Source organism: Camelus ferus, chromosome 18, assembly GCF_009834535.1.
Source record: "Camelus ferus isolate YT-003-E chromosome 18, BCGSAC_Cfer_1.0, whole genome shotgun sequence".
In the NCBI taxonomy this organism is placed as follows: Eukaryota; Metazoa; Chordata; class Mammalia; order Artiodactyla; family Camelidae; genus Camelus; species Camelus ferus.
Window position 1 is genome coordinate 16230250 of NC_045713.1, and position 72089 is coordinate 16302338.

At 41.8% G+C, this 72089-nt stretch overlaps 2 protein-coding genes across 4 annotated transcripts; one reads left to right on the plus strand and one right to left on the minus strand.

Annotated features, from left to right (window-relative positions):
* Nucleotides 1-6406: 6406 nt before the first annotated feature.
* Nucleotides 6407-29510, plus strand: CGAS (cyclic GMP-AMP synthase). 3 transcript variants are annotated; one of them, XM_032460323.1, is made up of 5 exons: nucleotides 6407-7276; nucleotides 9066-9285; nucleotides 13176-13421; nucleotides 21209-21311; nucleotides 26957-29510. In XM_032460323.1, the coding sequence occupies exons 1-5, from the start codon at nucleotides 6683-6685 to the stop codon at nucleotides 27039-27041; spliced, it is 1248 nt and encodes a 415-aa protein (XP_032316214.1). In that variant the 5' UTR covers nucleotides 6407-6682; the 3' UTR covers nucleotides 27042-29510. The 3 variants fall into 3 exon arrangements, with proteins under 3 accessions (XP_032316214.1, XP_032316212.1, XP_032316213.1); XM_032460321.1 differs by lacking the exon at nucleotides 26957-29510 and adding an exon at nucleotides 23484-24664 and having other exon boundaries at nucleotides 6411-7276; XM_032460322.1 differs by lacking the exon at nucleotides 26957-29510 and adding an exon at nucleotides 23484-24664 and having other exon boundaries at nucleotides 6413-7276; nucleotides 13179-13421.
* A 139-nt stretch (nucleotides 29511-29649) lies between these two features.
* Nucleotides 29650-43479, minus strand: DDX43 (DEAD-box helicase 43). Its single transcript, XM_032460320.1, is given in 18 exon segments — nucleotides 29650-29816; nucleotides 30552-30707; nucleotides 31174-31261; nucleotides 32023-32161; nucleotides 32985-33094; nucleotides 33296-33423; nucleotides 34147-34234; nucleotides 35175-35200; nucleotides 35202-35276; nucleotides 35832-35973; nucleotides 36370-36471; nucleotides 36859-36977; nucleotides 37398-37554; nucleotides 38687-38768; nucleotides 39933-40058; nucleotides 40854-40980; nucleotides 41260-41315; nucleotides 43161-43479. Coding segments are annotated over 17 exon segments (1932 nt in total). The 5' UTR covers nucleotides 43411-43479; the 3' UTR covers nucleotides 29650-29816; nucleotides 30552-30590.
* Between the last annotated feature and the right edge of the window lie 28610 nt (nucleotides 43480-72089).

A 72089-nucleotide genomic window follows, 5' to 3' on the forward strand; every position in this document is an offset into this window, starting at 1 on the left:
CACCCTGTTTCATATTCTTAATTTTTACCTCAGGCTTGATTTTTATGTTAAGAGATACCTTCCAAAATCACATGACACATTGAGACACGGTGTCAAGGTCCTTGGATTGTAAAAGCCTTTTTTACCACCATGATTATAGAAAAGGGTATTAAGAAGAAGAAGAGAGTCCATGGCACCAGAAAATATTTTAGCCATACAAGTGATATTCTTAAAAAGCAGATAATTTTTATTTCTTTGATAAGTTTGTAAGTTTAAAAAGCTAAAGCTCTAATCTGTTCTTAGAAACAACGATCAGTACATATATGTAAACTAAAAAAATGTGAAGTATACTGTATATATGTATTTACATGCAATATAATGTGTATGTGCAGTTGAACTGTAATAATTGTACCTAATAAAACTGAAAAAGGAGAAAACATCAAGAGCAAGGAGTTAAGATAAATTAAAAAAATTTTGGAAACTTTCCTTCCTTCTCTGTGATCTGGGACAATTCAAACAGGGGTTACTAGTTCTTTGAAGACTTTTTGTAATGTCCCTCCTCTCTTGTCACTGTTAAGAGAGTTCTAATGTTTATTAATGTGGTTTGGTAACTTATTTGACATAGAATATAAATATTATTATATAGTTACATAAAATATATTTTATTTTATATTTGATTGTACTTAATAAATACTTATAATTTTTAAGAAAGCAGATAATTTAATTGTTAAAGAATTTCCTTCTAGTCCATACTTAGTTTCCATTCTATTAATTATTGATATAGTTATTCTGTAGTATAATTTTTCTAATAACTATAGATAGATAGATATAATAAATAGTTATTCTAATCTATTAGTTAGTGAATAATGTGAAAAGTAGAAAATCAAGTCTCTGCTTTTGAGAGGCACATAGTTTCATGAACAAGTTAAGCAGGGTATAAGGAATAGCAGGAAAAGATGGCCAATTATCAGTTGGTCAATTTTACTTCCATTTTGGAGAAAAGTTGGACTTAAAATGAATAATCTCAGTCCTTGTTCTCAAAAAGTTCCCAGACTAGTGGCTGGGACACACAGTTATGAGGAAATGAATTAAGTGCTTGAACAAGGCCACAGTGAGCTGCACTTACAGGGAGCAGGAAGGGAGTGACCCTGGCCATGGCAGATGACAGGGAACACTTTCTTCTTAAAAGAACTGACTTATGAAATGGACTTGAAGTAACTGATCATAAGAGGAAAGAAAAGTGATTGAAGAGTCCTTATTATCTGGCCTCTAAATACCTTCATTAGTCTCTTTCCTTTTGCACTTGCTCTTCCCTCAGCCTGTAATACTTTTTCCTTCTTTCCTTGCCCTGTACTCCCATCTCCCCACGAGCTTTATGGTATTTCATGCTTCAAAAGAGAAGAATGTCATTCAACGCAAAAGGAGCAGTTACACATAGGCAAGAAGATGGATGTACTATACATTAATGCTTTCCCCCTTCACAGCCATTTCTTTTCTTTTTCTTTTTTAGGTAACACTGGCTTATAACATAAGTTTCATGCATATCACATCATACTTTGACTTCTGTATACACTACAGGGTGCTCACATCATCAGAAATTTGGTTCCCATCTGTCACATACAGTTGCCCACCTTTACCTATTTCTCCCTCCCCACGACTCTCCTCTCCCTCTGGTAACCAATATTCTGCTCTCTGTATCTTTGTGTTTTTGTTTGGTTTGGTTTGTTCATTTTTTTTTAATTCCACATATGAGTAAAATCATGTGATATCTGTCTTTCTGCATCTGACCTATTTCATTTAGCATAATATCCTCATGATCCATCCATGTCGTAAATATTTTTATGGCTGAGTAGTATTCCATTGTATATATTGACCACATCTTCTTTATTTATTCATCCGTCATTGGGCACTTAGGTTGTTTCCATTTCTTGGGTATTTCAAATGATGCTGTGATGAACCTAGGGGTGCATGTGTCTTTTTGAATTAATGTTTTCATGTTCATCAGATAAATGTGCAGAAGTGGACTAGCTGGATCAGATGGTAGTTCACAGCCATTTTTAAAAATTGAAGTATAGTTGATTTATAATGTTGTTAGTTTCAGGTGTACAGCAAAGTGATTCAGTTATATGTATATATTTTCAGATTATTTTCCATTATAGGTTATTAAAAGATATTGAATATAACCTTGTTATACTGTGTTAGACTGTAGGACCTTGTTGCTTACATTATTATTCTATACATAGCAGTGTGTATCTTTCAATCCCAAACTTCTAATTTATCCCCCACCCCTTCCTCCTTTGGTAACCACAAGTTTGTTTTCTATGTCTGTGGGTCTGCTTCTGTTTTGTGAATAGATTCATTTGTATTATTTTTAGATTCCACAGATAAGTGATATCATATGATAATTGTCTTTCTCTGTCTGACTGACCTCACTTAGTATGATAATCTCTAGGCCCATCTATGTCACTGCAAATGGCATTATTTCATTCTTTTTATGGCTGAGTGGTATTCCATTGTATAAATATACCACAACTTCCTTATGCAGTCATCTGTGGATGGACATTTAGATTGCTTCCATGTCTTGTTCACAGCCATTTCTTGATGCACTTTCTTCACTTGTCTTCTAAGACATCAGGATTTTCTGTGTTTCCTCCTATTTCTCTGGCTACTCTTTCTCAGTCTGTTTTGCTGGTTTCTCCCCCTTGAGCACTGAGCCCAAGGGCACAACCAAACCAATCCCCAAATCCCATCTTTAGGGGTCTATCTCCTGGGACCACTCCTAATTCCAATTCTGTAGCAGTCTGGTTCTAAACAGGAGATAGAAATCACACAGTCGATTAAACAGGAGACATTTAATATAATAATAATTAACTATAATGAAAGAATAACTATAAAACACAAGGCTAGGGCTGAGAGAGAGTCACCAAGAAAGAATAGTTAGAAGAGGTTCTGCTCTCAAATGCAAGAGGCCTTCAGAGAGCAAGGGCTACTCAATATAGGGGGCTTGTGGAGGGATGAGCTGCCTGGCATGGGACCCTCTGGACCACCAGCAGCTGTGTTGCTGAAACACAGCCTCTGTACTTCACTTATCGAGCTGAGACTTGAGGACAAGAGTTTTGGATGAAGGAGAAAAGGACACTATTACTTTGCCAGGGAAAGGAGGTCACAGTGGGCTAATGTCTCTAAGACTGTGAACCAGTTGGGGAGAGAAGGCAGGGGGTTTTACAATGAAAGTTCAAGAGTTCAAGGGGCAGAGTGGGTTTCCATAGAGATTGCATACAGGGTAACAAATTGTTGCAAAGTTGTTCTTGTTTTTGCAGATGCAGTGGTCCCCTTCCCTCTGCTGGGTGTGAAGTTCACCTCTGGCTTTTGGACTTTTAATGTTCTTGTGCCTAGAACAAAGGATGCACAGGAAGGGGCTCTGTGGAAAAAAGCTCTAGAGAAAAACTTGTGTAGTTAAGAGTCGGGTTGATAATGCTTTTAGCCTTTTAAGCAGGCTGAGGCCGGGGACCTCCTGCTGTATGCTGAGTTCTGCAGCTGCAACAGCAGGATACAAGGAACACAGGGTCAAAAGCAACTGCAGATGTGCAGTTGGGGTGAATTATGAACAACAAGATGCACAAATACAACAGCAGGGCACTGGGGGCAAGAGCAGGGCACTGAGCATAACCCCTGCACACAGCACCACAAGGCGGTTGGGCAGACCACCCAAGCCTCTTCAGAAAGAGCATGAGAAAAACCCTTTAAAACATTGTATAGTTAAGCAGTTACAAAAAACACTGATACCAGATGGTCACCGATGATGACAGTAGGGGTCCTGCTCCGTTACAGCTGCACACAGGCCAGGCAGCAATCTTTTTTTTTTTTTTAAGGATATCTTTTTTATTTATTTTTTGGTGGAGTGGTAATTAGATTTTTTTTTTTTTAAATGGAGATACTGGGGATTGAACCCAGGACCTCATGCATGCTAAGCGCACACTCTACAACTGAGCTACACCCTCCCCCCAGGCAGGAATCTTGGTCTCCTTGCTTCATATGCTGTAGATGGCTTATGGCCAGGCCAAGGCTGTGAGGTCCCAGAGGATCACTTTGCCAGCCTGTGGCTGGGGTAGTCTTTGCTGGATGTTCTCACACCCACAAGTCTGACTTCCCCCGTCAGTCCCCTTCCACTTCCTCTACTATGTTGGAAATCGCAGGAAACCTCTTCCTCCTGCGATATTCCATCAGCAACTTCTACTGAGAAAAGTTAACATAGTGGGCACTTTAAAAGAGAAATGCTTAAAGGAATTCTGTTGTTTACCAGAGAGCATATAGTGAAGGGTGCGTTTGGAGCTGAGAGGCAATAAGTTAGCAACAGGCACAGCACCTCAAAGTTCACAAGCTCCAGCCACACTTGACGTTGTGTGAACAGCTAGGCATAGTCCCACCTTAGGTCCTTTGCATTAACTTTTCTTTTTCTGGAACATTGTCCGCCTGGGTATCCCCTCCTTTGAGTCTTGGGTCAAACGTCACTCTCCCACTATTTTAGTATTGTGCCATTCCTTGTTCCTGGTCCCGTTTGCATGATTTTTTCCCTTTTTCAATGCAGCTTATCACCTTCTACTACATGGGATAATTTAGATATGTATTATGTTTATTGTCTGTTTCTCTCTGCCACAATGTAAGGTCCAGGAGGGCAAGAATAAACAAAGATCAGTATATCCCAAGAGCCTAGAATAGAGCCTGGCACACAGTATTTGTGACAAATATCTAAAAAATAATTTTTTAATGGAGGAACTGGGGATTGAACCCAGGATCTCATGCATGCTAATCATGTGCTCTACCGCTGAGCTCTAACCCTCCCCCATGACAAATATTGAGTGACTAAGTGAATGACTGAGACAAACATGAGATATAAAGGACAAGAAGTAAAATCAACTAGGTAAGATATATACCCACAAACAGATCTCTTGGTTTTTCCTGCTAGATAAAGTCCAAACTCCATATGAAGATTTAACTAAAAAGTCACTCTTTCTATGATTTGGACACTGATGGCGGCTGCAAGATTGGGCAAAGACCACGTTCTCCTCTTGTGACAGGTCAGCAGCTGAGGTATTTGATTCTGGCCCGGTGGATTGTTGCTTGCACATTTTTGGTTAAGCTGACACCAGTGTACTTACAAGACTTTGGAAACAGCTGGAAGACAGCATTAAGCCAGCTGTAGTCATTTACAGGATTCCATGACAAGCACTGGGGCCCTTGGAGGACAAAAATAGAACTATAAAGCAGAGGTCTTCAGACTGGAACAGGCATACTCCTGTGCATCCTGGAAGATGGCCCAAGGGCACCTGCAGTTGTAAGCAGATGGCTTTCCACATTTCAACTTCCAGCTTAAGCTTTCCAACTTCAACTTCCATTTTACTCTTTCCTGAAATTAACCTGCTTGAGAACAAGTCTGACTACACAACAGTCCTCCTTCTATTTTACAAAAGACAAACATACACCTCTTACATCACAATTCAAAGAGAAGTATGTATCAAAATACTGGTTTCAGAGACAACTTTTAAAAAAGTAATCAAGACATTTTTATCCATTGACAGATGAATGGAGAAACAAAATGTGGTACATGCATACAATGGAAATATTCAGCCTTGAAAAGGAAGTCTGACACATGCTACAACATAGATAAAACTTGAAGACGTTATCTTAAGTGAAATAAGCCCATCACAAAAGGGCAAAATGCTGTATGATTTCAGTTACATGAAGTTCTAGAGTAGTCAAGTTCATAGAGACAAAGTAGAAGGTTGGCTACCAGGAGCTAGAGACGTGGGGAATGGGGTTATGGTTAAACGGGTATAGTTTCAGTTCTGCAAGATGAGTTCTGGGATGGTGGTGATGGTTGCACAATAAGGTCACTATATTTACTGGTACTGAACTGTACATTGAAAAATGGTTTAAAACGATAGTGAAAAAAAAAGTAATCAAGGCATTCTAAACCTAGGGGGTTCCTGTCTAATATGTATTTTTAATACATATTACATATGTACTATGCAAAGAGTTTGGTTTTAGATACAGATACTTGAAAACCTCTATTGTGTTGGAATCACAACAGCCGAAGCAGGATGGATTATTTCAAATGTGTGTGTCATTTTTTGATGGGCTTTTGAGAACCAATGGATAAAACTCACCGATGAGAGTTGTACAGTTTCTTTGAGATTGTGTGTGCTTTTAAAAAGTCAAATAAAACGAAATGTTTATTCCAATTACAATCAACCCACACCTCATTCCATCTGGTAAAAACTGAGCATTTGACATTTTCCATTAGTTAAAAAAAATCCTTTAAATTACATTCAGAAAATTTCTCTGTCAGTTTCAATGTACGAGAAGGTCTGTAGTTTTCAAGATTTTTGTAGGCGACGCTCAGCAAACGCATGGGTTGTCATGTGCTTGCCCGGGTTGGTTTTGAGCGGTTCCCACGCCAGCTGCCGGGTTCACCTGGAGGGAGGGGAAATCGGCGGCTCCCGGGGCCCTGGGGCGCCGTCCCTCCACGGAGGGGGCGTGGCCCCAGACGGCCCCGCCCAGGCCCTTCCGGGCGGGTGCCCGGCCGCATTAGCGTGGTTCCCGCCGGATTCTTAGGTTTCATTTCTCAGCACGACTGTGGCTGCATCTTCCCGCGGCCGTTTCCCGAAGCCGGGTCTCCCTCCGGGGGCAGTGAGCGCCATCCATGGCCCCGCCGCGCGAGAAGGCGACAAGGACAGCTTCGGTGGCGGGAGCCGTCGTCCCCATGGTCTCGGCGCGGAGCGCGCAGGGCGTCCCGATTGAGTCCAGCGGGCCCCCCGAGGCCACCCGGGCCCCCGCGCGGAGGAGCGGCCGCCCCGGGGAGAAGCCACGGGGACGCGCGCCACCTTCTCGCGCCGAGGACCAGGCGGAGGGCGCTGCGGCTCCGACCAGAGAGGGAGAACCCCCCGCAGCCCCGGGGCCGCCCCTTCCCAGCTCCGGATCTCACCGCCAGGGGAGTGTGCGCGCCACCCGGGAGCGCAGACCGCAGCCCTCGCCCGTGGAGGTCCCCGGTCCCACCGAGAGCCGCGGCCCGCTGGTCCCGAACCCCGGTCGCGGGCTGAGGGAGGCGGCGCCCGGCGCCTGGAAGCTCCGGGCCGTGCTGGAGCAGCTGAGGCTGAGCCGCCGGGAGATCTCGGCGGCGGTGGAGGTGGTGAACCGGGTGGTGGACCACCTGCTGCGGAAACTGCAGCAGGGATGCGAGTCCGAGTTCAGGGGCGTGGGGCTGCTGCGCACCGGGAGCTACTACGAGCGCGTGAAGGTGAGCCGCCTGGGCCCGCGCCTCCCGCACCCCCCGTACTCCCCTTTCGGAGTAACGCGAGCTCTTGCGCTTCTGGGGCTGGTGATGTAGTTCTAGTTAAAACGCGGTTTAATTAGAACTGTGTAGAATGAAAAAGAACAAACTACCCATAGACAAGACGATGTGGATGAACCTCACAGACACTGTTAGATGAAGTGAGATGTGAAGAGGATATCCTGTATGATTCAGTCTGTGTGATGTTCCCAAACAGGCAGACCTCACGTGTGGTGTTAGAGGTCAGCACAGCGGCTGCCTGGGTGGAGTGGGGACGATGCTGGGATGGGAATGGGGCAATTTCGAATGCCCGCAAAGCTCACTGTTCTCGCCAGGATTCAGCCACTTTTCTTTCCTTCTTCTTAAATTTATTTCTTTATTTTGGGGGGGAAGTAATTAGGTTTTTATATATTTATTTTTAATGAAGGTCCTGGGGATTGAACCCAGGATCTCGTGCATGCTAGGCATGCACTCTACGCCTGAGCTATACCCTCCCCTCTCAGCCACTTTTCTTAAATAAATCTTTGCACTGTTTCAAGCCTTTGGTTAATTTACAGAGATAGAGATCTGAAAAAGTTGAATTTGACTATTTCTACCCGTGTTGTTGTTGCTTTTATGGGAGAGTGGATTTTCAGAGACCTCTGTCTGAGGACTTCCTTCCCACTGACTTCACTCCAAGTGTTTGTTTCACCTTCTCAGCGTATCCCAGTCAGCTTGCGCTGCCACAACGAAATAGCACAGACTGAGCAGCTTAAAGAACATAAATTGATTTTTCTGGCCATAAGGCCAAAAGGCCATGATCAGGGTGCCAGAATGGTTAGGTTGTAGTGAGGACTCTGGTCCTGGTTTGCAGACAAGCACCTTCTCCCCGTGTCCTCACTGTGTTCTCCATACGTGTGTGCAGAGAGAACTTTGGTATCTCTTGTAAGTCCACCAGTCCTATCCGATAGGACCCCACCCTCCTGATCTCATTTAACCTTCATTACCTCCTAAAAGCCCTGTCTCTAACTTCAGTCGCATTGGGAGTTAGGGCTTCAATATGTGAATTTGGGGGGCAGGGCACTGTTAAGTACATAGCACAGTAGGTCTCAATTTGGACTGGCCACAGTCACATGGTCAAGTAGACATGGGGCTACCAGGCACTGTGTTGAACACTACAGTCCAATAGCTGTGCCTGAAAAGTACCCCTAGCTCATGAAAGACGTGCACTTTTAATAAAGAAAAAATAATCATTTATTATAATTGCTTTGATTATTATTGTGATGTTGTAGATTTCTTTGAAGCTTGTAAAATGCTCTGGTTCAGAAACACTAATGTAGTATGTGACTTCGAGCTCACACTCACTTGGCTAACTGGTGACTCTAACAAGAAGGCCCTCACTCAAGTAGCGAGGAGGTGACTACACACATTTTTGAGGCCACTGTGACAGGAGGGTGGCTCAGTGTGCAGCTTGTGATGTAAAAGGTAGCACCTTAAAGATCTTTAATTTTATTAAACTTTAAACTCAGAAAAAAAAAACTGGTACATGATATTATTTTAAATTGCTTTAAATTATAAATACATACTTGTGGCTTAAGAAAATGAGTATAAAACCTATAAAATAAAACCAATAATATTCTCCCAGCTCCACTAATCCCATTCCCAGAGAGTGTAAATATTGGGATACAGGATCTAAGTAGAAATTTCAAGAAAAAAATTGTAGCTGCTTGGAAAATATTCACAAGCAAACATTTCAGTGCTGTTTTCACTTTCTTAGGTTTCTGCTCCTAATGAATTTGATGTTATGTTCAAACTGGAGGTCCCCAGAATTGAGCTACAAGAATATGCCAACAGTGGTACTCATTACTTTGTGAAGTTCAAAAGAAATCCCAAAGGAGATCCTCTGAATCAGTTTTTAGAAGGGGAAATATTATCAGCTTCTAAGATGCTGTCCAAGTTCAGGGCAGTCATTAAGGAAGAAATTAAAAATATTGAAGGTAAGATTTCTGAATTTTGATTCTTCTTTTTAAATGAGTGATGTTTTTCTATTTTTAAATTTTGGGGGGGGTAATTAGCTTTTCCTTCTTCCTTCCTCCCTCCCTCCCTCCCTCCCTCCCTCCCTCCCTCCCTTCCTTCCTTCCTTCCTTCCTTCCTTCCTTCCTTCCTTCCTTCCTTCCTTCCTTCTTTCCTTCCTTCCTTCCTTCCTTCCTTCCTTCTTGATGGAGGTACCGGGGATTGAGCCCAGGACATTGTGTATGCTAGACAGGCAGTCTACCCCTGAGCTGCACTCTGACACTGAGGTACACCCTCCCCCCTGAACTGTGACTCTTAAAAGTTCTGATCATACCTACTGATTGCCAGTGCACACTCCTTCCCTGCTCTTTCTTGATCTCCCTGCAGCAGATTGTTGACTTCCACCCGCTAGAAACAAGTCCTTGTTCTTGGTGTTAGTGAGCCACAGTCCCTTGGTATTCTTCCTAAGTGTTGATTGGCTCTATGTTGGTCTCCACCGAATATTCACTGACTTGCCTGCCCTGCGGGATGTAAGTGGTTGATAAAATCGGTGGCATCCCCTCTGGAAGTCTGAAGCTTGTAAACACGCATCGCAGTGCCTGCTGTGAGGGCATGGACTGGGAGGGGTGGGAGCCAGTGGGGTGGGGTCGGATTGAGGGGCAGACTCAGGTCCCAGGCAGAAAAGAGCTGGACAGGCTCAAGGAGCAAAAAGAGGTCCTGTGGACAAGGAGGGAGAGGGACATGAGATGAAGAGATGGCCAGGGCCAAACTGTGCAAGGACTTGTACGTCCTGGAAGGGAGTTCAGCTTTTGTTTTGAGAAGCCAGGTTTGAATGAGAGAATGATGAGTGGCTTCGTATTTTAAAAAGTTACTCTGACTTCTGTGGATATTGGAAAGGCAAGTATGACAACAGTTCAGGTGAAGGATGGTGGCGGCTTCAGTGGGGGTGCGGTAAGGGCCTGGGGGACATATCCATCTGTGTGCCAGGGGTGAGAGGGTGGAGTCAAAGAAGGCTCCCAGTTTCCTAGATTGAGACCCGTGTGCATTGACTGTGCCCTTTTCTCCGATAGGAAGGGCTGATGACCATATTTTGAGACATGAATTGAGAGGCCGGCTCTGGATATGCTGAGTTAGACATTCTTGTGATGCGTGAATGTATCAAGTACATAGTCGGATGTGGGTTTGGAGTTCAGAGATGCGGGTGGGCTGCCCGTAAACATAACACATGGCATTGACAGTGGATGAGACCACGTAGGTAGAGAGTATAGATTGCTTTTTCATTAATTTCATCAATAGTCATCAGTCATCTGATGTGCCACGTGCGCTCGGTGTTTGGGATCTGTTAATGAACAAATAGATGAAGTCCTTCACCCTTCCGTAGTTGATAATCACGTAAGGGCAGACGTGTGATGAGTAACAAGTGGAAAACATAATTATCTTGTAGAGTAGAAAGTAGAAAGTCCAGGGGTGAAAGAGTATAGCAAAGTCAGGGGGATCAGGGGTACCAGACATGGTACTGGTGGGGGAGATGGCAGTGTTAAGTAGAGTGGACCTCATTAGAGGCTGGGGAGGAGGGAAGGAAACCGCTAGTCTTGCCAGGAGTGGTCAGTGTCTGCAGGGGTGCTGACACCCAGAATGCTTTGGTCCTTGGTTTGTTTTGTGGGGAGTGGGGTGAGTAGCTATGACTTAGCAGTTTCAGTGGGTCATGAGCACGAGAAGGGGAGGAGGGCGCAGGGATGCGGTGGAGACAGAATGTGTGGGCAACTGTTTGGAAAGTGCTGGCTGTGAGGAAGTAGGAAGATGGGTGAGTGTGGGGAGGTTGCAAGTGCAGGGTTGCGGGAGGGGAATCTGAGAATGAGAGATCCTGGAATGACCCAGGGGGGAAGGGAGGCTGCTGACACGGGGAGGGAGCACATGGAGGGGTGGGTGCTTGACAAGGCAGAGGGAAGGGACCTGGAGACCATGGGCAGGGGTGGCCTTCGGAAGGGGGACAGGCACTTCCCGGGTGGTAGCAGGATGAGAGGAGAAGATAGTGGATGAAAGGTGGGTGAGTTTGTAGATTCAGTAATAAGATTTTTTTTCTTCTAGAGGAGGCACTGGGGCTTGAACCCAGGACCTCACGCATGCTAAGCATGCACTCTGCCGCTGAGCTATACCCTCCCAACTCTGCTATAAGACATGAGGGCACGCTTGGATTTTCTCCTTGGCGCTGTGGTCCTGCCACTGTGGCCCCGTCCTGAAGTCTTGTCCAGTAGGGGCTTTGACTCCAGCTTGTATACCCCAAAACCCAAAGCCAGGGTCTCTTCCCTAGAGGCCTTCCCAGAGTTTCTGACCTGCCCAGCAGTTTAAGTCCACCTGGGTGTCCCGCAGTCACCGAGAGATCAGGGCGTCTGAAATGAAGTTCATCTCGGCCGCCTTTCTTTGTCCTGCTCACTCTGAATTGCAGAACAGAATCAGCATCGACCACTTCTCAGGTCAGGACTCCTGCCTTCTTATCTCCCAGATTCAGCCCATCTCCCAGCTGTTACCTTGACCCTCTGATTTCTTTCACTTCTCTACCTGTGCCTCTTTCTTTTGTGTTTTTTTAAATTGAAGTCTAGTCAGTTACAATGCTGTGTCAATTTCTGGTGTACAGCATAATGGTTGCAGTCATACCGACACATGCGTATATTCCTTTTCATATTCTTTTTCATTATAAGTTACTGTTTTGGGGTTTTTTGGGAGGGGGAGATAATTAGATTTATTTATTCATTAATTTTTTTCTTTTAATGGAGGTACTGGGGCTTGAACCTAGGACCTCATGCATGCTAAGCATGCACTCTACCATTGAGCTATACCCTCCCCCACCATATGTGCCTTTTTAAAAGAAATAGAAACTACATATCTGGGGTATACAGCATGATGACTTGATATACATAAACACAGTGAAATGATTACCATGGTCAAGCTGATTGACACACCTCCTCACATAGTTACCTTTTGGTGTGTGTGGTGAGGGCACCTGAAACCCATCCTCTTGGCACATTTCCCGAATTCAGTACAGTAGCATTAACAGCAGTCGTCATACTGTACCTTAGATCTCTAGACCTTCTCGGCCCGCTTAACTGTAACTCTGGTCTCTCTGATGACCCTCTCCCCACTTCCCCCACCTCTCTGCCCCCGTAACCACCCTCTACACTTGCTCCTATGGATTCAACTTTTTTAGATTTGACGTATAAGTGACAGCATTTGCCTTTCTGTGTCTGGCTTATTTCACTTGACATCACATCCTCCAGGTCCATACACATCACAAGTGGCAGGTTTCGTTCCTTGTGAAAGCGAACAGTATCCCTCATCTGTGAATGCCACGGCCTCTTTGCCTGTTCATCCTCCGTGGGCACGAGGTTGTCTCCATGTCTTGGCTGTTGTAACAAGGCTGCAGTGCCCGTGGGCTGTTCACCGTGTCTTGATGCTCATTGCCTCCGGGTTGGGGTCGCTCTGGCCTTCCCTGCTGCTCATCCAAACTGCCGTCCATACATTTAAGTGAAAATTTAATCACAGCCCTCCCATTCCCCAGCGTCTGAGACTCCTCATTTTAGATATAAGACAGAATCTTTCTTTTTTTTAAATTTTATCTTGTTGTTGTTGTTGTGGGGGAGGTAATTTGGTTTTTTAAAAAAATCTATTTATTTTTAATGGAGGCACCAGGGATTGAACCCAGAACCTCGGCACATCAAGTGTGCTCTTTGCCACTGAGCTATAGCCCCCACCACCCGTAGAATTAATTTTCACCTTACACTTAAGCACTATGTGTATCTCCAAGTATACTTATGTTCCCTCTATTTTCAGAGAAAAATGGGTTGATCAGCCCTTTCTTCTCTTTTCTTTGTTGAAGCAGACACAGATGTCATTGTGGAGAGGAAGAAAAAAGGGAGCCCAGCTGTGACACTTCTGATGAGAAAACCTATGGAAATATCTGTGGATATAACCCTGGCTCTGGAGTCCAAAGGCAGCTGGCCCGCCAGCACCCTCAACGGCCTGCCCATCAATAGGTGGCTTGGAGTAAAAGTCAGGAACGATATGAGACGAAGGCCTTTTTACCTGGTCCCCAAGCATGCCAGGGAAGGAAGTGGGTTTCAAGGTATCTGGAATGTGGTGGTTAATGTTAAGACATAGATTCAAGTGATGGGGGTATTGATAAACATAAAGGTTGCTCCTGGAATTATAGAATTGGTAATTTAAAAGCATTAGATACAAGAAACTGTCAGCTATGTCGATTGAGTACTCTGATTTTAATGTTGATACGGAACAAAGACAACTTTTTTTTTAGGCTTTTATCTTGAACACAGTGTCTGGACTTGAAAAAAGATATTGCGTATCCCAACGGTCAGTGCTTTTCCAGGGAGTGATGCTCAGGGGCAAATATGATTTGAACCTAATGCATGTTTAGAGAGTGTCTAAAACTCAGACCAGGCAGCTCCATCTCCTCTGACCCTGAATATAGTCCTAAAGTAAACTGCTGAGGAAACTGGGTCCCAGAGATGACAGGTGAGGAGTTTTTGAAGTGTGTCCATGTTCTGCTGGAGATCACAGAAGCCCGACTGACTGACGTGACAGCTGTTGATTGAGCAGAAGTTCTTTTTGAAAGGGATATCTTGAAGATTATGACTCAGACATTGGAGGAACTAAGGTGACGGGCAGTGGAAGGAATCGGAACGTGTGAAATGCTTCGAAAATTTATTGGCCGAAATAATTTTGCCCGTGCTGCACAATTAAAAAAAAAGCAAACCCCTTACACTTTTTGTAGGAAAAGCCAGCATGTATTTTTGCCTCGAAGTTTCTCCGGCGTTCTCCGTGGAGGGAACGGTAACACCAGGTACAGCTGGGACGTCCTCACACACGCAGCCGTGGGCGCGTGCAGGGCTGCTCACCTGGGGAAATCCTCCTGCCCTCCGTCTGTCTTGGGCGTATGCCTCTTGCTCTGCTTTCTCTTCCTTTTGCTGTTGCACTTCAGCTAACTGACGGTATAATCTGTAAGAAACGTGTGTGGAATTAAAGACAAACACTTAAGAAAGAAGACATCCATATGAAAGAGTTGTTACTGTTACACGTGTGGGCAGGGAGAGGGCCACTGTGCTGTTGGCATTTGAAGGGAGGTAAAATTGGAAAGGGCATGCCTGTACCAGTAGCACCAAATACTCAGCTCTGAAACATCTGCCAGCCCAGCCCGCATTTGAAGGTTGGTTTTGTTTGTAATAGAGAAAAGGCAGTACCAGCCTTGGAGCCAGACTGCCCTGCATCCGAGTCCTGAGGCCTCTCGCCTCACGAGCTGTGTGATCTTGGGCTAGTTTTCAGTTTTGTTTCATAAATGTATAAAGCATTCCCATGGTTCCAAAGTCAAAGCTGCAGAAGAAAGTAGTCTTAGAGAAACATAACGTCCCTTGATCTTCCCTCCACACCCTTCTCTCCTCCCCTGCTCGGAAACCCTTTCATTGTTTTCGCTTCACTTTTCATTTTTTAAAAATACAAGGAAACACACACACATATATATGCAACCCCCCTTTTTAAGATAAAAAGGTGCATACACCTTTCTGTTTTCACTTACTAAGTGATCTCAGATACCACCGCATGGCTCTCTATAGACAGCAACCACTCCTTTCCACAGTCTATTTTTACAGCTGGTCAAGGAGTAGTGAATTCACGTCTAATGTTGCCAGATATTGCTGAAATCCCCTCCGTATGGGACTCAGCAGCTTGCATTCCCACAGCGATGTATGGGGGTAACGATTTTACACTCAGCTTTATCAACAGAACTTGTTAAACTTTGGAAATTTTGCCAGTAATCCAAAAAGTGAGAAGTGATAACTCCATGCAGTTGTTTAAAATAAACTTTTACTTTTAGAATAGCTTTAGATTTACAGAAAAATTATAGAGTGTAGAGAGTCCCTATATAGGAAATAGGTGTGGGGTATTTCTCTGTTCTTAGCATCTTACGTTAATGTGACACACTTGTCCCAATTAGCGAACCAGTATTGATGCAGTCTTATTAACTGAAGTCCACAGTTTATTCAGATTTCCTTAGTTTTTACCTGATGTCTCTTTTCTGTTCCAAGAGCCCACCCAGAACACCACATTGCATTTGGTCATCCGGTCCCCTTAGTCTCCTCTGGACCGTGACAGTTTCTCAGTCTTTCCTTGTTTTTGATGACCTTGACAGTGTAGAGCAGTACCAGTCAGCTGTTTTGTAGAATTTGCCTCACTGGGCATGTATCTGGTGGTTTTTTTGTGATTAGGCTGGAGATTTGGGTGTGGGGAGGAAGGCGCAGAGGTGAAGTGCCCTCTTATCCCATCCCATCCCATCCCATCCCATCACACATTCCCATCTCATCTCATCCCATCCCATCCCATCCTGTCCCACATCCATCCCATCCCATCCCATGACATCCCGTCCCATCCCCTCCCACATCTCATCATATCCCATCCCATCCCATGACATCGCATCCTTTTATGTGCAGTGACCCTGACTTAGCACTGCCGCTGATGCCCTTGACCCCTGGCTGAGGGTGTGTTTGTTGGGGTTCTCTGCTGTTCAGCTACTCTTCTCTCCCTTTTCATCCTGTGCTGTTTGGAAGGAAGTTGCTATCCACAGCTCGCACCTAAGGAGAGCAGAGTGTTTACACAGATTATGTGGAATCCTCCTGTGGGGGAGGTTGATCTTTCCCCCCTTTTGTTAATTTACTTAAACCCTATCAGTGTGGACTCACAGATACTCGTCTCATATTTTGGGCTATAATCCAGTATAGCTTTCATTTTCTTGCTTAAATTATTCTGACTTTGGCCTCTGGGATCTTTCAGGTGGTTTCTGCGTCCTTTGGACATACCTCCCGTAATTGTGGAGTGTTTTTCTTTCTTGTTTTCAACACTAACTCACTTTCTGGCTCTGCAGGATGCTCCTGGCTCATCTGGTCTAGTTCCTGCTTCCGTCCTAGAACCAGCCATGTCTGCCAGGAGCCCTGGATCCTTTTACTGGAGAGTGTACTAGGAACTAAGCTCGGGGCGCTCTGTGTGCTCTGCCACTAGGGGGTCATCTGGGAGGAGCAAGGAAGCCTGTGTATGTATACTAACCCCAGCGTGTGCACGAATCTGTAGATAGTTCTGTACGTCAGGACCTGTATCTGTAGTCAGAGAAACGTGACTTGTACTGACATCTCTCCCACAGCCTGTGATCACACGCGTCGTTCATACCTTCCATCCTCACCATCTGCAACCTCTCATTCCAGCAATGGGAAACTTGCTCCTACCTCTGCCGCCCACCCACCCACGCCCTTGTCCCCCGTTCAGGTCCAGGCCAAGTGCACGGACATCTCGGAATTGTACACACAGGCCCCATGTGTGCGGGGTGCATGCTCCATTCCTTTTGCCTTCAGCTTACAGACCCCATTTCTAAAGGAACTCGTGTCGGCACCTTTTTGCCCTCACCGTCTTCAGGGAGGTTGTGTCACACATTAGTAATACAGTTAGAGCCCCTTTTCACAGTCTGACTTACTTCCCAAGACACTTGACTTTCTAAATGATTTTTTTTTCTTTTTTTAAGTATAATTTGATTTACAATGTTGTATTAGTTTCTGGTGTATACCATAGTGATTCAGTTATACATATATATGTATATATGCATATTTTTCATATTCTTTTTCATTATAAGTTACTACAAAATACTGGATATAGTTCCTTGTGCTATACAGAAGAAACTTGTTTATTTTATATATAGTAGTTAGTTTTTGCAAATCTCAAACTCCCAGTTTATCCCTTTCCACCCCCTTTCCCGCTTGGTAACCGTAAGTTTGGTCTCCATGTCTATGAGTCCTTTACTGTTTTATAAATAAGTTCATTGCTGTCTTTTTTTTTTTAGATTCCACATGTAAGTGATATCATACGGTTTTTTCCTTTCTCTGGCTTACTTCACATAGTATGATAATCTCCAGGTCAATCCATGTTGCTGCAAATGGCATTATTTCATTCTTTTTTATAGCTGTGCAGCATTCCATTGTGTAAATATTCCACAACTTCTTTATCCAGTCATCTTTGATGGACATTTAGGTTGCTTCCATGTCTTGGCTATTGTAAATAGTGCTGCTGTGAACACTGAGGTGCATATATCTTTTCAAATTAGAGTTCCCTCTGGATATATGCCCAGGAGTGGGATTGCTGGATCATAACTAACTCTGTTTTTAGTGTTCTTTTGAAGAAATCTTTGTACTTTTCTCTATCGTGGCTGCAGTAATTTGCATTCCCACCAACAGTGTGGGAGGGTTTCCTTTACTCCACACCCTCTCCAGCATTTATCGTCTGTGGACTTTTTAATGGTGGCCATTCTGACTGGTGTGAGGTGATACCTCATCGTGGTTTTGATTTGCATTTCTCAAATAATTAGCAATACTGAGCATCTTTTCATGGGTCTGTTGGCCATCTGTATATCTTCTTTGGAGAAATGTCTATTTAGGTCTTCTCATTTTTGATTGAGTTGTTTGGGGTCTTTTTGATACTGAACTGTGTGAGCTGCTTATATATTTTAGAAATTAATCTCTTGTCGGTCTCATTGTTTGCAAATATTTTGTCCCAGTCCATAGGTTGTCTTTTTGTTTATGGTTTCCTTTGCTGTGCAAAAGCTTTTAAGTTGAATTAGATCCCATTTGTTAATTTTTGTTTTTATTTCCATTACTCTGGGAGACAGACCCCAAAGAATATTGCTGTGATTTAAGTCAAAGAGTGTTTGTTCTGCCTATGTTTTCCTCTAGGAGTTATATAGTGCTTGGTCTTACATTTAGGTCTTTAATCCATTTTGAGTTTATTTTTGTATGGAGTGTTAGAGAATGTTCTAATTTCAGTCTTCTACAGGTAGCTGTCCAGGTTTCCCAGCACCATTTATTGAAGAGACTGTATTTTCTCCATTGTATATTCTTGCCTCCTTTATTGTAGAGTAATTGACTGTAAGTGCATGGGTTTATTTCTGGACTTTCTGTCCTGTTCCATTGATCTATGTGTCTTGTTTCTGTGCCAGTACCATACTGTTTTCCTTACTGTAGCTTTGTAGTATAGTCTGAAGTCAGGGAGTGTGACTCCTCTAGCTCCATTCTTCTTTCTCAATATTGTTTTGACTATTCAGGGTCTTTTGTGTTTCCATACAAGTTTTAAAGTTTTTTGTCCCAGTTCTGTGAAAAATGCCGCTGATAATTTATAGGGATTGCACTGAATCTGTAGATTCCCTTCGTTAGTGTGGCCATTTTAACAATACTGATTCCTTCAATCCAAGTACACGGTGTTGTATTCAGTTTCTTTCATCAGTGTCTTATAGTTTTCAGGGTACAGGTCCTTTGCCTCCTTAGGTAGGCTTATTCCTAGGTATTTTATTCTTTTTGATGGACAGATGGTAGATGGAATTGCTTACTTAATTTCTCTTTCTGATAGAGTTGTTAGTGTATAGAAATGCCACAGATTTCTGTATGTTAATTTTGCATCCTGCAGCTTTACTGAAATTCATTGATGAGCTCTAGTAGTTTTCTGGTTGCTTCTTTAGGGTTTTATATGTAGAGTATCATGTCATCTGCAAACAGGGGCAGTTTTACTTCTTCTTTTCCAGTTTGGGCTCCTTTCATTTCGTTTTCGTCTGATTGCTGTGGGTAGGGCTTCCAAAACTATGTTGAATCCAACTGGTGAGAGTGGGCATTCTTGTCTTGCTCCTGATCTCAGAAGAAATGCTTTAAGCTTTTCACCATTGAGTATGATGTTTGCTGTGGGTTTGTCATATCTGGCCTTTATTATGTTGAGATATGTTGCGTCTATGCCCACTTTCTGGAGAGTTTTTTTTTAAATCATAAATGGATGTTGAATTTTATCGAAAGCTTTTTCTGCATCTATGGAGATGATCATATGGTTTTCATTCTTCAGTTTGTTAATGTGCTGTGTCACATTGATTTGTGGATACTGAAAACTAAACGATTTTTTAAAAGTTTGTGTACATTAAGGTTCACTCTTTGTGTTTGTGTGTGTTTTCTTACTGTAGTATAGTCAGCTTATAGTGTCGTGTCACTTTCTGGCATAAAGCATAAAGGTTCACTCTTTGTGCCATGAAGTTCTGCTGGTTTTGATAAATGCAGTGTATCATGTATCTACCATTGCATAAAAGTTTCACTTCCCTAAGATGTCTCCCGTGCTTCACGTATTCAGCCCTCTTCCTCCCAAACTCTGGTCACCACTGAACTGTTCACCACCTCTAGTACAGCCTGCCTTTTCCAGGGTGGTGTGAACGCTGGATGTAAGTGGATGTATGCAGCGGCCGTGAGCACACCTAGCGTGGGGTCCCACTTCCATATGTCGATTGTTGTACGTGGTGTAACTGTACTTCACTCTTTATTCTGTCCCTTAAAGATCTTTCTCTGTCCTTGCTCTCTACCGCGTTGTCATATGGGATGTGGCTTTGTAAGTCTTGATATCTGGTCTCCCACTTTGTCCCTCGTCACAAGCGTTTTGGATATTCTTGACCCTTTGCTGTTTTCATAAAGATGTTGGGATGACCTCATCAAGTTCCACAAAAACATTTTTTTCAGAGTTTTGATTGAGAGTGCATTGAATCTGCAGGTGAATTTGGGGAGATCTGCTATATTTACAATAAGGAGTTTCTAATCCACGTACAGCTGCATGTCGTCATTTACTTAGATTTTCTCTAATACTTCTCAGTGAAGCTTTAGAGTTTCTCCACAGAAGTTCTGTGTATCTTTTGTTAGATTTACTCATAGGCAATTGTAACTTTTTATTATGAAAAATTTTAAACCGATAGAAAAGTAGACTGAGGATTATATTGAACTCAAACACACCTGTCACCAGCTTCTTTTGTATTTTTTACATACACAGTTATATCATCGATTAATAGTAATAGCTTTGTTTTTCTCTTCCCTGTGCTGTAACCCCATTTTCCTTCTGTGCGTGTTCAGAGAGCCAGTGTGTGTTGAACACATAGCAGAAGCCTGCCTTCCTGATTTCAAAGGAGAAACTTTAGTGTCTTACTGTAGATTATCGTGTTGCTGTGTTTTTTGTTTTTTTAGTACAGTCAACTACAATGTGTCAATTTCTGGTGGACAGCACAATGTCTCAGTCATGCATATACATACATATATTCATTTTCATAATCTGCTTTTCATCAGATCAAGTTTCCACCCAGATTTAAATCACTGAATTTTTTTTTAAATGATGAATGAATGTTAAATTTTCTTTCTTTATTGAAGTACAGTCAATTACAATGTGTCAACTTCTGGCGCACAGCACAATGTCCCAGTTATGCATGTACATACATACATTCGTTTTCATATTTTTCCCGTGAAAAGTTACTACAAGATATTGAACATAGTTCCCTGTGCTATATTGAAGAAACCTTTTTTTTAAATCTGTTTTTGTATATAGTGGCTAACATTTGTAAATCTCAAACTCCCAGATTTATCCCTTCCTACCCTCTTTCCCTGGTAACCATAAGATTGTTTACCATGTCTGCGAGTCTGTTTCTGTTTTGTAGATAAGTTCATAGTGTCTTTTTTTTTTAGATTCCACATATGAGTGATATCACATGCTATTTTTCTTTCTCTGTCTGACTGACTGCACTTAATATGATAACCTCTAGGTCCATCCGTGTTGCAGCTGATGGCACATGGCTTTGACTTCTCCCCCCTGTTTTTTCCTATCTTGGCCCATTGTTTGCTTATTCAGATTACTTGTTTTAGTAGGTAATCACATTATTTATCTGTTCACCTCTTTTGGCCTGTCTCCCCCTGGCAATTTTTCAGAATGCCATTTAAATGAAGGAAATCAATGAAATATTGTGTTGTTTGTATACAGATGTGTTTGGTAAAGTGCTTTTCTATTTTTCTTTTGGAAATTAAGAAGAGACGTGGAGGTTGTCCTTCTCGCACGTTGAAAAGGACCTTTTGAAAAACCATGGGCAAGCTAAAACATGCTGTGAAACTGATGGAGTGAAATGTTGCAGGTAACTGCCTTGTTTTATTACAGGACAGAGCATCAGCGGAACGTTTAATTCTTTGTTGACCCCATAGCTCAGACCTGAAGATGATCGTGGCTGGGTTGACCTGGAGTACTAGAGCGTGAGCGTGGAGCAAGGACGCCAGGTCCCAGGGTCCAAGGAAAGAGTGCTGGTGCAAGGCACGGCAGGGGCACAGTCCTGAGCCTGACTATGGGTGTACCGAGAAGGACAGAGTCAGGGTGTGAACACCAGGCAGGGCTAGCCCTGACAGCTGGATTTGTCCTAGTGTTCTGGCTGCCTCAGGGTAATGAGTATTGATGCCGCATAGCGGGAGGAGGTCAGAGGACCACTTTTACTGGATGTGGGTACTCGCTTTGAGACGGTTTGTCTGCATTCAAGGCCGGGGACTGACCACCCAAATCTGAAACCACACTAAGAGATAGGTAATTAACTTTCCTTGGTACTTCGTTGATTGCCTCTTGGAGGTGGTAGCGGGGGTTGAACTGGGGACCTCTTGATTGCTGAGCGTGTGGTCTGCCGCTTGAGCTGTACCCTTCTGCCAAAAAGAAACTGCTCTTGAAAAGGAATCATCTGTGGTTCTAAAGTTGTCCAGAGTAAGGGCCACAAAAATTAAAAGGTTGAAACAAGAACGTCCAGTGTGCAGGCCCAGGAGGTTCTTTGTTTTGCGGGGTGGGGGATAATTGGGCATTTATTTATTTATTTATTTAAATGGGCGCACTGGGGATTGAACCCAAGACCTCCCACGTGCTAAGCGTGCTCTGTACCACTGAGCTATACCCTCCCCCCAGGAGGTTCTTGAGGCTTCATCTAAGGCTTTGAAGTAAGCATATTAAGAAACATATATTGCTGATAAGGCTCAATAACTACATAAACATTAAATTTTGTCAACTACAAATAACTGGATAATTAATGTAAATATTGCAGCCTAGTAAAGCAAAACCATTTTATAAAAATTAAAACATGATTTTTCCAGGTACTACATAACTGGATGACTACTATAAATGTCTGCCCAGTTTCATGTATTGAATTAATCCTGATAGAGTGAAATATTTAAGGTAGGAATGGAGGAGAAAGAAGGAAAAAATGTATTTTTGAAACTTTTTTTTTAAGTTGAGGTGGTCAGTGGTCAGACTATTGAAAATAGTCAGTTTACAGTGTTGTGTCAATTTCTGGTCTACAGCATCATGTTTCAGTCATACATAGACACATACTCCTTTTCATATTCTTTATTATAGGTTACTACAAGATACTGAATATAGTTCCCTGTGCTATACAGAATAAACTTGTTGTTTATCTATTTTGTATTTCTATTTTTGAAGCTTCTTTTTTTTAAGCATTAAGCATTTATTCTTAAATGTGGGAGAAAATGAAAAGATTATCATAGTAGCATAGAAATGAAGCCATCTATTTGCAGCAATGTGGATGTCCCTGGAGAATGTCATTCTAAATGAAGTAAGCCAGAAAGAAAAAAAAAAACCACATGAGATTGCTCATATGTGGAATGTAAAGAAAAATAAATTAAAAAAAATAAATGAACAAAAATACAAAACAGAAACAGACTCATAGACATAGAATACAAACTTGTGGTTGCCAGGGCGGGGAAGGGTGGTGGTGGGAAGGGACAGACTGGGAGTTCGAAATTTGTAGATACTGACGGGTATATATAGAAAAGATAAACAAGATTATACTGTATAGCACAGGGAAATATATGCAAGATCTTGTGGTAGCTTACGGTGAAAAAGAATGTGGCAATGAATATATGTTCATGAATAACTGAAAAATTGTGCTCTGCACTGGAAATTGACACAACATTGTAAACTGACTATAATTCAATAAAACAAAATTAAAGAACAAAACACAGCCATCTAGCCACATGGTGCTCATAGGTGATACACTTTTTTTTTTATTGCAGTTATTTTTGAAACTTTTAAAGCATACATTTGAGAAAATCATTAGGTTTTAGAGTGACTTTATAATTATGTTATTTTTATATATCTTTATTGCTTATTACATCTTTTTTGTTTTCTGTATCGTATGTATTATCTGTACTTTTTATTATATCGTTACATGTTTTTCCTGTGAGGTGCCTAAAGCTCATTATAGAATGAAACAGGTTGTTAATAAGTAAAAATAAATGATACTCCTTTTTATTCAAAGGAAAGACTGTTTGAAGCTAATGAAATATCTTTTAGAACAACTGAAGAAAAAGTTTGGAAAGCGAAAGGAGCTGACTAAGTTCTGTTCTTACCACGTGAAAACCGCCTTCTTTCACGTCTGTACCCAGGACCCATGTGACAGTCAGTGGCTCTCTGGGGACCTGGAGCTCTGCTTTGATAAATGCGTGACATACTTTCTTCAGTGCCTCAGGACAGAACAGCTTCAGCACTATTTCATTCCCACAGTCAATCTGTTCGCTCCAGACCAAATTGACAAAGCAAGTAAAGAATTTCTATCAAAGCAAATTGAAGATCAAAGAAACAATGGATTTCCAGTTTTCGGTGCATTTTGAAATCATATTTTTTAGAAGAATCAAGAATCAGAGTGCCTTTACAGTAACTGAAGTGTTTGGAATGTGTCTCAGCAATGACTGATTAAAATGAACGTAAATCATTATTTATTCAGCTCTCGGTTTGTCTCGGTAAATGCTAATTAACGTAAAAGGGTAGATTATCCTAGGAAAGAGATTAGTCAAGGAATAAGACGCAGAAGGAGTGTTGAACCAGGAAAGCTTTACCAGTGGAGTGAGAAGGACAGAATTCCCATCACCCTGGTTAACTCCATCAGGCCCCTGCTGCACACTCCGCACGCGGCACTAATGCGTGGAAGCTGGCGAGAGCGTCTTAGGAAGGACCGCTGCCTCCTTACTGTTGGTTTTGTTCAGCGCACAAATACATTTGGAAGCCATGTCCTGTCCTTCTTAAGAAGAAAATGAAAAAAAAAAAAAAAAAACAAGTTCTGCAAGTCTCAGGAAATTCATAACCTTTTACAGGAAGACACAGGACACTTAACTACACGTGGCTAAATACAAAACAGAACTTATTTCATTTTTAGTACTACCTTCATGTGTATTTCTGAAAAGGCAATACGTACCCATGGTACAAAACTCAAAGGGGTGTGGCATGAAACGTCACCCTCTCTTCTTTGCGCTCAGGCAGGGTTCACCTAGAGGCAGCTGCTGTTAACTTTTTCCCTTTCATGTATTTTGCACATTTTCTTATCGGTTATTTTATTGTTTTCTCGTCATTTTATTTTATCATTTTCATATAACAACTTCTACTGTGTGGATTGTCTATATCTTTCTTTTTGTAAATTTTCTTAATTAAAGTATAGTCCGTTTACAACGTGTTGATTTCTGGTGGATAGCATAGTGATTCAATTATACATACTATATATATATTCCTTTTCATATTTTTCATTATAGGCTATTACAAGATACTGAATATAGTTCCCTGTGCTGTACAGAAGAAACTTGTTTCTCTATTTTATATTTCTATTTTTGAAGCTAGTAGGACCTTGTTTATCAATTTTATATATAGTAGTTAGTATCTGTTTATCCTAAACTCCAGATTTATCCCTCCAGCCCCTCTTCCCCGTGGTAACCTGAAATTTGTTTTCTATGTGAATCTGTCTGTTTCTGTTTTGTAAATAAGTTCATTTGTGTCATTTTTTAGATTCCACATACAAGTAATATATGGCATTTTTCTTTCTCTGTCTGACTGACTTCATATAGTGTGACAATCTCCAAGTCAATCCATGTTGCTGCAAATGGCATTATTTTATTCTTTTTATGGGTGAATAGTATTCCATTGTATAAATATACCATAACTTCTTGATCCAGTCATCCATTGATGGACATTTAGGCTACTTCCATGTCTTGGCTATTGTACATAGTGCTGCTATGAACACTGGGGCACATGGATCTTTTCGAATTATAGTTTTCTCTGGATATATGCCCAGGGGTGGGATTGCTGGATCATATGGTAAGTCTGACTTCAGTTTTTTTGTTTGTTTGTTTATACTATGAGGCTTTTAATAGGTAATGAAAATAAATAATATTAGAATATTGTGTATTCTGAAATATATACATATATGCATATATATATTTCTAAATCATCCACCTGATAATCTTTATATTCAGTTTCATATAAACCTTTTTTTATTATTAACATAGTTTACAGTATTGTGCCAATTTCTGGTGTACAGCATAAAATTTCAGTCATACATATGCATATGTGTATTCCTTTTCATATTTTTTCATTATAGGCTATTACAAGATTTTCAATATAGTTCCCTGTGCAACACAGTAGGACCTTGTTTATCTATTTTATAGTAGTTAGTGTCTGCAAATCTTGAACTCCCAGTTTATCCCTTCCCACCCTCTTTCCCCCACTAGTAACCATAAGTTTGTTCTCTATGTCTTTGAGTCTCTTTCTGTTTTATGAATAAGTTCATTTGGGTCATTTTTTAGATTCCACGTATAAGTAATATCATGTGGTATTTTTCTTTCCCTGTCTGACTTCACTGAGTATGATAATCTCCTGGTCCACCTGTGTTGCTGCCAATGGCATTATTTTATTCTTTTTATGGCTAAGTAGTATTCCATTGTATATATAGACGACAACTTCTTTATCTGGTCATCTGTTGATGGACATTTAGGCTGCTTCCATGTCTTAGCTATTGTAAAGTGCTGCTGTGAACATTGGGGTGCGTGTGTCTTTTCAAATTATAGTTTTCTCCAGATACATGCCCAGGAGTGGAATTGCTGGATCATAGGGTAACTCTTTTTAATTTTTTAAGGAACCTTCATACTGTCCTCCATAGAGGCTGCACCAAATTACATTCCCACCAACAGTAAAGGAAGGTTCCTTTTTTCCACACCCTCTCCAGCATTTATTATTTGTAGACTTTTGAATGATGGCCATTCTGACTGGTGTGAGGTGATACCTCATTGCGGTTTTGATTTGCATTTCTGTAATAGTGATATGGAACATTTTTTCATGTGCTGTTGGCCATTTGTTTGTCTTTGGAGAAATGTCTGTTTAGGTCTGCCATTTTTGATTAGGTGCATTTTTCTGTTACTGATTTGTATGAGCTGTTCATATATTCTGGAAATTAAGCCCTTGTCAGTCACATCATTTGCAAATATTTTCTCCCATTCTGGAAGTTGTCTTTTCATTTTGTTAATGGCTTCCTTTGCTGTGCAAAAGCTTGTATGTTTAGTTAGGTCCCATCTGTTTATTTTTGTTTTTATTTCTACTGCTTTGGTAGACTGCCCTAGGGGAACATTGCTAAGATTTAGGTGGGAGAATGTTTTGCTTATGTTTTCTTCTAGGAGGTTTGTAGTGTCTTATGTTTGTCTTTAGGCCATTTTGAGTTTATTTTTGTGTATAGTGGGAGTGTTCTAACTTCACTGATTTACACACGGCTGTCCAGTTTTCCCAACACCAGTTGCTGAAAAGAGTGTCTTTTCTCCATTGTGTATTTTTGCCTCCTTTGTTGAACATTAATTGACCGTAGGTGTGTGACTTTATACCGTTTTTCTGATGTCTAAGTTTTAGTGAGCAAGGTTTTAAAATTTTAATGTAGTTGAGTTTACCAGCCTTCTCCTTTTGCTTGTGCATTTCATGTAGCTTGTTTAACCACCTATTGTGTTTGAACATTCTGAGAGAAAAGTTGGACATTTGGAGAGTCTGGGGGACAATGTATGGTAAGTAAATAGAAAATTAGGCAAACAAAAAAATCTAAGCTACTTTTAACTCCAGGAAAAAATGAGTGTGTGCAAGAAAAGTAATCATGGTCTGATTTGAGATATTGCTCAGCTGTCAGTATTTATGAAGTCAAAGTGATAGAAGTATTGACTGTTAATCTTACCAGAATTACGATTAGTTATGTGGAGAGGATGGGGCAGCAGCCGAAGGGCTTGTGTGTGACGGTTGTGGAGGGGGTTGGATTACAGTAGTTTCCCATTGCTGCTTAAGAAGTTACTACAAACTGAGTGACTTAAAACAGCACACGTGTATTATTTCACAGTTTCTGCAGGGCAGGGTTCTGGGCGTGGCTCTGCACCGGGCCTCATAAGACTTCCGTCCAGGTGTCACTTGGGGTGTAGTCTTATTTGAGGCTTGACTTTGAGGCTTGATCCACTTTTACTGGCCATGATCAGTTTTTTAGAGCCGTGGGCCTGAGGACCTCAGTCTCCCGCTGACTGGGCCAGAGATTACCCTCAGCTGCTAGAAACCGCCTTCCGTTCCTGGCCGTGCTGACCTTCCAGCACGGGCAGCCCACAAGGCGGCAGCCGACCTCACAGCCCGCAGGGGAGGGCGGGCCTCCAGCAAGAAGGGTCCGAGCCCTGAGGCCCCATTTGCCCATGTGTACTACATGCATACGTGACTTCCATAAAAATGAAAACACTGAAAAGCAGTATGTGCCCAGTGTAACAAAAACCTGCTCACTTAAATGTAAAGAAGAAAGTGAAAATTGCTTGTAACTTCACTGCCCAGAGGGATAATATTATTAACCTAATTCTTTTTTTTTTTTTTAAGGTATTTTTGTTTTTGGAGGGTGAGGTAATTAGGTTTATTTATTTCAACTTTAATTTTTTTAAGATTGAAGTACTGGGGATCGAACCCAGGACCTCGTGCATGCTAAGCACATGCTGTACCACTGAGCTATACCCCCCCCCCAATTATGAACCTAACTCTGCATTTTGTTAAGAAGGAAAGGGGGCTCCTAGCTGTTAGCCTAGCCCACTGCCACTGAAAATCTGTCTATAACTCATTAATGTTGGCATTTTCCACTTATTTTAATGGATGTTAATGTAACGAAACAGTACAAAAATTTAATATATATACTCTTTGGTATATGTTTTTGTATTATGAGCATACTTCCTCGTTACTATTCAGACTTGTCTAACAGGATACACACGCCATTGCTAAAAAGCTCAGACAGCACCTGGGGCATTTCCGCACTCAGACGGCACTTACCTCGCCAGACGCGGTCACTGCGCTTCCTAAGTGGCCTCCTAAGTACACGCCTGTCTGTGGTCATACGGTCTGGTGATGAGAGGCCACTGCCCTGGAGGGGGGGGCACTGCTCCATCCTTTCCAGTTTGTACTCTATTCCATTGCGGTATTCAGGGTGTTCTTCATTTCTGGAGATTTTATTCACACACAGCAGTGAGAATGGCTTGATTTGACGCTCTTTCCCAGCCTTGATATCAGTTATGCTAGCTTTGTTTAGCTGTATTTCATGCATGTTCTATTGTTTTGTCCCCTTTAGTGGGGGCACGGGGGATTGAACCCAGGACCTCGCGCATGCCAGGTGTACACCACTACCACTGAGCCATGCCTGCCACCCCCCTGCTAGCTTTATAGAGAGTTCAAGAGTCTTTCCTTTTCATCTTTTATTTCTGGTAAGCAGGATCTAGCCCCTGGAAGGGCCTTGATCATCTTTCATGTTCTTCTGTTTTACCTATTCAGCTTAACTACCTGAATTAATTTGCTCATTTAGGAGAATATAGTCGCTCTTGTGAACTCACACTTGTTGACACATTGTACGGTGTTAGGATTTTATGCCTCAACATCCTGAAGGTAGTTGGAGCAGAGAAAGCTGTTTCCCCTCCCCACTGAGACTTATCAGAAATTTGCCTAATTGATGGCTCTTACTAAGGAATCACCTGTTGATTCTCTCAACTATTTTCTAGTTCATTAGTTTCTGCTCTTACCTCCCTGTCCTTTGTTATCAATCTTCTTATCACTAATACACGAAACTATTACTGCAGAAATGAATAATGTAAGATTAGGTGATGAAGTCCTAATTATACACAAATATGATACTAAGTGTTAATACAAGTAATTAGGGGACATAAAAATGTACATGAAACTACAAGGGAAAGTAGGGAACGTGAAGTCAAAGCAGCTTTCATGGGAATGAACTTAACGTGGATTTCTTCGAGCGCCGGGCGCTAGGCCAGAATGTAAGGACAGCTGCTGCGTATTTTGGTCCCGTGAAGTCCTTTTACTGCTTCATTTCAAAGTAGGTAAAGTATTAAGAACAGTACCATCAAATCAAATACTATTTAGTAAACCCAAAATTAAAGGGCTGCTGAGAAAGTCCAGCTTGTCTTTTTATCATAGAAATCGTGTTAACAGCATCTTTTTCACGGCTTGGACGACATCTGAACAAGCTTTAAACCCTTGAAAGACTGACCTTAATACAGCAACATTCGAGGAGACAAAATTTACTTTTATTTCTTTAAATATAGATAGTAAAAAGTGAAATTTTAATGCTACATTCCTTAATATCTATAAAAAATTTTTTCAACTCAAGTTTAAACAATCTCGATTTTTATTAAAGAAAAGTATAAAATATTAAATTCTACGTTTTAAAACACTATTGTTTCAGGAATCAGTCAAGTCTCTTCATACTGCCAGCATGTTTCTACTGCTACCATAGTATCTTAAATAAGTCTATCTCCAACAATCTTGAATTCTGAAAAATAAATAGGAAAAAAACCATAAATTGATGTTCTCAAATCCTCTTCAAAATTTTTACCTGTGATTAACACATAAAATTGACCATCCTAACCATCTCAAGGTGTCCATTTGCGTAGTGTGAGCAGCAGCCCCCCTAACTGGAGTGGAGTGATCTTTGAGTTGCATTTCCCCAGTGATCAGTGCAGTTGAGCAGCTAGGCTGTAGGTAATAATACTTTATATGACACATGATTTGCAAAAATGTTTTCTCCATAGTTTACTCATGTGGCCCCCTACTGGACATTTACGTTACCATCTTCCTGCTGCAAATATCTCTGTAATTTGTAAATGTTGTATAAGCAGAAATGTTCAGAAGAGGTTATACCCCCACCAACTCCATTATACTCTTCATGATTTCTGTACTTCACGTTTATTTTCTCACCTCTGAATTAATACTTAAAAAAATTTTTTTGGGTGGGGGTTAAGTTTGTTTTCAGAGGAGGTATTGGGCGTTGAATCCAGGACTTCATGCATATTAAGCACATGCTCTACCACTTGAACTGTACCCTCCCCTCTGAATTAATACTTGTAACACTAAGCTATATTAACTAGAATTTAGTTAACGGGTAGAGTAACATCCAATTTATTATGTTCACGACCCTTAGAGATAATGCTGATTACAATAAACACACTAACAAAGCCTAGTTAAGGACGACAGGCATTTGAAAGTCCATGTGTTATTCAAATCTTACCTCTTTTAACTAGACTGGTACCACTTTTCAACATAGATATTAATAATAAAACTTCTTGGGTTTCCCTGGGAGTCGTGCCATTTTTTTTTCCATTTCTTTTTTTAGTTTGTTCGCTTTGTATCTCTCCGCCATCGCTCTGAGATCCTCCGGGATACTCTGAAACCACGGAACGTGTTATCAGGATTGAGATGATTCTTTACTGTAACAGCTCTTCTACAATATACTAAAATGCCTCCAAATCTTCAGAGAAGCTCTATTGATTACATGGCATCTTCCAAGCAGGATGCAGTGTTTCCCTCGGCATATGAAGCACTGAATCTTCACGCCATAAAAACCACTGTCAGCAACGATGCTGTGCTGCCACTCCACTGCTTCCTGGTGCCCCACCCTGGCGCCGTGTTCTGTACGTCCCCTCACCTGCTTCCTCTGCAGCTCTCCAGCCTCCAGCCCGCTGGGCTCTTCCTCAGCGATCCTCCTCCCTATTGAACTAGGATCCCCCAGTTATATGTTATCATGCCTCATCTTCGCCATGTTTAATCAATGCATTTCTTGGTAGACAGGAAGCCCCACCACTTGGGATAAGTGAAATTTTAACGTTAGAACGTGCGTTGTACATTCTCACCTGATTTGCTCTTTCCAGAATATTAATTAACTCGCTGGCAATCTTCCAATCACTTCTAGTGATAAGGGTAATAGATACCCCAGTCCTCCTTCAAGGGGGAAAAACACTCAATGTAATTTGATTTATAATTTATATTCATGACTCAGCTAGCCAAACAATTACAACAGCAGCAGCAAAACCTCAACTGTTTCACAACTCTACCTTGTATTAAGATTTAGTCATTCAGGGGGGAAGGGAGTGGGAAGGGATAAACTGGGAGATTTGCAGATACTGACTGGTATACATAAAATAGATAAACAAGTTTATACTGTATAACACAGGGAAATATATTCAATATCTTGTAGCTTACAGTGAAAAAACATGAAAATGAATATATGTATATTCATGTATGACTGAAGTATGGTGCTGTACACCAGAAACTGACACAACATTGTAAACTGACTACACTTCAATAAAAATTTAAAAATGTAAAAAAAAAGATTTAATCATTCAAACAGCAATTTGGAATCTGAATAACCTGCAGCTGTTTAAACAGCGTGTTACAGGGGAGTTATATTATGATGGTGCTTTCAGGGTAAAAAGGTCCTCTTACACATGCCAGCTTGGCCAACAGAGTAACCACTGGGCACGGACTGAAATCGGACAGTGACAGGCAGCCAGCAGCAGAGCGGTCTGGTTGATTCCGGAAAAGGCCAACTGGGCAGGGACAAAGTAATAAAGTAGGTTTGGGGTACAGCCCAGACAATTTACTGGCAAGAGGACAACAGTTTTCAAGTAAGAACAGCCTGTGAGGAGAGTAGGGAGGAGCCAGGTCTGGCTGCTTTCCATGGGGAGGCTGTGCCTACTTACCCTGCTCTTCCGGTGCGCCCCACTCTGTGCACATACTCTTCGATGTTGCGGGGAAAATCGTAATTATACACATGTGTGATATCGTGGACGTCGAGACCACGAGATGCTAAATCAGTAGCAATCAGTATTCTCACTTTTCCTAAAGAGTAGAGACACATTCTGGTACAAACCAACCCAAGACACATCCAATCAGGTGAACGATTATTGCTTTCAGTATTAAAACGCTTGAGGTAAGGGGAGGGTAGAGCTCAGTGGCAAAGCACATGCCTAGCAAGCACGAGGTCCTGGGTTCCATCCCCAGTGCTGCCATTAAAAATAATAATAAATGAATAAAGAAATGAAGCCAATTATCTCCTCCCACCACCAAAACCAAATAAATAAAAATTTAAAAATAAAATAAATAAATAAATAGAACCTAATTAACTCCCCCCACCATAAATAAATACATAAAACCACGTAAGATAGTGAAAATGGAAAAGGGGTGCTTTTAAGTCTTAACTGCTGGCAGGTTACAACACAACAGATGACCACACTTCTAACGGTCCCTGGTCATCTGAACCGTGTCAAAGGTAGGTGCTCTCCGGTAAATTATCCCCCACTGCAAATTACTACCTTGACATCCAGGTTTAAACATTAGCCTGAGATAGTTCTGAGAATCTGATTAATATTTAGAACTCTTAACAGCCGTTCTGGGATCTGCCCACCAAGGACAGATCTTAGAAATGGGTTTCATGAAAAGCTGCCATCACTCAGGCAAGCCCAGCACAGTATATATATTTTTAAGTCTCTTTTTCTTTTTTTTAATTAAATTTTTTTTTTATTTTTGGAGGGGAGAGGTAATTAGGTTTATTTACTTATTTATTTTTAATGGAGGCACTGGGGACTGAACCCAGGACCTTGTGCGTGCTAACCCTCCCCCCACGGTATACTTTTAAGCTGTGATATTAATTGTACAAATGTACCTGTTCTAAAGTTTTTTAATGCTCTCTCTCGATCGCTCTGTTCTCTGTTGCCGTGCAGAGACTCTACAGATATGCGTCGGATACCCAGGTCACTCGACAAATGGTCAGCGCTGAAGCCAAAGATAAAGTCAGGGATCTAAGTGATTATTCTCATACCACCATCAGTTCATCAATTTTATTTCCATTAACAAAAGCCTGAAGTCACAATACTGTTAAGACATACACAACCCCTCTTGAAATAAGCATACAAATAGAAACAATGCTCCAGCCAAACCCAGGGCTGATGATGGGAATGTGAAGAAGATACCCACACAGCTTTCCGGCTAACAAATATGATGACTTTGTCTCTGGGAGACATGCTCTCTATGAAAGTCTGGATGTGCGACCGTTTCTCATCTTCTGTGGTGACAATTATATTTTGCTTCACAGTACTTACAGCCTAAAGGGTTCAAAGATCACAGGACATCAACATTAATGGTGAGGTTCAAAATCTACCTTATTTCTGTCTTGGTTAAATGTTCTCAGAAACTGCTAGCAGGAAAAATGGCAGATCCTTGCAAAAGTGACCTGTTTCTATTCAAGGATTTACAGCTCAGCCTCTTGCTTTTTACTCACCCGAGCTAAGCTGCAAACTCTTGAATGCTTGGCAGTGTTGAAAGCAACCTTTGTAGGAGAAGGAATAACCCTGGTTTGAGGCCAAGGTTATGAAAACTGTCACCATGAATTATGGGTACACCCTTACAGTGAAGGAAGATGATCAGCTTATGACAGAAAGAACTTGCATTCAGTAAATATTTTGACAACTTCACGCAAAATTTCAAAAGATCATTGGTACCATTTTTTGACCCAGAGATAGAACAGATTTTAGTAGCGTTTAATGAAAAAAACCAAGCATTCACCCTGTCTTTTCTGTGAAATCTAATGAAATAAGCCTAGGCAATGATCCATTATTAATTACTAGTGAGGAAGTAAAAAAGGTCAGTTTTCATGAATAATTAGTGGAAAGGCCATTATGATCATAAATGATTAATGAAATTAATGGATTAATTTCAATTATGAAGTGGAAAGCCAGAGAACTATATTTATAATGGCCAAAACATGAAATAATTAACATTTCCATAGTTAATGAGACATAAACAATAGCAATAAAAAACAAGCTTACAACTAGATCCAAAGTCCCAACATATACAATCATGGGCTCTTTCAAATAAGATTGTGCAAGTCTCCGGACAGCATATGGCCAAGTTGCGCTGGGAATAAAACATGATACACGAACGTTAAACATTTATTATAAATCTAACATTATTAAGATTCCCTAAGAATGCTATGAACCAAATTACCTGTGAAAGACAAAATTGAGGTTTTTAATGAGGCAGATTTTACAATGTGTGCTTTCACAATGAATTGCTCAACTACAATGAAGCTACTGGTTTTAACCTTTAAATAAGTTTAATGAATAGGTTTGTCAACCACAGGTGAAGGAGATCTACACCTTTCTAATCTATGGAAAGGCAAAATGAGTTCAGGTTTTAGATTTCTCTTGGCCTTTAAAAAGGGCAAAAAACCAAAAAAAAACCTAAACAAACAAACAAAACAAACACCCCAGTATTTTTCATACACTATCAGCACGTAAAACCAAGGGCTTATGCCAAACAAAAACGTGTTAACTGTACTGATGAATGGGTATGTAAATTCAGATGTTTTCTTCACCCATATATGACGGAAGTAACCACCTTCTGCATAAAGATGTCAAGTTTAGAGAAAACAAAGTGAGTAAGTTTAGTGTATTTCCTCAATCACATACTGTTCTTTTTTATGCTAATGACAAAGGACACAAGCCCAGGACAAAATGGTCTACAGATCACCCCGCATTTAAATAACAATCATTGCTGCCTCTGCTTTATTTTGGGCTAAGAAGTATTTGGCTAATATTTACCTCTAAGGACAGGTGATCACTTTTTCAAATCTAAGACCCCCTAGAAAGTCTACCCTGCATGTTCTTATAAAAATCTTATTTATACTCCAGGGGTCACTGTCACACTGTTAGACTGAGCTGCCTACACTAAGTGATGCCATCTTTCACCTACGATGTCAGAATGCTTTCAAGTAAGCTCTAAAATCTGGTGCGGAAAGCCAGGAACGGCTCCGTTCTGCTGCTTTCTCCTTTGCAGACTAGCAAACTGGACCTACCTTGTCATAACTGTCTGCCTGTCCGGGGCGTACATCCAGTAAAATCTTCATTATCTGGGGTTCAAATCCCATATCCAGCATCTTGTCAGCTTCATCTAATACCTGCATTAAAAACGGCCAGAGGTGGAAGGTAGCTAATCCGTAGGCAGTCTTCATGAATACTAAGGTGACTTTTTCATCTCCCCAATGACCTAAGCTATCTGTGGCTGCAGCACAGATTGATTTCAGTTTGCTAACTGAGAGTTTCTAAATCTATTTATGAAAAAATATTTAAATGCCCAAAATATTCATGTGGAATTTTTGGACTTACCTGCATTTTCCAATATTTACTAAGAACACTAAAAATGGGATTATCTGAAAATCCTTATTTTAACAAACCAGAGGGAATGGGAAACACTTCTAGGATTTCAGACCGTCATGAAATGGACAGCCATTCTCCGCCCCTCCCCTTGTCTGAAGGTGGCCGACAGCAAAGGCTAAATGAGCCATGCTGCTAATTTACCTCCTAAGGTGTATTTAGCACATCAGAAATATCTTTTCTCTTGACATAAAGAAAAAAGACAATGAAATTTCAGTACATGGACAGCCATTCCGAAAGACTGATCTGACTTGAGTTCAGTTCTCCTCCCAGTACCCCAAGCCCTGCTCCGCGATTACCAGGTAGGTTATGCTCTTCAGGTACACAAAGTTATTCATTTGCAGATCGTTGAGCCTTCCGGGAGTGGCAATAATGATATCTACACCTTTCGATAAGTCCTTTATTTGTCCGTCTCTATCTCCACCACCGTATATACAAATACTTGAAAAAAATACAGACGTTCACAATCAGGGTAAGGAATATCCCATCACATGTCAAAATCCCAACCGACCTACGCATTTTGGGTGTAATAACAAAATAAAGTATGTAAATCAAAAGAGGTATCAGGAGCCTTGGGCAGTACCAGCCCCTCTCTGAGAACTGTCCACAACCATCACCCCACAGCGGCGTGTCCTACAAAGAGTCACGTTTCCATCCTTGTTATCTGACCTGACCGCCCCCCCCCCACCCTAGCTACGGTTGATGTGGACCAGGGGTAACACCTGACCCAGGCTCAGCCAATCGGATTCTCATGATGTATGAAAAGTAATGGGGAGAACGTGTAAGGCTACAAATGATGAAAATGCTGCTGCCAGAACGGCCAAAGAGATGACTTACCTTCTAAGACCTTTGTATGAATATTTAGAACACTCAGATTCCACTTGCAAAGCTAACTCCCGAGTGGGCGTAAGGACTAACATGCCGGGCCCATTCCTGGCTCTTTGGAGAGAAGATATTATTAAAGTACCCATCTCAGATACATAGTCCCTTCATTTGGTGCTTTCCAAATTTGTAGCAGTGAGTGTCAAAGTCACAAACATGAACCATAAAAAGGGGGAGAACTACAGAAAAACAGCCAAACAGGAAAATCCTAGGGCTCAGATACCAGCCTTCCATTTGACACAGCCAGTGCTTTCCTGCGTCAAGCATCCTCTCACAGGAATTGTATCGGAAATGGTAATTTAAACAATTTGTTTCACATGTTTCACTATAAGACTTTAATCCTACATACTGCTTCCTAAAAATGTTCGGTTAGTTTATACTCCACCCGCACAATATATGAATCTATTCAACCCCTAAAGAGAACCCGGACGTAGAAATTCTTACACAGGCTGTGAGTCAATATGAATAAATCCAGGCATTAAGTAGGACAAAGTCTTCCCTGTTCCGGTTTGGGCTACTCCTATAAGATCTATTCCTTGTAGAATGATTGGCCATGCCTGTGACTGAAACAGAATGATACATATCACAAAAAGGGCCTTTTTTCCTGTGATGTGCCCCTCTTCTCCCAGCCCCAAACTCCTTTCAACATTCTGAGTGCTGGGCAGCAGTGGGAGAGGCGGGGGCTGGGGAACGCCATCAAAGACACAGCTCCTCCCTGGTGATGTAACTTCTAACCATCAGAAATTGTTTGGGGGTCGGGAGGACAATTGGTAAAATACTTAAGTTTAAAAAAAACACACCTGGAGGGGGAGGGTATAGCTGAGTGGTAGAGTGTGTGCCTAGCATGAACAAGGTCCTGGGTTCAATCCCCAGTATCTCCATCGGAATAAATAAATAAACCTAATTACTTCCCCCCAAACAAAAAAACAACAAAACATTTAAATAAGTGAAAAATGAACATAAAAAAAATTAAGAAAACATACCTGAATTGGTGTTGGCTTTTGAAAACCTGCCTTTTCAATGTTTTTCATAACTTCAGGGTAACACTGAAATGCGTCCTCAAATGTACACGTCGGATTGGGAATAGGACGTTTCTCCCCGTCTTTCAGGTCGTCACACGTTATGTTATAATTTTCCTTCCTTTAAGGAAAATAGAACAAGGATTAGTGGCTTTGGTCATGGTACTCCCCAAGCAAGCAGTTTTTCCCAACATTAGTCCAGGTTATATCTAGAAATTCAATTGCCAACTGATAAAGATGTAAGAAGAAATGTGAGCGAGCCCATCTTTTTCTAAACAGAATAGTTCTAGAATAAAAAACTGCAATGTACCTATGACTGGGCCGATGAAAATTTTACAGAAAGGTTAACAATAGACCCTGAGGTGGGGAGGGTGCAGCTCAAGCGGCAGAGCGCATACTTGGCATGCCCGAGGCACTGCCGAGGCCCTGGGTTCAATCCCTGGCACCTCCTCTAAAAAATAAAATAAGTAAACCTAATTACCTCCCCCCTGCCAAACAAACAAACAAACAAACAAATAAAAAGTTTTAGGGGAAAAAAATGGATTTAAAAAAATTAAAAAAAAAAAGAATGGAGCCTGAAAATTATGCACTTCATGAATCGAAGTCAGATTTGGCAAATACCTGACGGCCCACAGTGTTTCACACACATTTCTAAAAATTAATCCTCAACAGTCCTTGGAAGTGGGAATTATTCTCATTTGACAGGTGATCTTTAGTTACTTGTCCAGGGTCTGAGCCCTACCCCTAACCTGGAACAACTGTTCTATCTGCTATACCACTATCTTAGTTTTGTAACAGATATTAATAGAAAAAAATATTGCCTTACGACCTATTTAATTCCAGATAATGAAGACTGAAGAGGAAGACATTATTCTGATATTCAGATCAGGTCAATTTCTTAGGATCTGCAACAGCAGCAGAAATACTTCTCTAAAACGGCTGTCTAATACAGCAGGCACTAACCACACTGCTCTTCATATTAAAAATTCAGTTCCTCATTTATACTAGCTGTATTTCAAGTGTTCAGTGGCTATATGGATAGTAACGCCTCTACTTGACTCCAATATAGCTCATTTTCCCTCTTTGCCAAAAGTTCTGTTGGACAGCAATGTTCTGAAATATATTATGTAGGATGCAACCAAGTTTTCTTTTGAATATGTAAGCTATAGCCTCAAATGCAATCATTTCAAATCTTTTCCTAAAGAGTTAATAGCATACCTATATAAACATTAACAAGTAATAAGACCACTCACCTCCAATTGTCTACCTGTTCCTGTGACATTGAACTTGTCGTTTCTGACTCCACGTAAAAGTTTTTCTTAATTGAAGGTAAACCTGGGACAGAGACGAAAATTCAACCTTGGATGAATAATGAGAATTTACATTTCATTGACACGAATTCCACACTTGGCCAGCCAGGTTTACACCAGCCTCTAAGAACTCTCCCTTTTTGGTTTGTCTTCCAATTACATTGTTCACACAAGAAAGAGACCTTTAATAATGAAATATGAAAGAAACCACGCTTCACAGGTGACTGATGATTCTTCTCTATAGCTGACGGACTTTTTCTTTGAAGGTCTATCCTATTACTATTTAGGAATAAAATATTTCTCCTATTCCATCCTCTGAAGCTACTTTGTTTTCTTCTTTAAATGCTTATCATAACTCCTCCAAACTTAAATCCTTTTTCTGGACCCCCGTCCCAAATCTCCCCACATACATGTGGTTGTGATGCCCCTGGACAGGCTGACCATCGCAGTGGAATTAACCACTGTTAAAATTTGTCTGAGTTTAGTGCTCACTTTTTAACTTTAAATCAGTGATGTTGTATTGCTGCCTCATTTTGATCACCAGATTAGCACTTGAACTTACTCTGAAATTCAAACTCTGAATTTCTTCTCAAGAACTGTATGATTTTGTTTAAAATTCTTTTCTTTTTATTTATTTTTAAATTTGTATTTATTCCTTTCTGAGGGAGGAAGGTAATGAGGTTTTAATTTATGTATTTATTTTAATGGAGGTACTGGAGAGTGAACTCAGGACCTTGTGCATGCTAAGCACACACTCTACCACTGAGCTATACCCTCCCTTCTTATCAAATGTTTTTCCCTTTTTATTTTGCCATCGTTGGCCAGGACACTCCAAGATCAATTTTTGCTTAGTCCATAGCTAGATGTTAACTCATGGTTGGCAGGTTTACTCACTTCATTTCCCTTTTGGCCCAATTTTCTTTGTATTTTCATTGAACTTGTGCAGTGAGTTACCTCAAATAAGACAAGGTATAAATAAATTTAACATTTTAACTTTCCATTTATAACAAAGATCGCAACACAGACAACACTGAAATTACCATGCCCCAGGGACTAACTCCAGCGTTTCAAGTTCTACTGTCATTTTGCATATAGATTTCATTCCTGAAAGCAACACACTACTTAGAGGCTAAAAAACCTCAGTTAAGAGAAACACCACCACCTGTACATGTCGGGATGCAGCACTAACCTGCCCACTTCTTTTCGCTCCATTTACAAATATTTTCTCGCAAGCTATCCCAATCAATCAACTTCTGATCTCTTGAAACATCCTTCCTTGCGTCTTTTCCACCAGAAGTTTGGATAGCAGCAACATCTGTTTCCAAACAAACAATTAGTTTCCAAACAAATCCTACCAGTCCAAGGCCAAAACTATTTTTACTATTTTCTGTTTTTAATAACCCAACAATAATGCTTGAAATAGAAAATTCAGGAATTCAGTCCAACAGTGCCATGATAATTCTGGTCAGGATTTGTCAAGTTATCTACTTCAGATTTCTGAAATGCAAAAAAAATTTACTGGGTAAGTTAAGTAGCATGAGAGCCCAGTGTCTGCTAATAAGTCACACACCGCTTAATCTTTACAACAACGCTGTGCGGCAGACGCTGCCCCAGGTAAATGGAAGAAGTCATAGAGCTTTTCAGAGGTTCCTTCCCGAGAAACACCGAAAGGCGATGCTGCCATCTGATCCAATGCTTTTTGCTTCTGGAAATATTTCAATACGGCTTTTTCCCTAGTCCAAGCAGATCTGAGATTTTTTGAAAAATATCAAATAAGTAGTCAGTTTTCAAAGTCAGGCACATTCCAGGGAAGTGACCACTAGGCAGGAGACCACGACTAATCCTTGCTCTACCATCAACAGTGAAGTGTCTTAAAAGGTTGTTTTCTTTTTACTCAAAAGAAAGTTCCTAGGCTGAACCACAGAGGTTAAGTGTTTTGATTTGAGGAAAAACATGCTAGGATTTCATAGGAAAAAAAATTCTGTAACAGACTAGATTTAATGAAAGCAATCCAAAGCTTTGCTGTCAGGAAAAGCAGCTATAACATGGCTTATAACATGAGTAAAACATTTAAAATTTTACAGGGCTTTAGTGGGTAAAAATTACTTACCAACTCTGGGTTCTGATTTGTATTCTTCTTGTTTTTTAACAAGATCATCTATCACCGTTTTCGCTTTGCTCTGCATTGCCTTGGTGCCAAAAATCCTTACTTCTGCCTCAGGGTACCCTTTTATTACCTAGATACAAGGGGAAAAATAGGTGAGACTGAAGTTCCTTCATCCTTCTCCCCTCCAACAATCACTCGACTTCAAACAGTATAAAAGTATAAAGTAAATATAGTATTGCTATCAATCAGCGTCTAAGATATTATGAATGGACTACAGTTTAGGTGAGTTAAGAAGTATGAAAAGCTTTGGTAACTTACCTAAGTTACCACAGTATGTCAGCAACTGAACAGAGACTAGAGTTAGGAATGAACTATGCTTTTTAAAGATTTAAGAACACAGATCACTTACCTGTATTTTGGTGGATGTTGTGCTCTGAATCTCATTTATTTTTGATCCACCACGGCCTGTTTTTAAAAATAAAGGAATTTTTAAAAATAAATAAATAAAAATAAAAATAAAGGAATAAAAAAAAAGCAACTTGAAATCAATAAGGGGAAATTTACCTACTTTGCTCAAAGAACCTTCTCTAGTTCCTTCCCAAATCATCCAAACAAAGGCTCCTAGGGTTCAGTAATCACTTTCAGTTTGGAAAAAGGAAAGCATTTCTATTTCAAATTTTGGTGGGTGGTAGGAGGCTCCTTCCCCAGAGTAGGTACTAAGGAGCCATCATCAGCCCAAGCAAAGACAAGACTAATTGGACCCAAAGTGTTGGCAAGAATGTGGAGAAACTGGAACCACTGCACATTACAACTCAATAAAAAAGTTCCAGTTACAAAGAGTCAAAATTCTTGAATAGATATTTCTTTAAAGATATATTTATGTTCAACGGGTATATATGAAAAGATGGCGAAGTCAGAGAAATGCAAATCAAAACCACAGTGCGGTATCACCTCACTGCCTGTTACCATGGCTAGCATCAAAAAGACAAGGGGTAACAAGTGTTGGTGAGGATGTGGAGAAAGGGAACCCATATGCACTGTGGGTGGCAATGAAAATTAGTGTGGCCGCTATTTAAACATTATGGAGGTTCCTTTGAAAAGTAAAAATAAAGTTACCATATGATCCAGCAATTCCATTCCTGGGAATTTATGCACAAGAATTGGAATTAGGATCTCCAAAAGATACCTACACTTCCATATTCATTTCACCATTATTCACAGTAGCTAAGAAGTGGGAATTACCTAATTATCTGTCAACAGAAGATTGGATGAAGAAAATGTGGTATATACATACAATGGACGTTTTCAGCCTTAAAAGGAAATCCTGCTATTTGTGACAACATAGATAAACCTTGAGGACATTACACTTGCCATTTGTGACAACATAGATAAACCTTGAGGACATTACACTAAGTGAAATAAGCCAATCACAAAAAAACAGTGGGCTACTTCTATCAGGTATTTAATGTAATCAAACTTATAGAAACAAAGTGGAACGGTGGTTGCTAGGGATGGGGGAATGGGGAAATGAGTAGTTCAGTAGGTAGACTGTCATGCATGATGAGAATCTTCTAGAGATCTACTACACAACGTTGTTCTTACAGTCAACAATATTGTACCATACACTGTACGCTTAAAATCATTGTCTACTACAAGTGGCAAACCTAAATTCCAATCTTTTTTTGGGAGGGGGAGGTGATTAGGTTCATTTATTTATTACTATTTATTTTAACGGAGGTACTGGGGATTGAACCCAGGACCTTGCTGCATGCTAAGCACACGCTCTATCACTGAGCCAAGCCCTCCCCTCTAAATTCCAATCATTTTAAAATGCTTTTCAAAAATGAATTTGTAAGACTCAAGATATACTAAGAAAAAAGATGCTGTTTTCCAGCAGATAAATCATATTCAAGTTAAAGAAACTAAATGCAAGATATGGGTAATGTTCTGAGCAGCCTTTAATATCCTTCATCATCTTTGGTTAATGGCTCTAACCCGTGCTTCAGCCGACTGACTTCAGCACTCCTCTCTTGTTCATCTTGGGGTAAGCTGCCAAAGATCTGATCTTTCATCCCAAAGATTTCATAAGTCTAAGAGTCTGTTCTCCCAAAACATCGTGTATATAAAATATCAAAAGCTACACTGAATGACACCATTCTAGCACCAGAAGGTATTAGAAGTATTATAAGAAGAGAGCTGAGTCTCTTCGGGTGGCAGATGATTGGAGGGGAGGAGAGTGGGCGGGGACGCTGGGCCCAGTCCCCGCCCACCTCCCCGGCCAGGCCTGCGTGCCCACCCTTCGGCTCTCACCGATCACCGCGCCGACCCAGTCGTTCTTCAACCTGAAGGACAGTGGCGGTTCCTGAAAACTAGCGACCCCAGGCTGCTGAAGGCCACAGGAGTCCCTCCAGCAGCCGACTCTGCCGCGCCTATGGCCTCCTCGCCCTCTCGGGTTCGTCTCCTCTGCCGACCGCCTTTCCAGAGCCCGAGACACTGCCTCGCCCCGCCCGGAAGCAACGACCCAAGAGGAGGCGTTGGCGCCTGCTTCCTGCCTGGACATGGTTCCGGAAGAAGATCCGGCACGTCCGACGTCGTTGCAGCTGCAGCCCTCGTCCGACCGACGTCAAGCGAGTCCACAAGGGCAACCACGCAGCTGCAAATCTAGGGCTGCGCGAGCCCCGCCCCGCCCCGCCCAGCCACGCGTCCATTGGTGGACGAGGCTCCATGGGCGGGGCCTGCAGGGCTCGCCCAATCCGCGCCATTCCTGCAGTGCGCAGGTTGGAGGAGTCCATGCGCCGCCCTTGCTCTTACCCGGGGCTTTTGCACTTTGCCGCTCTGAGCTCCCGTCTGTACCTACTTCCCGGGGCTCCAAAACATCTCCTAATGTGATTCGTAAACATCAGTCACTTTTAACACTGTGACCCAGTACAACACAAAAATTTGAAACAAAAGGTTGACAAAACAGTACTTACACCACCGCTACGTGAACAACACTTGGATATAGTTACGCCTATATTCGTTTGTTAAATGTTGACTGTAATCCACAAGATTGGGTGACCTGCAGTTTAAAAATCCCTGAACCGATAGATGCTGCTTCAAGGCTTCAAACAACACTTGACCTGAATGTTTGCTGTAATTTTAGGGCTAGTGAATAAATTGAATAAATACCTGAAGCACTCCTGAGATTGTAGGCTTGGCTCTGTGGCTAGACATGTTACTTCCAGGGATGCAAGCCAGAAGGGAGTGACCCTGTTTTGATTAGGATCGTGGAATTGTCTGAACAAATCTCAGTCTGATCATCTATCTAGCATAGTAGACATCTATTATACTGCTAGACATGTGGTCTGTGCCCAGGATTGAAAAAAAAGTACTACTCCTGGTCCATCGGGGTTGAACGGGTTAACTCACATGGAATTAACTGTAACTCAATAAATCCTGGATTTACAGTGTTATTGGAGCACCCAGGAAACACATAAAAAGATGAGTATTTTATATATTTAATCTCCATTTTCTAATCCTTACTGATATGGATTGTATTGATGATCTTTAAAAAGGAATTTTATTGAATTAGACTTGCCAATATTTTGTTGAGGATATTAGCATCTATGTTCACGAGAAATAGTTATGTACTTTACTTGCAATGTCTTTGTCTGGTTTTGGTATTAGGACAACGCCGGCCTCATAAAATGAGTTAGGAAGTTTTCCCTCTTCTATTTTTTACAAGCTATTGTAGAAAATTGGTATACTTTCCTAAACGTATCTTAGAATTCACCAGTGAACACATCTGGGCCTGATTCTTTCTGTTTTACAAGCTCTTAATTATGGATTTAATTTCTTTAATAAATATGTCTTATATGTAGTTCGTCTAATTTCTTCTTACATGAGTTTTGGCAGATTGTGTCTTTCAAGGACTTGGTCCATTTCATCTAAATTATCAAACTTGTGGAGATTGACTTGTTCATAGTATTCTTTTATTATCTTTTTGAAGTCCATGGGATCTGTAGTGAAGTCCCATCTTTCATTTCTGATACAAGTAATTTGTGTCTTCTCTTTCTTTTCTTAGTTTAGCCTGGCTAGAAGTGTATTGATTTTATTCAAAGAACCAGCTTTTGGTCTCACTGATTTTCTCTATTAATTTCCTGTTTTCAATTTCATTGATTTCTGCTCTAATTTGTATTATGTCTTTTCTTTTGCTTACTTTGGATTTAATTTGCTCTTTTCTAATTTCCTAAGGTAGAAACTTTGATGACCGATTCTAGATCTTTCAAAACAAGAAAGACAAAGAGGGGTCTTGTCACTGGGCAAGGCCTCATGGGGTCCTGCTTGGTTTCACTATCTTTTAATTTCTCTTGAGATTTCTTCTTTGACCCATGTGTTATTTAGAAGTGTGTTCTTTAATCTCTAAGTATCTGGGGATTTTCCAACTATCTTTCTGGTGATTGCTGATTCAATATTACTGAGGTCTGAGAACATACATTGTATGACTTCTATGCTTTTAAATTTGTTAAAGTGTGTTTATGGCCCCACATATGGTCTATCTTGGTGAATATTCCATGTAAGCTTGAGAAGAATGTGTATGCTGTTCTTGTTGGATGAAGCAGTCTATAGATGTCCATTATAACCAGTCGATTGATGGTGCTGTTGAGTTCAACTATGTCCTTACTGATTTTCTGCCTGCTAGATATGAGACAGGAAGGAAGGGGGCAGGGCACAGCCATTAAAGAAATGACACAGAAATTAGCACCAAGATGGCAGAAAAGTCAGCTCCCAATAGACCTGGAGGCCCAAGATCGCAGGAGAGCTGACCTTCAGAGGACCTTGAGCTTCATTATACACATTGTAATATATTAGCATGGTGAATGACACACATACAGGTGCCACAACAGTTCCAAGGCTAACCATGGAAGGTCAAAGAGAGGGCATGGCCCAATTCCTGGGAATCCCGGCCCCTTCCCCAAAGTAGTTGGACTAATCCTCTCACTTCTTAGCATATAAAAACCAGCAACACCACACCTCACGGCCTCTCTTGCTCCCTCACCTTCCGAGATGGCCCACACTCTGTATATGGAGTGTGTTATCTCCTTTTCTTTAAACTAAACACCAAAGCCCATACCTCTTGGCCTTTCTCTCACCTTCTGAGATGGCCTGCTCTCTGTCTATGGAGTGTACATCTCTTTAAATAAATCTGCTTTTAATCAACCACGGCTCACTCTTGAATTCTTTCCTTACTTGGTGGGTCACATCCCAGGGAATCGCCTGGGGCCTGGGACATGGCCACTCTCTCATGCCCCACATTTTTTTCCTGTATCAGATCAGTCCATTTCTGACAGAGGGTTGTTGAAGTCTCCAGCCACAACTGTGGAGTCATCTATCTCTCCTTGTAGTTCTATCAGTTTAGCCTCACATATTTTGATGCTTTGTTGTTAGGCATACACATGTTATGGTTTGTTATGGCTTTTGGAGAACTGAGCCCTTTATTATAAAAATGTCCCTCTTTACTCTTGCTAATTTTCCTGGCTCTGAAGTCCAGCATTCTTAGTCTCCTCATGGATTTTTAATAGTCTATAGATTTCTAAAGGCTTTTAATAGTCTTTCTCTATCCTTTTACTTTTAATTTATATGAAACAGAGCAGGACCCTACAAAAGACTTTCCCTATCCCCTGTTTGTTTGTAGGATGTATCTGTGAATTCTTCTGGAGGAACTAAGACCCATACTCAGGTGGAAGATGTAACTTCAGGCTGAGTACAAGATTCCTGAAGTACCACCCTGTTACCGCATCACCACCGACTAATCAGAAGAAAGTCATACACCCTGCAGCTCTCATCCCAAATTCAAATCCCAATGAAGAACTTATACAGGTCCTTATCAAACCCTTCTAAAAGATTAAAGAGGAGGGAACACTCCCAAACTCATTCTATGAAGCCACCACCACTCTGATGCCAAAACCAGACAAAGATACTACTTCAGACTCTTCCTCCAAAACTATCAGGGAGTTCAGCTGTTCTGAGCATGAGCCACCCATTCTCCTTGCTTGGCCCTGCAATAAACCTCTCTCGACTCCAAACTCTGACCTTTTGGTTTGTCTGGTCTCACCGTGCATTGGGCTCATGAACTTGGGTTCTTCAACTTGTATATGTCTTTATATTTAAAATAAGCTCCTAGTAGATAACATATTGTTGGGTCTTGTTTCTTGATCCACTCTGACTTCTAGATGGTATACTTGGACCATTAACATTAAAGTGATGACTGAAATAGTTGGATTAATGTCTGCTGTATTTGCTACTGTTCTCTATTTGTTGCCCTTGTTTTTTATTCCTGTTTTTTTCTTCCATTCTTTTCAACCTCTGTGGTTTTAATTGTGCAAATTGATTATTTTTCTTCTCCTGTCTTAGCACAACAATTACGTTCTTTATTTTTAAATTGAGTTGTTTTATTACTGCATTTTAAGGGTTCACTGTACACTTCATATACAAATCCTTTTTCAGAAATGTGTTTTGCAAACAGTTCCTTCACGTCTGTGGCTTGTCTTTTTATTCTCTTAGCAGTGTCTTTGACAAAGCAGTTTTAAATTTTAAGTATTGTCCTGCTTTCTGAAGAATTTTGTTCACTTTATTCTGCCATACAAAGGTGAATTCTACCAAAAACTTAAGGAAGAAATGATACCAATGCTCTAAAATCTCTTCCAGAAAGTAGAAGAGGGAATACTTCCTAACCCAGTCTGTGAGGCCAAGAGTGAGCACTAAGGTCAGCTATGGACTTTGGGTGGTAATGGTGTGCAGATGTGGGTTCATCATAGTAACAACTGTACCAGTACGGTGAGGGATGTTGATGGTGAGGGAGGTCCTGTGTTGGGGGATGGGGAGGAATAAATGAGGAATATATGGGAGATCTCTGTACTTTCTGCTCAATTTTGCTGTGCACTTAAAACTGCTCTATAAAAGTCTTTTGTGGGGGTAATTAGGTTTATTTATTTAATTATTTCTCTAATGGAGGGACTGGGGATTGAACCTAGGACTTCGTGCATGCTAAGCATGCACTCTACCACTTGAGCTACACCCTACCCCTGTAAAGTCTTTTTTTTTTTTTTTTTTTTTGAAGAAGAGTTTTGTGTCTGTCCAGCTTCCTTTTGTTTTGTTTTTAATTGGATCAGCTAATTCCTTTCCCTTGGGCAGCTGATTAGCAAAAGACAACATTCTGATGTTGTTTTTTCACTTGGTGAGAGGTGGTGACAAAAGGCACATGTGAGATGTTACTTCTAGGCAATACGAGTCCTTGTACTTTTCTGTGTTTTAAATTATTCATAAAATAGAGCAAAATGCATCCCCTGCCCAATCTGTGACACTAAGCCTTTGGCATAACCAGTCAGGACTTAAAAGGGCGTTCACTACTTAAAAGTAGAAAATCCAGTGTGGCTGTGGGCTTTAAGGTCCAGTCTATCACGTTTCCCCCAGACATGGACGGAAAAGTTAATAAAAAGGGTGAGTTCACAGGGACTTTGACCTGAGAGCCCCTGGAGGGTACACTTGCTTTTTGCAGACCCCAAAGGCCTCACTGGCTCTGGAGCAGCCCAGGGACTTCGCTTGCCCAGAAGGCAGAGGCTGATCTAGCCCCGGGCAGGGCCGCAACTCCGTGTGCCCTGCACCCCCTAACCCAGAAGCCGCGCCCGCCTCTTCCCCGCTGCCATCCGGGCTTGGATGACCCTTGATGCTCCTGTGTCGCCAGGCTCCAGAGACGACACGTCCTCAGTCCCAGCTGGGCCACGGCCCCCTCGCGTTCACACGATGGCGGGGTTCCCAGAGGTGGATAGGGTCGCCTCTGCGCATCTCCAGGGACCCCAGCCAGTAGGAGCCACTGTCCCACAACGGGCGGCAAACACCCTCCACCCTCACCTCTGCTCCCAAAGCAGCGGGACTTTACGCACCGACCAAGATGTGCCTTCAGGGGGAATCGTGATTCTGGAAATCAGACCCTGTGGATTTAACTTCTCCCCTGGTCCAGGGAGGAATGCACTGTCTCAGGTAGGGTCCCGACAACCGGCCAGGCTCGTCTTCTCACTTAATTCTTGGAAAACTCCTGTGAAGTGAGGTGGGTGTCCACGCTTCACAGACGGAGAAACTCAGGTCACGGAGGCCCTGCCCTCGGGACGCCAGGGGTTGCGCGATGCTGAAGCCGAGAGTCTCCGGCGGCTCCGCTTTGCCTCTCCAGGCCCCAGGGGAGCTCTTCCTGGAGGGGGGGGGAGGGGAGGGGGGGGAGGGGAGAGGTGGGGGAGGGGAGGGGTAGGAGGAGGATGTCAGCCTCCAGCTGCGACTCCTGTGCCAAGAAAAACTACCGCCCCCTCAATTAGGCTAGCTAGCTGTAGTTTTAAGATCATTATAGAACTGAGTTCACTGCACACAATTTCAAAAAATAAAAACATAACCTAGAGATAAATTTATTCCCTCCAAAATTTTTTCCAGGGAAATTTTTGGAAATTCTGGAAATTAGAAGCCATATATTGTTTTGCATGCTGACTTTTCCCCTTAAATTTTATAAAATAGGCATTTCCCCGTGTTATACATGTAATTCTTTATTACATACGTTGTTCTCTGTTTATAATTTGTTTTTACCTTCATACTTCGGGGGCGGTGCATAGGGGAATTTTTTTCCAACTAAAAGAAGTTTTAATTCTAATTTAGTAAAAACTATTACTGCCTTTTTGTTTTGTTTTTAATGGTGACAGCATTTGGGCCATGATCTGGAGATTCTCTTTAGCCTCGGATTATATAAACATTGATCAAGACATTCTTCCTGCACTGCTCTTTAAAAGATGCAAGAATATTTATTCTCTTTCTGCAAAACTCTTATATGTATATCAGACAGGCATTCACATTTATTTCAAAATATTCAGTGTCCCAGCACTGTTTCACTGTATTACACACACACACACGTTTCTGGATTTCCTATTCTGTGCCACAAAGGCAAGGAGATTGAGAAGAACTTGTTTGTATTTTTCAAGGATGACTTCGGCTGCTTTATGGAGAACAGACTTTAGAGGGGGAAAATTTTGATCTGATGGGAAAGTTGTAACTTAAGCATCTATAAGGCCATGAGGAAGCCATTACAGAGGTAGGGGTGATGGCTTGGACTAGTTTCTTAGCTGTGGAGGCCATGAGAGGACCTCCTACCTGAGATACATTTTGAAGGTAGAGAAGATAGGATTTGTTTATGGTGTGAAATGTGTCACAAAAAAGTCAGTCTGGTGAATGGCGGTGACCTTTACTGAACAGGAGAGAACGTGGCAAGGGTAGATGTGGGTAGCAGGTTAAATGATAGCCCTATTATAGTGCAGGGGCCAAGGAAGGAGTTGAATAATACTAAATAAACATTTTACTTCTCTGTTATTCTCTGTGGTTTGATACAAATAAAGCTGAAAAAAAAATCAGTCTCTAAAGAGAATGAAATGTGTTTGTGATCTTTGAATAGTAATTTCATATCTGAGGTTCTTCCATTCCTAATGGAAATATTCATAACATGCAAAGAAGTTTTCTGTATGCAGATAATAAAACAACTAATATTAATTGAGTGTTTGCTATTGGCTTGGCACAATCAAGGGCTTTAAATGTATTGACTAATTTAATCCTCACAACTCTAGGATGGAGGTACTATTATCCGCCCCCCCCTCAGTTTATAGATGAAAATTGAAGAACTGAGAGACATCTTGTCCAAAGTTACACACTGCTAGTTAGTGGTAAGCAGTGAGTGTAGCCAGAGGGAAAGGGGAGTGGGGCAGGCTCCACAATTCAGAGCACCTAGTTACTATCATCCGCAGAGTGTCCGAGGCTGGTCAAATGTGCCAAGTATATCATCGTGTACAGTGGAAATAATTTTTATTCAGCTAGGAAAATACTATGAGCCAGAAACTGTGCTGAGCTCTTTGCTTGCAATCAATATATTCACTCTCCAGTATGAGTATTACCATTTTTTATTGTCCATGTTTTACAGATGAGGAAGTCGAGGAACAGAGAAGTTAAATACACTGACTGGGAAGATGACTCTCTTTTGCCAACATACTTAGCGCAGATATTCTGGACTCTAGTTCTTTACGGAGTGTATAGTTCAGTAATTTTAGAAATCATTACTGTAATGTAACTTTAGGACATGTCCATCACCCCCAGAAGTAAATAGATGGGGTAGGAGGTCCCCGGAGAAAGAGAACCAGGCATGGCTTTCTTGACATAAGAGAAGTCACTTTTGGCCTAAGCCAGGCCACAGTGTTTGCCATTGAACACTGATTTAATTAATGATCTTAAGGGAAGAAAAGAACACAGAAATGGGGGGTATAGCTCAGTGGTAGAGCACATGCTTAGCATGCATGAGGCCCTGGGTTCAATCCTCAGTTCCTCCATAAAAAAATAAAAGTAAAAAAGAGAGAGAATTTAAAAAAAAAGAAAAGAACAGAACACAGAAACAAAAGACTGTCATCAGTCAAGAGAAATGAGCAATAGCAAAGATAATACGTCAGTTGTAAAGACTCTCAGTTCTTCTACAGGTAAAAATTAGCCTGAAGCTCAACCACCAGATCAACTGGAACCCAAGGGATGATGGTGTTGACCTCTTCTGACCCTCCCGACTTCAATCTCCTAAAGCTTGCACTCTTCCCACCACCCAAGTCCCCTCATGAGTATGCATGTACCCTTGGCCTGAAACTTCCCCAATTTTGCTATTGGGGAGACAGTGCTTTGGGAAAGATCCCTGGTTCTCTTTACTTGGTACAAGTAATAAATTCTTCCTTCTCCAGCCCTTTGGCCTGGTTGTATCTTCTGGCTTCAAACCCACCAGGAGGTGAACCCAGTTTTCAGGTTACAAAACTTTCTGCCCATCTGTAGTCACTCCCATGTCTAGCCGCAGGTCATCTACTTTCTGTCTCTATGGAGAAAGAAAGATTTTTGTATAAATGGAATTACACAATATTTATCCTTTTGTGTCTGGGTTCCTTCACTTAGTATACTGTTTTCGGGGTTCATCCATGCTATAGCATGCACCAATATTTCCTTCTTTTTAATTGCCAAATGGTGTCCCATTGTATGACTATGGTACATTTTATTTATTCATTAATTATTAATGGTGTGAAATAAAATTCACATTTTATGGCAAAGCACAAAAAATTTAACTGTAAAATGTGTTCTCTGCCCTCTGGCCTCCTCTCCCCTCACTGTGCATCATGTATCTGCCTTATGTATCAACCAGCCCCTCCCCACTGGCAGAAATACCTGCTCAGCCATAAAGAGCAACGTTCTCCTTAGCATCAACAAGACAGCTCCTTCAAAGATAACACGCCCTCTTGACCTTGTGATGGGCCTCCTGACGAGGTTAGATCTGGATTGTGTAAACTGCCAATAATACGTCACTTAATGTACAGCCCTCTGTCTCAGAGAACGTACTTAACTGTGTTTTGACTTTTAGTGGGTGGAACAGTCCTTGGAGTTTTCTGAGATTCTGTTCCTGTGTTACAATCCTCAAATCTGGCTTGAATGAAATTTTCCACTTCCTTCATAGATTGACTATTGATTACTTTTTATCAACAATGGACATTTGGGTGGTTTTCATTTTGAATGTCATGAAAAAATGCTATGAACATTTGCTTTTCAGACTTTGTGTTTTCATTTGTCTTGGGTGGATATCTAGGACTTTCCCAAGGCGGCAACACCTTCCAGCATCCATACCAGCAATGTATGCGGTTCTGTTTGAGGGGTGGGCTGGGGGCAGAAAGTTGACAGAGCTCGTGTGAAAGCCCAGTCCCAGGGGACCCTGGAGGACTTGGCAACAAGGGTTTTCCTGTCTGATGTTTAATTCTCTTGCCCAATGTTCATTTTACTTTACTTTTTCTTAATCATCAGCTCTTGGTGTAATGCAAAATTTCAACCATGAAAAATTACATTCCAGAAGTCATTTATGCCCTGTTTTACTTTGTCTTGGAGTTGGGGACTGCCCCTTTTCTAAGAGCATACGTTTACTTCTGGTTCCTTTATTTCCTCCCGTCTTCAAGGATTGAAAGCATTTAACACAGGACTCTAGAGTGCAAGTATCTCATTGGTTACATGTCATTAGCATCGTATATACAATATTATTTGAACTTTAAAGTCTATACCCAAACTATTCATCAACTGAGAGAAGATTAAAAATATTAAACACGAAAAGCCTCAAAAACATGGTAGATTGCAACATAGAGCATTCATCAAGCACCATGCCAAAATCCCTCTAAATGACAGTAAAGATTGTTGAAAGACAAAAATACACAAGGATAAAGAATGGGTGAGAATAAGGCAGCAACAGGAAAAAAAAAATACTAGAAGCTGGAAAGCAGATGAAAGTGTGCTATGCGGGCCGCCTTTCTGCGCCCCCCCCCCCCCCCCCGGGAGACAGCCCACACTGTCTGTGGAGTGGGCACCTATTTAAACTTTAACCTGAGCACCCAACCCCCACACCTCGTGGTCTTTCTCTTGCCTTTTGGAACAGCCTACATTCTATACAGTATGTATCTCTCTAAATAAATCAATCTTTACTCAAAAAAAAAAAAAAAAGTGGGCTATGTGATTTAGACCAGAGGAAGCTGAAAAGTAAGCCCTGAGGAGGGCTGAGCCTGCTGTAGAAGCCCCCTCAGCCTGAGGAATGAGAGGAGCACGCGCCTCTGAAGCGGGGACGAGGGGAGAAGGGTTAGCTGAAAGTCTACATAAGACGCAGGAAGACTGCCCCCCACCTTCAATCTGTTCTCGACCCCCACCGAAAGACCATCTGAAAAAGACAGAGCCAGGAAGATTCTGGGCTCTGGGCTCACAGTGCTGTAAGAGCAAAGCAGAGCAAGAGCAGGCAAGACAGTGCGAGGCCTCTGCCTCGGCCGGTTGCGGACGCCCGGGACACGGGCGGGGAAGTGGACAGTCCTTCTGGGGGAAACGGATTCGTTCAAGAGAACAGAACTCCGATGCTGACACTGGGGAGGAAGAGCCTGGCTTCCGGTGAGATCGGCAACCCTTTGGAACAAGACCCTGCTCTGGAGATGGGAGAGGGGTGGGCTGTGCTGCTGGTGGGCCAGTAAACTAAGTGAGTTTGCCCTCCAGGTGACCTTTCTGTAGCTAAAGTTTACAGACTATTGAGATAGATTATTTTACACTGAAGTCCTGGAGTCAGAAGGCTAACCCCTGCCTTACAAATCTGCCAGTCAAGACTTTTAGAGATCAACTCTTAAAGGACTAGCCATATATAGTGAGCAGATTTTCTAAGAAAATCTCTAACACAAAAGAAAACCCCATATAACATGGACAAGTTAAGGAACTTTTGGATACACTCTTACTTCCCAGCGAGGGGGCTGTTATAAACATAAGTCCCATGTAAAAAGACAGATTATGGAAGCCAAAGAAAATGCTTCAGCAGATCATTATGCCAAAGAAACCACTTTCACCAAGGTTATGATCCTATCTCAGCCTTCAGAGGATAAATTACAAGAGGACATCATAAAATATCAGTATTTAGCCTCTGACTCTAAAAAGGAAGAATGAGAAAGTCTGGCTGTATCCTTTGCTCAGATCATCCCTGGCACTCTCAAGATGGCCATTTGGTGGTTCTAAATGATTTCAAATGGCTATTTGTTAAATTTCCCCATGAAACTACCCATTATGGAATAGACAAGTTGGTTACTATCTTAAATCAACATTGATGGAGAAACTTTAAAAAGAAAGCTAAGGCTATCTTCAGATTGTGTGCCACCTGTCAACAACATAATCCTGAAAAAACCGTGAAGGTGGGACATGGCCAGGAACCAAAGCCTCAAGGGCCCTCTGAAGGCCTTCAGATAGGCTATCCAGCTTTCACCCTCCAAGCGTGTGACTATGTTTAGTTACTGTTATGTCTAGTTGCAGAATGAAGTAAAGCATTTTCTTGCTGAAAAGCTACAGCCTTTCTAGTCATTGGGAAGCTGTGTGATTTTGTGCTTCTAACCAGGGAACATCCCAACTTTCGTATCAAGTGACTGAGGCACACACTTCATGGAAATAGCTATAAAAGAAGTTTACAAGGTGTTATCTCTTACTCAAAAATTACAATTCCTGGAAAGGTTGAAAAGATCAATGACATCCTTAAATTAAAATTAGCAAAACTTTCAGAAACTCTTGAGTTCACTTGGCTGGAGGTACTCCCACAAGCCCTTATGGCCATTCAGTCTCCTCCCTCAAGGACGCACTGGTCATCCTTCTGTGGATTGGTAGCTGGAAGGCCCATGTGTTTAGAGATTTCCTTCCCAATGCTAGACTCTGCTGACTGCATGCAGACAGGGCAAAATATTGCAAGGGCCTCATGTCCTATACCAGTCCTATCACCAACAGGTTAAGACCACCCTCCCACAGCATCTTCCTAAATTGTCTCTTCATGATCTTCAACCAGGAGATTTCATCTACAGGAAGAAATACCAGAAAAAAACTGCTCCTTAATTTTGTTGGAAGGGACTTTATCAGATACTGTTAACAACAAGTGAACAGTGAAACTCCAAGGAGCCAATACTTGGGTTCATGTTTCACAACCAAAAAAACCAATTCACAATTGCACACAATTGGAAAACAACTGCAATATGGGACCTCAAACTCAGGATTCCCAGAGGTCCTCCAGAAGTGAGTCTTGGGAAGCAGACAGCTGGCCCAGACCTTTGGAGCAAACAGATGACCTCAGATAATCCTTGGTCTGCTGTTGGGCCAAGATACCTATCTAATCCCTGTTTTGTTTTTTATCTGCTTGTTGATAATCATTCTTTACATTTTTTATAGAGCTCTTGTTGTCATCCATCCGTAATGGTCTTTTCTCTTTTTTCCCCCTTATTATAAATGTTGGGTCAGAATATACTCATTCTAATGCCATTCTTAGATTATCCTGAACAGTACCCACTGCTTTCAATCATATGGACAGCTGGGTATGATATCCATTACCGACCATCAGAATGATGGTGTTTCCATTGGCACCCATGTGGACAATTGACCTTTTAAAAATTAATTAATTAATTAATTATGCAGGGTGGATATTTAGGTTTTTATTTATTTTATTTTTAGAGGAGGTCCTCGGGCTTGATCCCAGGACCTCGTGCATGTTAAACACGCACTCTATCACTTGAGCTATACCCTCCCACCTCCAATGATTGACCTTAAACAAGTCAATCTGTGGCTTTGCTAGTGTTCCTTTCTCCCAGAAGAGGAACCAATTATTACAACCTATTGACTGACCCAAGGTAATTCTAAATTTGGATTTAACAAACTTCATTGTGCAATGGGCCATGGAAGGGACTAATAGAGATCTGAATATGTTATCCAGCTAATGTAAGGCCTTGGCTCCAACTTTTTCTAGCTGTGATACACTTTTTAAAATTGAAGTACAGTTGATGAACAATATTATAAAAGTTACAGGTTTGCAATATAGTGCAATATAGGTCACAGTTTATATACTCCATTTATAGTTATTATAAAATATTGACTATATTCCCCATGTTGTACAATACATCTTTGTAGCTTATTTTATACCTAGTAGTTTGTACCTCTTAATCTCCTACCCGTATATTGCCCCTAACTCTTCCATCTCCTCACTGGTAACCACTGGTTTGTCCTCTATATCTGTGAGTTTCTGTTTTGTTATATTCACTAGCTTGTTGTGCTTCTTACATTTCACATCTAAGTGATATCATACTTTTGTCTTTCTCTGACTTACTTCTCTTGGCATAATACCCTCCAAGTCCTTCCATGTTGCTGCAAATGGCAACATTTCCTTCTTTGTTATGGCTGAGCAGTATTCCACTGTGTGTGTATCTCATACATTTTCTCTTTTCATTCATCTGTTGGTGGACACTTGGGCTGCTTCCATATCTTGGCAATTGTAAATAATGCTCCTATGAACACTGGAGTGGATATATCTTTTTGAATTAGTGTTTTTGTTTCCTTCAGATATATACCCAGGAGTAGAATTGCTGGGTCATATGGTAGTTCTATTTTTAGTTTTTTGAGAAACCTCCATACTGTTTTCTAGTGGCTACACCAATTTACATTCCCATCAACAGTGTACGAGGGTTCCCTTTTCTCCATATTCTCACCAATATTTATTATTTGTTGTCTTTTTGATGATGGCCATCCTGGCAGGTGTGGAGTGATATCTTACTGTGATTTTGATTTGCATTTCTCCAATTAGCGAGATTGAACATCTTTTCATGTGTCTCTTGGCCATCTGCACTTCCTCTTTGGAAAAATGTCTATTCAGGTCTTCTGTCCATTTTAAATCAGGTTTGTTTTTGATGTTGAATTGTATGGGATGTTTATATATTTTGGATATTAACCCCTTAACGATCATGGCATTTGCAAATATTTTCTCCCATTCAGTAGGGTATCTTTTCATTTTGTTGATGGTCCCCTCTGCTGTGCAAAAATTTTTAATTAGATTCTATTTGTTTATTTTGTTTTTATTTCCTTTGCTTTCAGAGACAGATCCAAAAAAATATTGCTGCAATTTATGTCAAAGAGTGTTCTACCTGTGTTTCCCTCTAGGAGTTTTAGAGTATCCAATCTTAAACTTAAGTCTTTAATCCATTTTGAGTTTATTTTAGTTTATGGTGTTAGAGAATGCTCTAATTTCATTATTTTACATGTAGCTGTCCAGTTTTCCCAGCATCACTTGTTGAAGAGACTGTCTTCTCTCCACTGAATATTCTTGCCTCCTTTGCTGTGACATACATTTGGATGTTATTTGGTGCAAAAAAAAAAAAGTGTTCAAATAGATAAACAAGATTATACTGTATAGCACAGGGAAATATATACAAGATCTTGTGGTAGCTCACAACGAAAAAAAATGTGTCAATGAATATATATGTATGTTCATGTATAACTGAAAAATTGTGCTCTACACTGGAATTTGACACAACATTGTAAAATGACTATAACTCAATAAAAAAGTTTAAAAACATAGTGTTTGTTGTGCTTTGTAACATTTTTCATTGTATAGAGATTTCATCTTAAGAACTGAAGTCAAAAGAAGTGAAGTCATGAAGAAAAAAGCTTCTCAATGGGAAATTACAAAACCAATTCACTCACATACTTCACTGACTGAACTCAAATCCCCTCAGACTGGCTCCTCCAGAATTAAGCAGAGGAAATGAAAACAGGCGACCCACTGTCTTCTTGGTAGTATTTTTCTTTTAAATTTTGTAGGGTGCAGAGTGTTTAAATAACTTGTGTTTGGTCACACAGCTAGAAGATGTTGGAGTAAGTATTCAAATCATGCCTCTCTCCCCCACCAATCAGAGTCCAGGCAGGAAGCCTTGGAGGTATAAAGTGACAAAACTGATTCCTCTCGGCAAATTCTGCTAAATCCTGAAAAGCTTGCAATTCTGTTCTGACGCTGGCATGGATCAACTAATAAAACTCAAGGCTTGTCAAATGCAGAAAACTCAGTATGGGGTTTCCTCATAAAGTAAAACCCCAAATGGCTATACTTCCAAAATAAAACTAAAGCAGAAGTAAACATTGCCAGGCAGATGGAAAGGGCAAAGGAACTTTTCTTGACCTTGCCTTTCTCAAGTATGTCTGGACCTAATAATTAACTACCGCAAACCAGCCTTGTGTCTTATTCATGCTACACGTAGGAGTCTGAAAAGTGTCAGGGAGATAATTTGAAGAGGCCTCAAGTTGGAGATGTATCCTTAAGAGAATGGCTCAAGCAAAAAATGATCAGTTTCTAAAAAGATGAAATTATATCCCTACATTGTGCCCAATTAAAAAAAATTAACCCCAGATGATTCAAGGATTTAAACATTAGGATAGAAACACCAGAATTCTTAGCGGAAAGGAGAGTGGACGTCTCTAGGCCTCACGGTGGGGAAGGATTTCTTAAGCAGGACAAGGAGTGCACTTACCATGAAGGCTGATGAATCTGACTATATTAAAATTAAGAATTTTATTCATCAAAAGACACCTTGCGGGAGGGTATAGCTCAGTGGTAGAGTGTGTGCTTAGCGTGCACAAGGTCCTGGGTTCAATCCTCAGTACCTCCATTAAAAGATAAATAAATATCCCACTTGTTAGCATGTGAAGCCACCGAGCCCATAAAAACTGGCAACACCATGCCTCGTGGCGTCTCTTGCTCCCTCGTCTTCCAAGATGGCCCGCACTCTGTCTATGGAGTGTGTATCTACTTTTACTTTAACCTGAGCACCCAACCCCCACAACTCATGGCCTTTCTCTCGCCTTCTGAAACAGCCTGCACACTATGTAGTATGTATCTCTCTAAATCTATCTTTAATTAAAAAAAGATAAACAAATAAATAAATAAACTCAATGACCTCCCCCCAAAACAAACAAAAGACACCTTAAAGAAGGTGAAAAGCAATTTAAACTGAAGATATTCATAGTACATACAATTGAAAAAAAATTAGTAAGAGACTGACTTTATATCCCCAAGACTTTTTTTACAATATGCATGCATTAGTATGTTGATTTTAACATTAAATTGAAGAAATAAAAATATCCAGTAAAGCTAGATCCATTATCTCCTCTCAGATAATTGTTGGAGCCTAGATGTAATGAGGGAATTCAGTACATTAAAATTACCCCCCCCCAAATTATCCCTTTTACGTAAATGACTGAAACTCTCCATTTAAAGGATTTTTTAAAAATCATAACTAATTTTAAGAGCAAAACTGTTTGCATATCAGATGCCATTTATTCTAAAACAACTGCCAAAGAATATTTCTAGAAACGCACTGGAGAAAGTGTAAGAACATATATGGGTGAGACACACCGACATCAGGACAGTGATTCCCTGCGGGGAGGGAAAGGAAAGACGCTTTAGTGATACACATTTTAAAGGAGAGAGGAATGAGGCAAATGTGGGAAAATGCTAACATTTTATTAAGTAGGCGGGTCGTGGTACATGAGTCTTTGCTACACAACTTTTCTGAATGTGTGAAATCTTTCATAATTTAAATTGGGGTGGGGGGTCCTGGGGAGAGGTAATTAGGTTGGCTTATTTATTTATTTAACAGAAGTACTGGGGCTTGAACCCAGGGCCTCGTGCATGCTTAGCATGCACTCTACCACTGAGCTGTCCCCTCCCTCCTCATAGTTCAAGTTCTTTAACATTAAGAACACTGGGAAGAAGTGTGCATCAACACTAGTTGTCTCAGGATGCTGGAAACAAACAGGATTTGTCTACACTGGCTCGTTTGCTAGAATGACCAACTCTGACATTTATATTTTAAAACATGACACACCTATTCAAATGATTTTGAATTGGTAACAAACCAGAGAATCAGAAGGCAGATCACAGGTTGCAGAAGAGACAAGCTGTAGACTCCACGAGTCTGCTCTCAGCCTGCCCCACCTGCTGACCTGCAGAAACCTGTTGTTTTTCTCTGTGTTCCCTTTTATCCGTGTGCCAGTACCCTGTCTTTACTGCCTCCGTAACCTTTTAATATCTAAAAAGGGTAGTTGCTCTGTCATTCTAACTTTCAGAATTTGGGAGAATGATAGCTATGTACTTATTGATAAGAGCTTGTATCACGCACGAGGCCCTGTGCCAAGCACCTAAATAGGATGCTTGGCGCATAAGTAACTTGCTGAGTCCCAGAGCCAGGCCATGGGGCTGGGTGAGATTTGAACCACACATTGATTCTAGGATCTTACCTCTACGCTATACTTTCCCCATGTGCGTTTATTTTTCTCCACAGCTGAATTTAGGCTCCTTTTCATTGTTTTTAATTTTTTTAATTTTTAATTTTAATTTTTTTTCTTTAGGGTTAGGGTTAGCGTTAGGAGTAGGTGTTAGGGCTAGGGTTAGGGTTAGGGCTAAGGGTTTAGGTTAGGCTTCATGTTAGGGTTAGGGTTAGGGCTTGGGCTAGGTTTAAGGCTAGGGTTAGGGTAAGGGTTTAGGGTTAGGTTTAGCGTTAGCGTGAGAGTTAGGGTTAGGGTTTAGCGTTTAGGGGTAGGGTTAGTCTCACTGTCTTTATCTTTTTTAAGAGGAATTAGAATACCCTTCCTAATTTGTGAAGAATCCACAGTATTTGCTATTCTGTGAGGGACAAGACAACTTGTTTTCCCTAACAAGTTGCTAAAATAGAAATATCTACTAGTGCCACGCTAGATATAAGAATATCACTGTTGATTTTTCTGACAATAAACATACTTACATCCTCCATTTTTGAAGAGTAAGGCAACATACAAAGTATTAAAGTACTCAAAAAATCTCACTGCCCATACATTCTCTTCGAGTAGCTTTCCATTGCACTAAATACTTTTGTATAATTTTAGTATTTTGTTGATGCATACAAAGTATTCTGTTCAAACCAAAGACATGCCCATCCACAGTGTAAGAAGATTCCTCAGACCGTACAAAGAGAACACATCCGTTCAGCCAGCACCCAAAGAACGGCCATGACCAGCACTTTTTTCTGACTTTTTTCAGCACTGCTTTTCTGACTTAAATATAAATGGAATCATTGTGAGATTTATCCATGTTGCCAGCAGTTATAGTTCCACTCTCTGAATAAATCATAATTTAGTTTTCCATTCTGTTGATGTACATTTTAGTTGTTTCCCAATTGGACCTGCAATGAATCGGGCTACTGTGAAAATCCTTGTACGTGACTTCAGTGCATACATATATGCATTTCCATTGAGTATTTGTCTAGACTGGAATTGCTGAGTTAGAGGGTGTACATAAAGTCACATTGCCAAGGTGCCTGAATCAATTTACCTTCCTTTCAGCAGGGTGTGGGACTTCAGTTGCTCTGCATCTTTGTCAACGGTCAATTTTTATTTTAGAGACTAGGGATTAGCACTATTGCACTGCACTTCTAAAAAATACAATCACTTAACTGGTTACACAATATAAAATTGTGAGTGTACATTTCCTTCTTTGGTAAATTTGCAAGTTGTGCCACCATCATCACAAACCAATTTTTGAATATTTCCATCACTTCAGTAAGTTCCCTTTTGCCTGTTTGCAGTCAGTCATCTCTACTGTCTCCAGCCCCAGGCAATCAGCCTGCTTTCAGTCTCCGCAAAGTTGTCCTTTCTGAACATCTAATTTAAGTGGAATAATATAAAGTGCCATCTTTTGCATCTGGCTTCTTTATCTAGTTGGAGTATCTCTGCTTTTTGATTGGAGGATTTAGCCCATTCTACTTTAATGTAAGTATCGTATGATTGGATTTCTGTCTGCCATTTTGCTTTATTTCCTATCATGTCTTTTTTCTTTTCCTCCTTCATTATTTTGTGTTGGATAAATTTTTGTATACCATTTTGACTCCTATTTTTAAAGTGATTTTTTTTCCTCGGGGTTGCCTTAGGGATGATAGAAATCTTAACTTATTACATGCTGTTTCTGATTAATGGAAAGGAGGGAAGGAGGAAAAAGAAACAGTTGAATAAATGGAAACACTAGGTTCTTGGATAGCAGAGTCCAGTGTAGCATGGATGTGGTCAGCTCTTCCCAGAACTCAATGCAATTTCGGTTATAATCACAACTGCTTTTTTAGGGGCTGAGGCTGTAGGTTGAGAGTCTTCCTTAAAGTCTGATTATATAGGTGCTTCAGCAGGACTTGGGAAGGCTGTAAATAAGGTTCTTCCTAGATGTCTAGTGAAAAATTCCGAGATAAATAGTGCAAATGTGTATTAACTAAACTGAAGTACAACAGCCTGTCACATATGCTCCACAGCGAGACTCTCAAGATTTCCCAGAGAATCCATAAACCTCTGAAATTTTTCTCTGATACCTTCAGTGAGTGAAGAGTGAGCCTATTCAAAGGCACTGTCCACATTGAATTATTTGCTGCCAACCAGCTTCCCCTGCTCCCAAAGTGTGCGAGCAGGAGTCACTGTCCTCACGCTGTCTGTGGCTTTCTCTCTCCCAGGCTTACAGTTCCACATGGTTAGATCTAGGTTATCTATTTTCGGCAAAAATACTAGATAAATCATATTGTGTGTTTCTCAGTGCTTCACAACATGAGGCACGGGGTCTGTTTTTGTCCCACTCAGTGAGATTGTTAAAGGCCTTGTTTTGATCAAAAGTGTGGAGTTGAGAAATTTTGGTAAAGGAAGTAGTGCCAACCTGGCGTAACTGAAATGGAGCGGCAGGAAGACCTCGGACAGGCTATCCCGTGTGCTCTGTAGCTGAACTTCAAAAGTTTTCCACGGATTCTAGCAATGGTGAAACTTTGATGACTCTGGTCAGCCTATTCAAAAGCTGTTCAGACTGACCTCTTTACTAGCCCTTGATCATTTTACCTGCAAAAATGTACAAACAAGAGTAGAGTTGCTGTTTCCAGACTTGTGTAGTTTTTTTTTTCTTTTAAAAATTGAGGTCTAGTTGATTCACAGTATTATATTAGTTTCAGGTGTACAACATAATGATTTACTATTTTTATAGATTGTACTCCATTTACGGTTATTAAAAATGGTGGCTGTATTTTCCAGTGCTGTGCAATAGATCCTTGTTGCTCACCTATTTTATACACAGTGCTTTGTACCTCGTAATCTCCTGCCCCCTGCCCCTCCCCCTTCCTTCTCCCCACTGGGAACCACTAGTTCGCTATGTCTGTGAGTCTGTTTCTGTTTTGTTATATATATTCATTTATTTTTTAGATTCTATATATGTGATAACAGTATTTGTCTAACTTATTTTACTAAGCATAATACTCTAGGTCCATCCACGTTGTTGCAAATGGAAGAATTTCTTACAGTGGAGTAATATTTCATTCTCTCTCTGTATATGCCATATCTTTATCCATTTATCTATCAGTGGACACTCAGGTTGCTTCCATATCTTGGCTGTTGTAAATAGTGCTGCTCTGAACATCGAGGTTCATGTATCTTTCGAATTAGGAGACTTCTGTAGTTTTTGCCTCTGTTCCTTGACAACTTACACTGATGGCCTTGGGCCTGTTTCCAGTTTTCCTATCTAATGCATCTTCTTTTAATTCATAAAATACACTCTTTAGTGCATATATAATATACATGTAGTTTAAAGAATAAAATGAACACTAGAGCATACTTTAGTAGAATAAAATCAATATTTTTGAGAAGGCATTTGTATAGACACATTTTCCATGAACCAGTTTGTTATGCATTTTAATAAATTGCTTCATTGGGAAAACACATGACCAAGACTGCCAACTGAACAGTGAGAGAAGGCTAGTCCTCTAAGGTATTAAATTATTCTATGCAGCTACATAGTTGGAAGTGGGCTACATAGGAAAAAATGACACACATGGATGTAAAACTGATTAGTACTAGCGAGTCTGGGTGAGGATGGAGAACAGCTTTCCTGCCATGCAGTGGGAAGATCCGTTGGTATGGCTACACCATTGTAGGGCAGTTTAGCAGTGTGGTTTTTAAAGGGGCTTGTTCTGTAACCCAGCCGTTCCACGTCCCTAGGAAGCTCCCCTAGGGAAATAGTCCAGCATGGACACAATGATGCCAATGGAAATTCAGTGCAACAGTTCGTAATCGAGTAATTTGGGAAACAAACCAAACAACCAGTGGTGAAGGAAGGGGCTAAATCAAACTGTCCCCATCCTGAGGGAAATCAAGCTGCTAGAAGGTGAAAAAGGTATATCCAAAAATGTAAAAGTACATGTTAAACTGTTTAAAGTGATTTTCTGTAAGACAGGAAGTTTGAGAGGGCAGACAGGGAGGTCTGGGGACTTTGATTTGGGTGAAGACTCAGCATTGGTTTGGCACTGGTTTATGCCCTGCTTGGAGAGGAAACTAAGTTTCTTTAAAAATCGGTACTTTATGGGCATAAGGAATTTTACATAGAGGTTCGTAACACCTAAATGCTTGTATTTAAAGTTCAACCTCCCTTCTTTTCCTGAGTCCCTCCAGCCAAGGATGTTTACTATATTTCACCACTTTCTTTCATAAACTGGTTTCAGACATGACCATGTGATGTGTGTGCACATAGAGGGCATTTCTGTCTAAGTTTCAGAATAGTCAGAGACTCCTAAATATTCCCTTGGCTTGCTACCTGCTGCTCAGTAAGCTTTCTTACAAAGGAGAGAATAGGACATTCTGGTCAAGTGGGTACTACTTAGGTGGGGTAACACAAAACAAACCAAAAAAATACTGCTGAGTCTTAATTCTACTCTGCTGTAGCCTCTAAACATTGAGTCTGCATTGATTTTGAGTCTTGTGTTTAAGTTTCACTCACCTCAGCCTATTTTTAGAAGAGGCAAGGAGAAGCCTATTAACTATTGGTAAATTCAGCTCGCACCTTTATTTTCCTTATTATAAACTAAAGACTTATTTAAAATTGGAGGGATCATTAGGGGACACACCACTCCCTGATCTTTAAAGTTAGGTTTTGTTGAATTTTTTTTCTAGTTTTTATTTTTTTTTTTCCCAATGATTTTCTTGAAAGGATTAAGGATTAACAGCATTCTTAGTTTCCAAGATATGATAGATGACAGTTTTATCAAATAATATACTATGGAAGACACAGCTGGTGGTGTCCAGGTCCACTTACAAATATGACTTTCCTGCAGACAGAACTAGTAATACTTGCAAATGTGGAACACGTGCTCAACAAAATTCAAACAACCTAATAGAACATTGTGCCTTCTGTTCAACTTTGGGGCAGGTACTGATCATAACTTATTTTCATTTATCTCTGAAATACTTCAAGTGTTTACTGCCCTGTTCATTCCCACCAGTTTTACTGTTTGTTCAGGATCTTTTGGGTTTTGTTTTCGTTTTCCCTGAGGTATAGTTTACCTACAATAAAGCTTACACTTTTTAGCTGATGGTTCAAGGAGTTTTGACAAATGTATACGGTTGCATAATCACCAACTAATCAAGCTGTAGACAGTCTGTTAACGCCAAGAGGCTCTCTCTTGGCCCTTTGCAGACAATTGGCTCTTTCCAACCCCAAGGTTTTGGTGAATTTTTAAAACAAAAGGTTCCGTAACACTGAATTGATTCACGTTGTTTTTGATCCTAGCACCCAGCTGTTAGCAGTTTACTTCCCTCATCTAGCGACGGTGCCTGGACCGGGAGTCAGACCGATAGAGGTGCGAATCATCCCTGCCATGGCAACCGCCGCACGACGCGCGAGTGTACACCTTCCATTTACACAATGTTAGGTGTCAAATACACGTCAATGTTTAAGAAGTGACGAGGAGGGCTCCCCAACTGCTGCGGTTACTGAGGAAGAGTCACCAGCACTGCTTTCGTCTCACTTGCGTCAAGCCTCACTGAGGGTCGAGAGACCCGGGCGGGGCTTGAAGAGCGCAGCCCCGCTGCCCCCGCTTTTCCGGTTCCCATCCCCCGACCCCGCCGTCACTTGCCCGAGGGGAAGTCCGGGGCTTGCAGCGCCGAGAAACGCCAGGCCCGGATTGAAACCAAGTTTTCGCTTCCCAGGTGATCTTGAGTGGAGACATCACAGTCTTGGACAGGTTTCCCGGAGAAGACGGGGCCAAGAGGCCTTTGACCTTCCAAAGCCGGATGCGCGCGGTTAAGGGGCACAAGGGAAGCACCTGGTCGGCCAGAAATCCAAAAGCTCCCACCCGCCTGAGTGCGAGTCAGCCCAGAGCACACGTGCCTCTCCCCCACTTCTCCCTGCCACTTAACAGCCGTTAGGGGAATTCGGCTCTTAATAGAACTCTGGATTCGTGTTTGCAAACATTTTAATGGAGTGGGGGTGGGGGAACACCAAATCCAACCCACACACCATTTTTCTTCTTTTCAGCTTCTGCATCAGAAGCAGAACTGAGAATAGAGCTCCAGGCGGGGGCTTCCACTTTGACCTTGCCTGGCGCTCTTGTTCCTGGGCCCCAGATGCCTTCAAAACCTGGTAACCGGGCTCTGGGCGGTAGCTTCGGGGAGGCGCTGGGCCGCCGCTTCCCTGACAGGCTCCTTCTCCGAGCCTGGAAGAAGAGCAGTGTGAGACCACGCCTGTGTTCCAAATACTCTCTCCTCAAAAGGAGGCAGCAGTACGGGCTGCCGGGGTTGGCCTGGAATCTGAGAGTACGAGGTCAATTTGGTCCTCTAGATCCCTTGCAGAGAAGAAACCCTCCCCCAGGCGAACTAAGAGGATGAGACCGCTGCCCAGGCACAGCCAGGAGGCATCAAGATCCCCTGCCCAGGGAACCTTTCACTGTCCGGGGTCCCGTACTTGGCGGTGATAGTCAGCTAAGCTCATGATCACGCTGGAGACATCCTTCTGGTAATAAGGGCAAGCAAGTATCAAGATCTCAGCCTCACCTTCAGGGCCCCACCGACGGACGTGAAGCACGGTCTGGGACACGCACTGGGATGTGCTCTCCTTCCCGGCCTGCGCAGGAAGCAGGCAGGCCGCGAGGAGTGAGACTTGGGAGCAGAGGCGGCAGAGGGGCACCGGACGGGGGCCAGGGCCACCGCAGAGGCTAGCCTTGGGACGCAGCCAGCTTGGGGCAGGAGGAGGGGAAGGAGACGACAGCGTCGGCCTCCCCTTTCGGACCCACTCACCGAAGATCGCTTCCACCGGCCAGGCCTCCAGGAGCATTACCTTCGGAGCCCTCAGGTACTCGGCGTAAAGCCAGCAGGGCCGTTTGGTGAGGTTACCCAGCACCTCGAATAGACAGCATCCTCTCTCGCTGCTGTAGCTGAGTCAGGGTAGGAAACCGTTTGGGAGCGGCCATGCTGCAGCGGGCCCTGAGGCCGGAGCGGTGGAGACTGGCGGCTGCAGGCGCGCCCTGGCCTTATTTCAAGGGCCGAGTGCCTCTCCACCTCCCGTGCCCTCCTCATTGGATCCCAGGCCTCGCCTCCAAACCCCGCAGCAGGGGCCTGTTCTCAAGACTTCGCAGGTGCACCCTGCCGAGCGCCTCATCTGGATCCTCCCACTTCCAGGTGCGCTGGAAGAGGGCGGAGCTCCGGGCTTGAGCCTACGACTGGGAAACTGTGGAAGCAGTAACTGTGGACTCAGGGAGGTAAGGACGGTCCCAGAGAGGTAGGAGAGATCCAACACCAGGAAAATATCTTTCAGAGAAGCGAAGTGATATTTGCAGAGACCTGGGTGCATTTCAGACAGTTCTAATGGGATCAGTTTAGTATTCCGGAGGGGTTGGAATAACTTTTAAATGGAAAACCTAATTAAATACATGGAAAAGCAAAAACTTAAGGGGGTAAAAAGGTGTTCAAAGCCTTAAGTCCCCCACTTCCTCCTGAACCCTGATCACCGAGTTCCCTCCCCAGATCCCAGTACATTTCCGTCTTCTTCCTTAGCGTATTAGAGACAGCTGAGCACAGCCAATAGCGGCTGGTCCCTGTGGTTTGGACACCAGAGGAAAATCCCTTAAAATTTTTTTCAATTCTCTAAATAACACGATTGCCTAGCATGTATGAGGTCCTGGGTTCAATCCCCAGTACCACCATTAAAATCAATCAATCAATCAATCAATCTAATTAAAAAATAAATAGCATGATTATATCTTCATTTCTTGATTTTTCTTCCAGCTTAAAGCATTACCTATTAGCTGCTACTCAAAAAGGTAAAGCTGTGTATTTCTTCCGTCAGTAGTTGGGGTGTGATGGCTAGACTCGGGCTAGATCCTTAGAATTCAGCCAGGCTCATCCTTGTATCCTTACGGGAGTTCTGTAGACCAAAGAAGTGCATGAGAAATTTGCAGGTGTCTGTCTGTCAGGGTCAAAAGTCTTGAGGCCTTAGCAGAATATGAATTAAGAGTCAAAGAAGGGCAAAATCCATTCGAAGGATCGCAGGATGGAGGTATAAACTTCTGCAGCTAGGCAGACCGACTAGGTGAGTGTGTACCTGAAACCCAAGGATCTGGGCTACATAACTCTTTTCAGTCACTCACTGTACATTGAAATGTGAGGTCCCATCAGTGTCACCAACAAGAATCCAATCCAAGAAGCATCCCCATGAAAATCTATGGTCTGAAATCTGTTTGTTATGTCAAAATGATATAGGAGGATATTTTTATTCTTTAGTTGGCTTAAGAGGATACTTGCTGTGCTATGCATGCTATTGTCGCGCGCGCGCGCATGTGTGTATAGAGCTATTTTAATTCTTTGAAGTTTCAGGATTGGGTATAGAAATATTTAAGAGCATTAAAACCATAGCATTAGTAATTGTGTTAAAAAGGAATCTGTCATTTTTATAGAGATTCTAGAATGTGCAAAATAATTTATACTGATAGAAATCAAGGGAGTGATTGCCTGAAGATAGGGATGGAGAGGAAGGGATTGGAAAGAGGAATTGGGACATTCAGAGGATGATGTAAATGTGCATTATCTTGATTACAATGGTGGTTTCACTGGCTATGACTGTATGTCAAAACTGCTCAAGTTGTACACATTTTGTTTTTGCTTTAAAAAAATTTTTTTTATATCCTGTACACATTGTACTACAAGCAGTTTATTGCATTTTATTCTCCAAAGTGGTTACAAAGAGGAAGGAGTCCGTATACGTGGTGTTTTGTGTTCCTGAATATTTCAGATAATGACACATATTAGAGGGACAGGTTTGCAACTCCAATTTAAAATGTATTAAGTAATGGATTTAGATGTGTGGCTTTAAGATGAAATCCTAGTTTATATTGGATAGCGGATCACTGAAGAGAACTTTAGGTTCAACATGTTAATGTGTCATTTATTTGATGTATAGGAATTATTAGAACTCTCCCACATGGACTGAGGTCCTCTCCTGGAAGAGCTCTGTACTTTGTGGATGTCCTTAGCGAGCACAGTGTTACATTCCTTACTAGGGGGTGGGGAGCTTTAGAGAAGACAGAAGGCAGCGTCCTAAGGGGGCTAAGTGAATGAAGTGCTGCTTCTGGGTCCAGCAATCGCCCAGGTTGGGGCTGGCATCTTCGGCTTCCAAGGTCCGCGTGGCCGGCCCCCATTCTGCAGGATGCCCCCGGCACCAGCGAGAAAATCCTAGCGAAACAGGGGGACGCGGACCCTCCAGGCAGCCGACTGCGCGCAGGGCTGGCCAGGGGAGGCTCTGGCTCGGGCTCCAGACTCTCGGGGGACGTCGGGAAGGTAGGTGGGGGCGTTTTTTAGCAAAAACTAGGGCCGCGTTTCTCGGTAGGGGGAGTTCCTTGCGGAGATGGCATAGACCCCCGGAATCCGCCAAGCAGTGGGGCTTGCAGGTGCCCCTTATTGAAGGGATAGTGACACTGCTTCCCCGGTCTCTGATTTCAAATGCAATTTGGAGAGCAGCTTCGCTTCTGGAAGAGATTCCAGGATTCCTTTCTATTTTTTCGATTTCCCTCTCTCCTTTCTAAGGGAGCCACCAGCTAGGGGTTTGGAGGGAGCTTGAGGAGATAGGGCCAGGCCCCTTCCCCTCCCTCCCCCGGGCTGGGGTGCCAGCCTGGCCGCCCCATCCAGAGACCACCTTGGCAGGCAGGTGGGCTGGGAGCACAGAGGAAAGAGGGGAAGATGAGGAGTGGGGGCCATGCCCGCCCCACCCCACACACCAACCCGCACCCCTACAGAGAACCCAGGGCCAGGCTTCCCACCTTCTCTCCCAACAGCTACCACTTAACTCCCTCAGTGATCTCTGCAGTCTCCCCGCTTGCAGTCATGCCTCCGCGCTGATGATCTCAGCCTCCCCTTCCCAAACCCTCTTGCTTCTGTCTAGTTAATCCTCAAAGCGTCCCCACTACCTAGCGTACACACCTGCTACCTCTGTGGTCTTCTTCACATCAGTTCATGGCGACGCCATCCTTCTGGATTTCCAGCCCCAAACCTTGGAGTCCTTCCACGATTTCTCTCTCTCTCTCTCTCTCTCTGCCTCTCTCTTTTAACCCACCCCTTCAACAAATCCCCTTAGATGAAACTTCACAGTATGTCCAAACTCTAGTCACGTCTTACCGCCTCCGTGCTATCCCCATGGCCCGGGCCCCCACTCCCCTCTTGGTGACTGCAGCCGCCTCTCTCCCCTCACCTGCTTCAGTCTCCTCTCCAACACAAGGGCAGGAAGAATTCCACTGCAGGGAAATTAAGCCGTGTCACTTAAAACCCTGGATGGCCTCCTAGTTTCCTCTGAGTAAAAGCTGAGATGTTTGCGTGGGCGCCTCCCCGTCTTTGAGTTGTCCGCCTTCTCCTTCTTGGGTTCCTCCACACTGCCTTCTAGTCCCAGAGCCCTCTGCTGTCCCTTAGTCCCCATGCTCTAGCTTCAGGGCCTTTGCTCTGTTCCCTTTCCCTCCACGAGTTGGTAGTTTGCCCCCACACCACCACTAGCATCCTTATAACACGTGAAGACCTTCCACGGGCTCTGGATTTAAAATCACGGCTTCATGCTCCTTCCTTGCTTTCATTTTCTCCAAATCACACCTTATCTCACCAACTCTGTATTTCACTCAGTTTTGCTTACATGTCGGTTTCTCCTATGACAGCTGTACGAATCCCAGACTATGAGCACAGGGACTTTTTTTTTTTTTTTAACTGCAGTGTTCCCTGCACCTGGAACCCTGCTGTATACACAGACATGCTCCACAAATATTTGTTGGATGAAAGAACGGGCACAGTGCAGGGTACACTCACTCAATGTGACGTCAAAATTCATGGATGCAAGCGCGTCCGTCTGTCAGTGGGTTGGCCAAACACTGAAAGTGAGAAAGAATAGACTCACCTCTTTGATTTGCAAATGTCCCTGCCCTTTAAGCCAGTGGGGGAATCAGGTTTCTGTGAAATTAAATCCAGTCCTTCCTAATCCCAGACTCCCAGATTTGCTGTTTTCCTCTGACTTGTCTCAGCATGGTTATTCATCTCCAATTGATTCAAACCAAATTCTGATAAAATATACACCTTTCCCTTAGTTCTTCATGATCATACTCTACACAGAACTGTGAAGAGGTGTTTTTTTAAACTGAAGTGTAGTTGTTTTACAATGCTGTATTCGTGTACAGCACAGTGATTCAGTTATACACACATATTTTTCGTATTCTTTTTTGTTCTGGTTTATTACAAGATATGGAATGTAGTTCCCTGTGCTCTACAGTAGGACCTTGTTTATCTCTTATATATAGTGGTGTGTATCTCTGAAGAGGCATTTTTTACTCAACAATATATTCGGTGCATTTTGTGCTTTTTAATATACTTAACTCTACCTCATTCTTTTAAAGATTGCCTGTCCCTATAGCCTTTCAAGAACACGCATATGCTCTAATTTTTCACTATTTTAATGATTCTGAGAACACTCTGGAACATATGTACCTGGGCCATTTGCAAGTAATCAAAATGCCA

Coding starts and splice junctions, on each gene's coding strand:
- CGAS (XM_032460321.1), top strand. CDS start 6,683: ATGGCCCCGCCGCGCGAGAAGGCGACAAGGACAGCTTCGGTGGCGGGA. Junction 7,277..9,065: donor GCTACTACGAGCGCGTGAAG/GTGAGCCGCCTG, acceptor TCACTTTCTTAG/GTTTCTGCTCCTAATGAATT. Junction 13,422..21,208: donor GGAAGGAAGTGGGTTTCAAG/GTATCTGGAATG, acceptor TTGGAAATTAAG/AAGAGACGTGGAGGTTGTCC.